Source organism: Hemiscyllium ocellatum, chromosome 9 (assembly GCF_020745735.1).
Source record: "Hemiscyllium ocellatum isolate sHemOce1 chromosome 9, sHemOce1.pat.X.cur, whole genome shotgun sequence".
NCBI lineage: Eukaryota > Metazoa > Chordata > Chondrichthyes > Orectolobiformes > Hemiscylliidae > Hemiscyllium > Hemiscyllium ocellatum.
Genome location: NC_083409.1, coordinates 7,323,807 through 7,395,895, shown reverse-complemented (window position 1 = coordinate 7,395,895; position 72,089 = coordinate 7,323,807). Strand labels below are relative to the sequence as shown.

The 72,089-nt window shown below is 40.9% G+C and overlaps 1 protein-coding gene across 1 annotated transcript; it reads right to left on the bottom strand.

Moving 5' to 3' along the window:
- Nucleotides 1–39,478: 39,478 nt before the first annotated feature.
- On the bottom strand, nt 39,479–40,372 carry LOC132818893 (probable G-protein coupled receptor 139). Its single transcript, XM_060830037.1, has one exon. The coding sequence runs from the start codon at nt 40,370–40,372 to the stop codon at nt 39,479–39,481; it is 894 nt and encodes a 297-aa protein (XP_060686020.1).
- Between the last annotated feature and the right edge of the window lie 31,717 nt (nt 40,373–72,089).

The window sequence follows — 72,089 nt, the reverse complement described above, 5'->3', positions numbered from 1 at the left end:
ATTTATGTTGCACCTGCCTCCACCTAAAGATGCCGCAGTGGCTCTTTCCATCAGACTGTGCTCAGCAAGATGCCAGAGAGCTGGGTGACAATGAGGCGAGGATCAGATTTTTAGTGATGCTAATTAGGGAATCAATATTGACCAGGACACCAGGAGAAACCGTCCTGTTGTCTGTCTAATAAATGGAATGGCATCTCTGATATCTGCTCTGAAAATGTGTTGCTGGTTAAAGCACAGCAGGTTAGGAAGCATCCTAGGAACAGAAAATTCTACGTTTCGGGCCAGAGCCCTTCATCAGGAAATCTCTGCTATCTGAAAGGCTCGCAGTGCATCAAAAGAAAGACTTTTATGTCAGGCTCTCCCTAAGCATTTACAGAGAGTGAGGGACTTGACTGGACACTGGTTACTGCTGTCATGCAGAAAACACAATTTGTACACAACAACATTGCACAATAGTAAATGAGATTATGAAGCATGTTCAGTGATGTTTCAGGTATAAATATTGACCTGAAGTCAACTCAAAGAGAAAGCAAATGGGTTCAGTTGCACAGAATGTGAGAAAATGAAAGGCACAGAAGATGGGATTCAAAGAGCATGATGAGAACTTAGCACAGGACCCCGCCAGCAGTAGTCAGGATATGAGGAAGAAAATAAAACAGGTAATAGAGAAGGCTCTGTTACAATAGTCATGAGGGACTTTAATATGCAGGTAGACTGGAAAATTAAGTTGTTTGGGGATGTCAAGGGAAGGTATTAATGAAATGTCTACGAGATGGTTTTAGGAGCAGCTTGTGGTAGGGATCACTATGGAACAGGCAATTCTGGATTGGATGATGTGTATTGAAGCAGTCCTGATTAGGGAACTTCGGGTGAAGGAATCCCTTGGGAACATTCACCGTAATATGACAGAATTCACCCTACAGTTTGTGACAGAGAATCTGGAGTCAGTTGTACTGGTAATGCAATTAACTTAAGGGAACTATAAAGACATGAAGGAGGAGCTGGCCAGAGTTGATAAGAATGGAAGCTGAGCATAAGAGAGAATGGAGCAGCAATGGCAGGAGCTTCTGGAAGTAATTTGGGAGGCAGAGCAGGAATTCAATCCAAGGAAGAAGAAAGGGACTGAGTGGAGGCCAAGGCAACCATGGCTGATGAGGGAAGTCAGGGTGAGCATAAAAGCAAAAGAAAAAACATGCAATGTGGTGAAGATTATTGTGAAGCCGGAGGATTGGGAAGACTTTAAAAAAAGAGCAGAGAGTAACTAAAATATAGGGGTATTTGAGCTCGTAAAATAAAAGGGTATTGCAAGAGTTTTTCTTTAGATATGTGAAAGGCAAGAGGGAGTCAATAATACAAATTGTACCACTGGAAAAGGCAGAAATAGTAATGGGGGACAAAGAAATGGTGGAAGAAGTGCATCGGTGCTTTAAATCAGCTTTCACAGTGGTGTGACAATGCTGCTCATTTCACAAGTTTAAGTGGTCCTTGGATTTTTTTCAAGAGGGGTTGTAAAGGCCGAGGTTCCAATTTGTCTGGGTTAGGGACTTTGCTCATGGATAACAGATAATGCCGAAGGCAGCAGTCAGGGAAAAGGCTTTTCGGTTTTATAGTAAACATTTGTCCAGTAAAAGGAGAGTGGCCAGTTCTTCCAGTTTGCTGTTTTTGACAAACAGTCGGTTGGATGCTCTTGGATAAAGAAAGGTGCTGGTGAGAAAGGTTCCCCAATTCAACATTTTCCAGCGGACTCACTGTCTGAAATTCCTCCCCTGTAAGAACCTCTGTGTTTATATTTACCTTTTAACCAAGGCTATTGCAGCAAATTGGAACAGCTCTTTGTCAAGTTACATTTTTTCGTCAGTTTGTTTTTCAAGTAATTAAGTTAATTATGCAGATAAATTCAATAGTTGGGATGACAAATGCAATGATTGCATTTGAATATAAAATCAGTGATGTACGTCTGAGGCTCGATGAGGCTCTGGTCAGAAAAAATTTGGAATTTTGTGCGCAGTTTTGATTGCCATATCTCAGGGTCGACGTACTGACCCTGGAGAATGATCACAGTCAGTTCACGGGTATGGCCCCAGGAATAAAATGCTCAACTCATGAGGAGTGTTTATGGACTCTGGAACTATACTCGAAGGAGCTTTCAAAGATGAGTGGGTATCTAACAGAAACTTACAGAATATTGAATGGCCTGGACAGATTGGATATTTGAAAGATGTTTCCATGGTAGGAGAGACGAAGAACCTAAAACAGAACCTTAGCGTAAATGGAGAAGAGATAACGAGGAGAGTCATCAGGCAGTGACTGGTGAATCTATGGAATTCATTTGCATAGAAGACTGTGGTGGCCAGGTGTTTGAGTATTTAAGGCTAAGAGAGATTCACTCTTCATTGCCGAGATGACCAAAGTTTACGAATGGCGTGGAGAAATTTATCAAGTTCAATGAATGGTGGAGCAGCCTCAATGGTCTGAATGGCCTAAATTCTGCTCCTGTGTCTTCTGGTGTTATTATCTTATGGAATTCTTACCCTTGCCTTTGATTCCCTTGAAGACTAATGGTTTCCGGTTATCAATGGGCAAGGAAACCTCCCACTGATTTCCGTGCATAGCCTTCTCTCAGTTGACGTATCAGTGCTCCTCCAATTTGTAAAAGGCTTGGAGGAAGCACTGAGGAAAGCAATTGCGCAATATGTACTGTAAGCGGGAGGTTTCTACGTCTACCACAGAGCGGCTAGGCAGCAGTACTCCTGATTACGTTAGTGGGATCAGAAACGACCGAGCTGCTGGACTGTTTTTGTGGCAGGTGGTGAGGGAATCAAAAAAAAGAGGAAAGAAAACATACTTGACTTCGTACTTAATGATCTGAGAGTTGCAGGCGCATCTGTCTGTGAGAATATCGTTAAGAGTGACCATTTACACAGTGCCTTTGGAGACAAAAAGCCGCCTTCACTTTGAGAGTATACTGCATCGTGTTGTTAGGCGCGATCGTCATTCTAAGTAAGAACATATCAAGAAACACAAGACTGGAACTCCATAAATCAACGTGGAAGATCTGTAATAGAATTGCACTCTGGCGCATCTGTAGCATCGTGTCTCGTTATATCCCACAACTAACTATTACAATTGAACCAGGAAATCAGTTCTGGTTCAATTCGAGTATAGGAGGGCATGCTTGAAGCAGGTCCACGCATACCGAGAAGTGAGGTTTCAATTGCTCAAATTGCCAAACCGGAATGCATGAGGAACAAGAACTAGAGCTAAATGACCCCACAACCAACAGGTCATAAATAAGCTCTGAAGCACTGCAACTCTGCAAAACACAGTCCGTGACTATCGATAATCAATTGAACCACTCACAGGAAGAGGCGACTTCACAAATATCCCAACCCTCACTGACGGAAGTGTCCAAGTTATTCATGCAAAGGCTGAAACTGAAACATTTTCAACAATCCTCAACCGGAATATACAAGTGATGGTGCCTCTCGACGTTTCTACTGTTCACCACTTTTGTACAGGCCAGTTTTCAGCCAATTTGATTCACTACATGCGATATCAAAAAATGGTTGGAGTTACTGTATGCGGTAAATGCTATGGAACATGAGAACATTCTGGAAATATTAATGAAGAACTATGCTCCAGAATTGGTCTCATCAGGCCAATCACTTCCAAGCACGCTGCAGCACTGGCGTCGATTCGACACTGTGAATCATTGATTACGGTATGTCCTGGACACAAGATTTAAAAGAAGCACCTAACAGTCTTCTCTCAGTCATCAGTAAAGTGGTGGAAGGAGCCTACAACAATATTTCAAAGCAGCACCTACTCAGCTGTAACCTTCACAGAGACGCCCAGTTTAATTTCTATTAAGGCCACTCAGCACCTTAAATTATCACAGACTTGACTCAGAATTTGACAAATTACCGAGATTCTAGAAGTAAGCTGAGCATGACTGAATAGACTTGCACCAAGATCGCTTATTTCCACTTCACAGAAATTAACCAACTCTACCCTCTTCTCAATTCATCTGTTGAAGTTCTCATTCATTTCTGTGAAAACTGAAGACTTCAGTATCGAAACATACTCCTGGCTGACCTCCCAGATTAAATGTTCCTGCAATCTCAATGATAACTAAACACTGCTGCCCAGGGGTTCTCTGCATACAAGATTTATTCAACCATGGCTCCTTTGCACCCTGACATACGAAGACTCCTATTTATAGACAGTGATGTAATTTTTTCTTTGCTCTTGGCTTCCCTCCTGTTCGGGACCATCTGCATCCCCTTGCACCGCACGACCTTTGAGAACATCCGTTTTCTAATTTGCACAATGTGCTTATTCACTGCTCCAACATTGGTGGTTCTTTCAATTGTTGCCAACGAAACACGTTTTGGACTTCCTACCAGAAACCTGTCAGGTCTTTTTTCCACCTTTAAGATACTCGGGAAAATCTGATGTGGAAACGCGTTTGACCATCTGTGTTCTCATGTCAACAGTTCATTGTTAATATTATTGTGAAATTAGAAACGTAATAATACTACAATTTATTCGTTATTTCGACGCATAGCGTCGACTCTTCATGAAAACTGCTGACGTAATATTTAACTCCTTACCTGATCACATTGTGGAATCCTTTCATCAACTGAACTGCAGCAGCCCAAGAATATTACACCTCACGTACCCCACGGGCAAACGAGATTAAGCAACAACTCCTGTATATGTGGAGGAAGAATCAGGTTTCATGTTTCTGGATGAGAAAAATGAATTATAGTGAATGAAAATCTTGAGAATTTCATCGTCATAAAAACGAGGGAAATGGACTGAGTGGGTAAAAAAAGAATTCCCAAAAAATAACGTAGAATATTCCAACTGGTAATAGAGCAGCATATTAATCCTGAATGACAACAGCAGAAAACTCATTTACAGAATTGTAAACAAGGCGTTAGATATACTTGCCTTCATTGGTCGTATCATTGAAGACAAGTGTCGGACGTCATGATGCAGCTGGAACACTGCTTACAATTTTGGTTTACCTTCGATAGAAAGAATGATGTTAACCTTAAGAGAGTGAGTGAAAATTTGCAAGAAGATTCCTGGGATTCGAGTGTTTGAGAGAAAGAGAAAGGCTGCATTGTCTTTTTTATTAACCTGGAAAGTTAGATAGTGAGGACAGTTGAACCAAGGCACACACATGAGAACGAAGGCACACACACACACACACACACACACACACAGGTGACTAAAAGCTGGGTCAAAGAGTTAAATTCTACATTGCATCCGGAATGAAGAAATTGTTCTTAAAATTCAGAAGTTTGAGGGAGGAGATTGATAAGCTTATCGCTTTGAGAAGGGAAAGCATCAAAAACGTGAAAGAAATGGACTGATAGAATTAGAAGTCCATAGATGGTTGGAGGTCAGTGAGAGCAAACGTCTCGTAAGGATAACTGGACAAATCTTGGATGCTGGAAATTAGAAGCACAAGCAGACATTGTTGGCGACAAGTGTAAGATTGAGGACGATCAAGGACAGTATTGGGAAGTCAAGGGCGTTGACTAAAGAGATAGCAGAGGTGTAAAATTAATATTCTTCATTAGTATTTACGCAGGAATAGGACTATGATATTGAGGACAATACCAAGATACAGTTTATTTGACTCGACGGGATTGAAGTTCAGAATGAGGAGTTGTTAGCAATTCTGGAAAGTTTCAAAATAGATAACACCCCTGGGCCTAATGGGATTTATCCAATGATTCCCTGGGAAGCTATGGAGAAGATTGCAGAGACTTTGATTTCAATATTTATGTCATAATTGTCTACAGGATTAGTGCTCGAAGACCGAATGATAGGAAATGTTGTCCCCACGTCCAAGTTGTGGATTTGAGACAACCCTGGTAATTATTTCAGTTATGGGTAAGGTGTTGGAAAGGGTTAGAAGAGATAGGATGTATAAACATGAAGAAAGGAATTATTTTGATTGGGAATGGTTAGCACTGTTTAGTGAAGAGCCGGTCGTGCCTCCCAAACCTTATTGAATTCTTCGAGAAGGTGACCAAATAGGTGGATGAGGGTAAAGTGGTTCATGGGGTTTATATGGATATCGATGAAATGTTTGATTAGGTTCCCCACGATAGCCTACTGGAGGAATTACGGAGGCTTATGGTTGAGGGTGATTTAGCGGTTTGGATCAGAAATTAGATTGCTGAAAGAAGACATGGGCTGGTGTCTGATGGGAAATGTTCGTCCTGGAGTTCAGTTACTAGCAGTGTCCCGCAAAAAAATGTTTTGCGGCCACTGCTGCTTGTCATTTTCACAAATAAACTGGATGCTTGCGTAGATGGTTGAGTAAGCAAATTTGTAGTTGTCATTAATGTCTGTGGCGTTGTGGGCAGTGTGAAAGGATATTGCAAGTTACAGAAGCACATAGACAAACTGCAGAGCTGAGCAAATAGAGTTTAATGCGTAAAGTGTGAGGTGATCCACTTTGGAAGGAGTAACTGCAATAGAGAATACAGGGTTCATGGTACGATCTTTGGAAGTGTGGATGAGCAAGGTTACATGGAGGTGGACTGTGGCAGGCTGTCTGGGAGTGTATTGGGGTCATTAAGTGTGGAAGTAAAAGAGACATGGATGAGAGTAACTGACGCAGGTGAACTGAGATGTTTCTGAAGATGAAGTATCAGTGCTATTTGTGAAGGTGGGGTTTATGTAATTGGAAGTTCATCTTGGGCTTAAATATCTCACAACAGCCGTGACCATTCTGCTTCAGGTTCAGATGGATTTCTGGAAGAGGGTGGAGCCAGTGGTGAGGAAGTGGAGTTCATCTCCCAGCCTGGATTGAAAATCAGAATTCCATGATTTTGTGTGGACCATGCCCCTTTTCAGGCAGGAGCAGACTTGTTAGTAGAGCTGAGTTTTAATCAACTTTGTTGAGAACATGCATGGAGAACGTTATCGGTTGTTAAGCAGACTAAAGTGATAAACTCAGGCAACGATTGACTGTGATTTACACTGCTCATACCAATAACTGAACAGTACAACAGTGAGAGAACTTCTTGTATATTTTGCTGCCTCTGTCATCAAGCTCTTTGTCTTTCTTGAGTCTTCATTTCTGTTTCTGGTTGGTCTCTACGGCAAAGACATTTCTAGGATGTTTGATATCTTTGTTCTTCTCTGAGTAACCTTCTTCTGCTTCTAGTCATATCTCATATGAGGAAGATACACCTGACTTAACAAGGTGATATTCTGCATATCCATCATAATTTTCTGTTCCTCTCACGACAGGAATGACATATGTACGAGACTCGCCTCACTATCATTCATCAATGCGCTGACAAATATTTCAAGAGCTAACTTTAGGTTTTAGCTGCAGGAAGCCTTTTCAAATCCGACTTCAATTTTTCATGATCTCTGACTCGGTATATTTCCAATCCAGTTTCTAAATTATGTTCATCTACTGCACTTCAAATGCAAGATTCAAAGGACAATAAATGCGAGTTTCGAATGTTCAAAATAAATGAGAATGCGTACTGGGGGTAATTCACCATTGCAACCTGCAAGTGAGTATCCAGTATTGTCTTGTGGCGAGGTACAGTGTGCACTGCACAACTGCAAATTGCCTACTTTCTATTTCTTTGGTTTCCCTTTTATTATTTTTTTTCAATTTTATGCTAAATAATCTGTGATATTTGTGTGTAAGATCGTGCAGCTAAAATAGTCGACTTGTAAACTTTTCAGTTTACTGGTGTGATTACGTGTCAATACCGTTAATTCAATTCAATTTAATAAATGGCAAAATTCTTTTGTTGTTGAATTCATAATATTGCAGCATCATACTACTGAAAGGGTTACCTTACCCTGGAGATATGAGAACCGACAGAGATTGAAAGTGTTTTAGTCATTACGTTTTGCATATCTATTTAAAATTGAAATGGAACATTTTAGCAAACTAGTCCCGCAATCCCCAGTGCACACAGATGTTCGATCAGTTTGTAGTCCAACAGATTCGAATTGCTGCCCAGGAGCTGAAAAACTACGCTATATTCTTCGTGACCTACAACACATTATCAATGAGGATGAGCACCTCTCCAAGACCGACACCACACTTCCAACGCTTGCCTTTAAACAACCGCCACCCTCAAACAGATCATTGTTGGTAGCAAGCTGCCTGGCTTTCAGGACAACTCCAGACAACACTGTCACTGTCGGCGCTGCAAGGCTTGTCAGAGTGTGGACATAGACACCATTACACGTGGAGACACCTCCAGACCATGAACATGGCTGGTACTCATGTAACTCAGCCATCATTGTACATCGTATACGTTGCAGACAAGGGTTCCTTGAGGCATTGTATATTGAGGAAATCGAGCAAAGGGTACAGCAACGGATGAATTGGCACCACACAGCAATCAACAGACAGGAGTGTTCCCTTCCAGCTGGGGAACACTTGAGCGGTCCAGGACATTCGACCTCGGACCTTCGGATGACCATCCTCCAAGGCGGGCTTCGGGTCAGTTAGCAGAGAAGTGAGCCGAGCAGAGGCTGATAGCTAAGTTCCATACCATCGGGAGGGCTTCAACCGGGACCTCGGATTCATGTCACATTATGGTGAACACTATTGCACTATATACACGCACACACAAACACTACTACGTAAGCACACTCACACAAACACAGACAAGCACAGGCACTCCTATACACACACATACACACAGACACGCACACAGACACTCACATACACTCTTACAGACACACACACTCCCACACTCTCACATGCATCCTCTCACAGATTTAGATCACTCTACACTCACGCACACACACCCACACTCACACATACACTCCCTCACAGACTTAGGAACTTGACACTTCCATACACACACATGCACTGTGTCACACTCACAACCCAGACAGACACACACACAAACGCACACACAAACACACGCACACACACACACAAAGACCCACATGCATACATATGCATATATGTTTGTGGTGTGAATTTCTACTTGCAGAATTACATTGTACTTTGCTCAGAAACTGTATGAATTCATTTAAACCTCTGTTATCTCACATCGTAGATAAGAATCAGTCTACACATCTTGGCAGAGACAGAAAACACAGGGGGCTAGCACCTTCAACATTTTGTCTAGCTAACACCAATTGTTACAGTTAACCTGAGAATGCAACTTTTAAAAGCGGTTTTGTGAGTTACACATGAAAGAAGTGAAAATATCATGGTATTCGAACAGATGAAAGACTCAACAGACAATCAAGGTATTCTTCAATGTATGATTTAAGTTACATCACACTGCAAACTTTTGCTATAAATTCTGTGCCTTACAATTTTAGTAAGCTAGTGTGCTTCTAATTAAACCTGTTGGACTATAACCTGGTTTGTGTGATTTTTATCGTGTAAATAGGTGGTCTTGATGCGTTTCTAGGCTTTCACTCTCATCCCACCTCTAAAATTCAGCGTTTGAATGGCTCTATCGAAATAAAAACTGAGTGTCACTGCGTAGGTTATCTTTGAGCTGGTAAAACAAGTAATCATTCAGAATATTGGAAGCGTTCATTGTTGCACTATCCAGTTGAGTTTCCTTCATCCATTCCTTGATATTATGTCAATAAAATCGAACTGGCTGAAGATAGTCATTTTAGGGATGTTAGTAAACACTAGAGGCGTCTGAATTCAATCAGCCAATTAACACTTCAACTGAAGATTGCTGGGAATGTTATAATCTTATCTTTTGCATATTGGATTCTTCTACAAGTAGGCCTCGTGACAGTTGTGTTTCATTCTCCAGCGAATTGTTTAATTCTCCATTTCCATTGAGGACTAAGTGTGGAAGAACTGCAGATCTTAAATCTGATCCATTTGTTGTGTAATTACTTGGCTCTATCTTTGTTGGTGGCATATAGTTGTCATGCCAGTGGTCCTGTTTGGCAGTTTATCCAGGAATGGTAACACATTATTCGTTATTTCTGGACCCTATCCTGGCATGCCGTGCTTCTGTAGCCATTGAGCCAGGATCGGTCCAGTGGCTTGACTGGAATATTTGATTGGGAGATATATTGCACCATAACATCTCAGATTTGCTGGAGAACACTTTTGCTGCTGCTGATGACCCACAGTGCCTGATGCCTGACCAATAGAGAGTTGGTAAATCTGTTCGAAGTCTGTCCCATTCAAAATAGTGACACTGTTACTCAACACAATACAGCGCAAATTCCAATGTGAGGGTGGTGTTTCGTTCCACCAGTACAGCAGAGTGGTCACTCTTATCGACACTTCCCTGGACAGATGCATCTGCAGCAGATAGATTTTCAAGGATTATGTCAAGTATATCAAGTCCGTTCTCTCACCTACTGATGCAGAACCCGTCCAATACCTATATCCTAAATCGTGTCACAGCTGAGGCATTCTTGATGTTGGACATCGAAATCCCCACCAAGAATATGTTTTGTGCTATTGCCTACTCAGTGATTCCTTCACAAATTTCAACATGAAGGAGGATGAATCCATCAGCCAAACGAGGTGTACAAGATGATTAGAGGTTCAGATAGGGTTGACAGTGAGAACCTTTTTCCGCGAATGGAGTCAGCTGTTACTAGGGGACACAGCTTTAAATTAAGGGGTGGTAGGTATAGGACAGATGTTAGGGGTAGATTCTTTACTCAGCGGGTTGTGAGTACATGGAATGCCCTGCCAGTAGCAGTGGTGGACTCTCCCTCTTTATGGTCATTTAAGCGGGCATTGGATGAGCATGTGAAGGTTATTGGGCTAGTGTAGGTTAGGTAGGCTTTGGTCGGCACAACATCGAGGCCCGCAGGGCCTGTACTACGCTGTATTTTTCTATGTTCTATGTTCTATAATGGTAGGTGATAAGCAGTGGAAGGTTTGCTTACTCTTGTTTAACCTGAAACCATGAGACTTGATGGGGACCCGAATCAAAACTCCCTTCCAATTATATACCACTGTTCTGCCAACTCATTTTGTTCTTTTCTACTGTTGAAACAGGACATAGCTGGGGATTGTAATTGTGGCACCTAGGCCATTGTCTGTCAGGCATGATTCCGTGAACATGAATATGTCAGACTATAATTTGACCACTTTCGACTTTTTGTCACTATCGCCCAGATGTTAGTGTGGAGGCTTTTGTAGGGTCGACTGGGCTACATCTGCTGCAGAATTTTCCAGTGCCTTGTTTGCGATCAGGTAGTGCATCAAATCTCATTCCTTTGTTGAGACTTTGCAGTTTATAATACAACTGGATGCCTTGTTGCGCCAATTCAGAGGGCAGTTGAGAGTCAACCACATTCGTGAGTCTATGGCGTCACATTTAAGCCAGAGCAGCTGAGGATGGAATAAAGGGCATAGTGTATTCTATTCTGAAAAATGGTAATGTTTCCGTGGCAATCAGTAAAGTCTTAATTCCAGTTATTTTTTGTTGAATTCATACTCCGCAATCTACTGAGGTGCGATTCAAATCTAGCCTTCAGTTGTGCATTTTAGTAGTTGGCATAAACTTTTAAAAGTTCAAGTTTTTTCTCTCATTTTTAAGTATAATTGACAAAGGCTTTGTCTCTTTGCAAAATACTGTCCATCTTCTGGTCTCCTTCATCTTTCCTTCTGACAATGTGAGAGGTGCATGCAGTTTATTTGTCAATAAGATTGAGACAAGTCAATCAGCTGTCTTTGCTGCATCCTTCCTTTCCACTACCTTACAAAACCATACATAGCAGACCTAAATTTGCATCTTTCTCCAATATCAAGTCTTATCAAAAGTCATCTTGATACTTTACATTGTTCTCGCTAAACTGCAGACATGCTAACATTCTGTACTGGCTTGAATCATAACAGCCTCAAACAATATTAAAGGAAGCATACATCCTGCAGGAACACGCACTGTGCCTGTGTGATACCGCATTCACCACCTTTAACATTCCGTTATTTCAGCATCCTGATACAGTGGCATCAAGGTGTGAGACGTTAAGTCACTATTGTCCTAATATACAAGTGTTTTGTTCTCTCAAAACAGAGATAGGTCTGATGGTGGTTTAACCTGAACCTTACTGTTCCCAAGGTGAAGGTAAAGCTTGAGAAGAACAGTCCGTCGATCACAAATAGATGTTGTTGATGTGTATCAACAACATCTATTTCACATGAGCAAATCAGGATTAAAATCCTTATCATGCATTTCAATCAAGCCGACTTGATTCATTTTTAGAAACCTCCCCGAATATTTCAGATTACCTGAGAGATGATCGAACAAAGAACAAAATAAAAAAGAAATCTACAGAACAGAAACAAGCCCTTCTGACCTCCAAGCCTGCACTGATCCAGATACTCTATCTAAGCCTGTCAACTATTGACAAAAGGTCAGTAACCCTTTGCTACCTGACATTGATGTAGGTGTCTGGATACATCTTAAATGACACTAATGTGGCCGCCTCTACAACCTCCGCTGGCAACACGGTCGAGGCACCCACCATCCTCCGCGTAAAGAACTTTCCATGTATATCTTCCTTACATCTTTTCTCTCCCACTTTAAAAAAAATTAACCTGTAGTAATCGACTCCCACAATCTGAAAAAAAAATTATTGCTGTCCACGCTGTCTACCCCTCATATGATTTTGCTGACCTAAGTCAGTCCTCCCCTCAACCTCCGTCTTGAATCCCAATGTCATGGAAGCGTGTGATTCATTCAAATTAGTTCAACCGACTTTCCTCTCCACAGTTTAAGCAATTAAATACGGCCAATTCACCTAAACTGCACATCTTTCGATTGTGGGAAGAAACGACAGAACACGGCAGAAACCCAAACAGACACGCAGAAAATGTACAGATTCCATATATCGCCCGAGGTTGGAACTGAACACAGTGCCTGGGGCTTTGAGGTAGCTTTGGTAATCATTGTGATATCATATTGGCCATACCCGCCGCAATGTTAATTGATTATTGTTTTGTACAGATCCAAATGTACCGTTTCCGTTTCCATGATCTCATGCAGCAAAAATTATGTAGAATTTCGCTGTCTCTACGGTTGATACATGCAGAAATCCTGATAACATTCGAGACGTATGTGGATGGACCCTTCAAGTGGCAGAGCAGTTAATCGCTGACAGTGATAGAGGGACTGGTTTATATTAAACCAGGGGAAATTGGTGTGAGTGACTGCATAATTGTTTTAAATCAATCGTGATTATATTGGTGTCAAAGACTGTGGCATTACTTTTTGTCAGGCATCAAAGAATTGGTCTCAGTGACAATGGGGCTGGGATTCATCTTAAAGGAAGAGGTCCGTCAAAGTGATTGTGGCGCTGGTTCATTTCATTCAGGATGAGATTAGCGTCAGTAAGTATGGGTTTGATAAATTTCGAAATATCCTTTATTGGTCTCAGTGATTGTCGGTCTGGCTTATATCAGAAAGGAAGTAATCTGTGTCAGTGATTGTTGGGCTGTCTTAAATCAGGCGTGATGGTATTGGTGGCAGTGACTGAGTTGGTGGTTTCTCTTGGTTTGTACAAGGTTGTCGAAAGTGCTTGTGCGTTCTGTTTATGTTAGAAAGAAAGAGATTGGTATCAGTGTCTGTGGAATGCCTATGTCAGAGAGAAAGATATTGTTGTTAGTAGCAATGTAGCTACTTTATTCAGACAGGAGGTGATTTATATGACGGTGGGGCTACTTTATGTCAGAGAGGAGAGGTTTTCTGTCAATCAATTTGTCTCTGGTTTATATTAGACAGCAGGAGCTTGATGCTCGTGATCGTTAGATTTTTTAATCTGTCTCGAAGAGATTGGTTTTAATGATTGTGAGACATTTCGTACATATCAGGTTGTGATTAGTGTCATTAACTGTTGTGTTGTATTATATCAGAGAGAAGAAGCCTGAAAAAATTACTTCAGGGCTGTTTCTATATTAGACAAAAGGGGAATGAGGACAGATTATACCAAATAGCATGAGTTTGGTGCCACTGACAATGTGACTAGTATTTGTCAGGTGCTAGTAGATTGGCGTCAGTGACTGTGTGGCTGGTTTATATCAGACAGGAGATAATCGATGCCATTGACTGTGTGGCTGATTTGCATCAGAATTGAGGAGTTTCACATCAGTGACTGTAGGACTGGTTCATCACAGCAATATGGAGTTTAGGGTCAGTGACTGTGCTTTTTTTAAAAGGAATAATTCAAAGGGAAATCGGTGTCAGAGAATTTGGGACTATTGTTTATCGGACTGATGTGGATTGGTGTCAAGGATTGCGTTTGTATCAGTTAGGAAGTGACTGGTTGATGATGTAATTCAGCTGAAATTTACTCAGTCGTCTGAACCAAGTCATTAATATAGATTGTAAATCATTGCTGATTCCACAGCAATTTCGTAGCAATTCCACTAGGTATAGCTTTACTAACTGAGAATACATATTTCCCTCTGCTATGTATTTATTTTTCATGTCGAGGCATTGGTGTTAGACTAGGGTAGATAAAGTTAACTTGTGCACTTTTAATATAAGTTTAGTGTCCCATGATTCTGCTTGGCAAGATACCAGCCGAAAGATCTTCGCTCTGAAAGAAGGTATTTCCAAATAAACGCATTAGACTATAAAATTCTACTTCGTGTATTTATTTGTCTAAGAAATGAATCCCTAATCCAGCGCAGCATCCTGGAACGTTTAACCGCCATGTGCTGTGCTGTAAAATGTGCTCAATCGTTTGAACGCCAAATTCTATTCTTGTCTAATTTATTAGAGGTAAAGATCGGTCACCTTCTGTATCATTACACTGAGCCCCGACTGGCTGACTGGGCTCTTACCCAAATTCGAATACCTCGAATTGTTGAAAAATATAATGACACATGCCTTCGTAGCAGCAGTTGATTCCAGTTTTTGTCTCATTCAGCATATTATGACTACTGAAATATTCAGAGAGTCTACGTGTTCTGATTGTGCTTGAACACAATTTCCTGTCTATTCCCAAGAAGCATTGACTCCCGCATTCATGAAAAATCAATTGAGTTGAGGTTGCTCCATAACAGATTTATAACTGCTCGCTGGGGATGCGAATGCCACAGATAGCACAAGACGAAGGAGAAAGGCATACCCTGAACTCAGTCTCAGATAGGAGGGCTTGATTTTATAAATTGAGCTAAACTCACACCATGTCACCACCCTTTATAACCTGAACGTTAGAACACTTAGAAAGATGCTGTGAAACTTGAAAGGGTTACGAAAACTTTACAAGGATGTTGCCAAGGTTGGAGGATTTGAGCTATAGAGAGAGGCTGATCAGGCTGGAGCTGTTTGCCCTGGAGTGTCAGAGGTTGAGGGGTGACCTAATAGAGGTTTACAAAATTATGAGGGGAATGGATAGGATAAATAGACAATGTATTTTCCCTAGGGTCGGGGAGTCCAGGACTAGAGGGCATAGGGTTAAGGTAAGAGGGCAAATATATAAAAGAGATCTACGGGGCAACTTTTTCACGCAGAAGGTGGTAAGTGTATGGAATGAGCTGCCAGAGGAAGTGGTGGAGGCTGGTACAACTGTAACATTTAAGAGGCATGTGGATGGGTATGTGAATAGGAAGGGTTTGGAGGGATATGGGCCGGGTGCTGGCAGGTGGGTCTAGATTGGTTTGGGATATCTGGTCAGCATGGACGGGTTGGACCGAAGTGTCTGTTTCCATGATGTACATCTCTATGTCTCTATTATTCTATATAGTCCATTATCATTCAGCCTAAAAAGAGGAAGCCTCGATCAATCTCAATGCAAATGGTCTTTCAGCCAAATTATTGCAATATTCAGTCCGATAAATCAAATTCTGTGATTATCGTCCTCCTAGTTTTAAAGCTTCACAAGAAACGTTTTTCCATCATGCTCCGCCATTTAAGCTCACACAATATCCTGATCACAGATCATTCCTGGAAGTACTCCTCCATGTTGCATGACTGCCTCCAAATGTCTTCATTTCAGCATTCTTAAACCTGCAAACGCATTCCTCAATGATGATATTCTCTCAGTCTCTCTCTCCGTCTTTTTCCAATCTGCTCCCAATTGTTGCCATTTATACGAATTCCCCTTGCATTTCTGTATGGCAACCATTTTCACTTCAGCAACAATCCTTGACATGGCACAATCAACATATGTATCTGTAAGTGGATGGGAGCTAACATCTTGCACCGCCCAGAATGGAATTCCCATTTTCCCCATATTGGACAGTAATCAACTCAATGTTAATCCGCAATGCACTAATGTGTTCTGCACAGCTCCAAATGCTGGTAGAATGACGGCTCCAAGATAACAGATCAATGCATTATTGTTCACTGCATAGTTTTACGACACGGAGGTTAACTCCTCTGTTAATTAAACCAAACACCCAGAAAGTCTTACTTCATCTTGCAATATGGTAAAATATATGAGAGACAGAGAGCTCCCTAATTCCACTATTTAAAGAAAATAAAATCTAGTTATGTCCTAACTCCAAAAGTGAACATTCAACAACCAATATTGAAAATTCTAAAATCCTCTACCCTCGCCCCCACCCCCCCTACCACCACCACCATACTTTCTCTGAACTATTTATGAACGGCCTACTACCCTATAACAATTTGCTGTGCCAATAAGGCACTTATTAAATTACATCAGCTTAATTTCGAAAACACCCAGCCGCTGTCGTTTTCTGTGACTTCAGTCTTCTGGCTGCTGAATTCCTCGGATCGTATTCTTTATTTTTACTACGAGTTTATTTCATATGTAAATGCACCTTTGATATAGAGGGTTTCCAAATTTCTTGGATCTTTCTCAATGGCAGCTGCTCTCTCCAATTTTCAAAATGCTTACATTTTTAAACTCACAACTTCATCAGATCGTTCGTCAAACAATATGCTCACCACGATTGAGTTTTAGTGTCCTGGGGCATAATTTAAACTGGTTTAATTCGAATTGTTGTCAAACAGCAAACAAAACTTAAGCAACCATTTCACAGACAAATATTACGTATTTCAAACTTTTCAATACGCTCAGTGACTTCCATCTCGTCGTATACACAGGTACTTGGAAGCTCTCTGTTTAGAAAAGAATTCAGTCTCTCTTAAATGCCCAATAAACGCCTTCAACTGTATAACAATAGCTACTAATGCTGAACATTTTCCTCGACCAGGTTTATATATTTTTGCACTGCTCTTATCTATGGAGGTCACCATGGTGGACAAATAGTTCTTCGAGGCAGATAAATCAATACACTGACGTGCTCCGTGCAACTCTCCGTGATTAGCAGATATCTAGTCTGGCTTTGGAGAACATTGCACTGCAGTGCGGAGTGGTAACTGAGTCAGGCTTACGGATCAATATAATGGTGTCATTGCTTAGCAGATTTGTGTTCTGGGTTAATAGAGCTCGGTCAGAAGCCAAGTGATGAAGTGGCAATGCTCCGAAAGATTGAGGTTTCAAATTAGCCTGTTGAATTATCACCTGCTGTGGCCTGATTTCTAACATAGTCTAAACCTGTCCAAAATCAGCATCTCAAACTCTTTAACAGACCATTGCACTGTTTTTGTCTGTTCAGCACCCGATGCTGCTTGGAAAGCTGATTCAGACTTAATTCGCTGACCTCGTGTAATTTGCGAATATTTGCGATAGAGAGCTTGTGCGAATATATAGATTAATCCACTAGTGTACTGAATAGATTAGATTAGATTACTTACAGTGTGGAAACAGGCCCCTCGGCCCAACAAGTCCACACCGATCCGCCGAAGCACAACCCACCAATACCCCCACATATACCCCTCACCTAACACTACGGGCAATTTCGCATGGCCAATTCACCTGAATCGCACATCTTTGGAATGTGGGAGGAAACCGGAGCACCCGCAGGGGACCCACGTGCAAACTCCACACAGTCAGTCGTCTGAGGCGGGAATTGAACCCGGGTCTCTGGTGCTGTGAGGCAGCAGTGCTAACCACTGTGCCACCGTGCCACCCACTGCATAGACATCTCATTAGTGATCATAAATCAATATGTTACTATGGTCTGTACAGCTCTGAAGGCTGTGCAAGTATCTAGTCCTAGTTTATAGAAAGACTTACTAGACTGGTGTGTACCGTTTCCCATTTTGGACAGATATGTTGTCCATAATTATAGGTAAATACATCAGTGCGTCTGCAGGACACCCCAGGTTTTGTGGATTAATAAATCAATGCACAAATACAGTCTGAACGTATTAAAGTGCAGTACATGACTTAGGTTGAGTTAATAGATCAATCAACTGGTGCAGTGTGATCACCTCACAGTGCGACACAGATATATGATCTATGTGTAAGTTCTAATGCACTGATGTGGTCTGAACCACTTCCTGTGCTGGGCGGGATGCTTGTTGAAGCTTGCAGATCAATACACCAGTATTTTCTGTACAACTCCTCATTCGGGACGGACATCCAGCTGCTTTTACATGTTGTTAGTAGACAACGAAATCGATGGTGCAGCCTCGAGAAGACTTCATTCACGATTAAACTCACTGAACACCTTTCATTTCACTGCTGATAATTGCAGACTGTGTGCAGGGAAAGAAATCCCACACTGAAGAGAAAACGAAAGTAATTGATTGTAATTTGCGACACAAAAGGGTGAACTCAAACAGAATTGAAGCATGTCTGAACTCAGCGATACGAGATCCGCATAAACGGTGGCATATTATTTCAGGGAGGAAGAGCAATTATCCAGAGTAAAGGTCGCCTCCAGAAACTGGTTGAACTCCACATGCATCATTCAGAGATTTCAAAAATGAAGATATTTTCTGGACGCCATGTGTGCTGGCGAGGACTGGATGCCGACACTGCCACATTAATGGGCAGAGTGCTGAGTGCCGACTCAGACAAAAGCCACCACAGCAGGTCACCCATATTCGTAGGAACGGACGAAAAATGCTGGACTTGGTTAAACATCTACTAAACCAGTCGCTCCAGCGGATCTATGATTTTAGTCAATGTGGACGAGCATGTGAAATGTTTGTATGTGCATGGAGTTCATTAGTCAAACATCGAGACAACGGTGTTGAAAAGCTGCGAGAATGTTTTGGAATGCGTGGGCTCCCAGAGATTTTGATTATACGGTCTATTATTTGCCAGCACGGGACTCGATTATTTCCTGATAGTGAATGGTATTCAGCATTTAAGCTTAGCACAAGACTATTTCTCGGTAAATGGTGTAGTGCAAAAATTTGACAAAACTTTTAAGGCAAGCTTAAATAAGCAGCTATAATCTCACTCGATACCAAAAGTTATTGATTAATGTTTAACTATAAGCCCACGCTTTATGCAAATAGAGGGACAAATCCCTCAGCATATTAAAGGGAAGAAGAATCTGCACACAGACTAAATCTAATCTGCCCAGACATGCCGGTGGGAAAGAAGGAAATGGCATCAGGCATGTCAATGTTGGAAACAAATATCCTCTATGCAAAAAAGGCAATTTACTTCAAGCGAAGATATCGAACATATAAGAAGGGACCTGCATGCATGAAACTCATGGTCAACATGAGGTCGAATTTTTTTTTTTCAAACTGCATTACTACGTAGAGCTTCTTTACTGCTGATGCGTTGCTCACGTTTATCCAGTTGAAAATATGTTCATTTGTGCTCCAGTTGTAGTGATGCTTCAAATAATCGTTGAGTAACACTGCACGGGGACAGACGTTTTGTTCCTACTCATTCGTGCTGACAGGACATTCCAAAATGAGCAAGTCGCATTTGCTAGCAATTGTCCCATATCCCTCTTAAACATTCCGTTTCAGGTACCAATTTAAGTGCCTTCCAAGTGTTTTAATTGTATTCGCCTCCACCCGTTCCTCTGGCAGCTCGTTGCATACATGCACCATCTTATATGTGAAAAGATTATCCTTTTGGTACTTTTTAAAATCTTTCCACTCTCACCTTGAATTTATTCATTCTGGTTGTGCATACCACTACCAGAGAACAAAAGATCTCCACTTACATTTTATACATTCTCCTCATGATTTTATGCACTTATTTCACGTAACACCTCTGTTTCCAACACTCAAGGGAAATTAAAAACTCAAGCATTTTCCGCCTCTCCCTGTAACTCAAATCCTCCAGTCCTGGCAACATCTTTGCAAATATTTTTCTGAATGCGCTTATCATTTCTTTTCGAAAGGAAAATATTTCTCTGCTTTGGCTGGAAGTGCAATGATATTCAAGAGAAATTCTTGAACTATTCATTTTCATGAATACTCCTCTTATACCCTGTCAAATTTGTTTATTGAAATCATTACTAGAAGTCAAAGACGGAAATCACAACACATGCTTCTTTTCTTGCTGCTTCTGTTGCCCAAAATCAATGAATCCTTCCTCCCAGCAGTCGCATTTCACCCATTTTGTTTCTAGTCCCAGTTTCTCTTCCCTTTCCTTGACTTGTTTCCAGTTCTCCCGCTCTTAATTTTAGACTGAGAATCAAATATAGGAGCCACTAAAACTCTCCTAGTCAAAAACAAGCAAACACAAACTCTGACGTTTGTCACAATACTCTGCCTGTATGCCACTCTGTACTGACGGCCGTTGAAATTCGGCCACAATTCTTAGTGCAACAAGTATTTATTCCACAGTTGCAGTTGACACAATGTGTAAGTGAACCCTTTCTGGTCACACAGTAATTCCATTCCGCCCTTCTCGCCCCACTGTCTCTTCCCAACTGTAAACAAGAACCACGGTTCCTGACATTTCAACACACTGCTAAGCATGCTCATAACTCCATGTTACACTTCCCATGCACAAAGGTCCCCATTTGAGGAAAGGGAAATATTACATTTGTGGCAATGTTGGGTCAAGAGACTGCCGTGTTCAAATGAAATTACGTCATCATTACTTGTTCAGTGTTAGCAAAGCCGCATTTTGGTTTACTTCCCAGGTGTTTACATGTGGATATTTTTCCACCAAACAGGGTGATGTGTTGAAGTGACAAACATCTCTAAGCACAAGATTTCTTTCCTGGGAATATAAAGCAGTTGTTCTGGAAAGTGATCACCCAGTCTCTCGCTCGTTTTCCAAATGTAGAGGAGAAAATACTTTGAGCAGCAAATGCGGTAGTGTCTCCCTCACCACACGACGGCTGGAGGAAGAAAACCTCATATCGCACCTCGGAACACTTCGACCCCAGGGCATCAACAGCTTCCTCATTCCCCCTTCCCCCACCTCACCCCAGTTCCAAACTAGCTGTTCAGCACTGTCCCCATAACTTGTCCTACCTGCCTATCTTCTATTCCACCTATCCACTCCACCCTCCACCCTAACCTATCGCCTTCATAACCCCCACTCACCTATTGTACTCTATGCTACTCCCTCCCCACCCCACCCTCCTTTCATTTATCTCTGCACCCTTCAGGCACTCTGCCTGTATTCCTGATTAAGGGCTTTTGCCCGAAACGTCGATTTTACTACTCCTCAGATGCTCCCTGAACTGCAGTACTCTTCCAGCACCACGAATCCAGAATCTGGTTTCCAGCATCTGCAATCATTGCTTTTACCCAGATTGTATGATGTCCAGGGAAAGTGCTAACTCATCGGTGAGGTGAGTTGGGCCATTCGATACTGTGGTTGCCTGACGTAAACCAACAGTTGATGCCACCTATGACGTTTCAGGGAAACGTTTCGTGAGGCTCTGCTGAGGTGTTTCGTGTGAATGAACACGAGACCAGAGTGTGGATCCGGGATGGATTGACCCTGAGGAAAGCTAAAAAATTGAGGTTATCGTTAATATGTGTCTCGTGGTAACATCTCGATGTAGATGGTGAAAATCGTAGCTAAATATCCTCTTCATGTGTATTCTAGTTGGATGGCAGTTAAGGAGAAGGGGCGACCCTATCTATGCAGTAGGCTGCAAGCGAACGTCGAACGTTGATACTGTATTAATTTACCAACACGAGAGATATGAAGTCGGGATTTAAGTATAAAATGTTCCCATGCATGAAGGAATGAAGAATAAGAAAACGCTGATGTAAAGGAAATCACAAACAAAACAAATGTATTAAGAGGCAAAACGTTTCAGCCAAAGAGTGTGGTGGAGCCATGAACAATGGATATTTTTCGAAAAATAAACTAACAATTATTTGAAAAGTAAGCATGCACAGTGCTACAGGAAAAACGTTAGGAGAATGACATTCAGTGAGATGCTGCAGTGGAATGCTGTTGCACCAGATACCTTCCATTCCAATTCTGTGAACCGTTAATTTTAATACATATTAGGAAAAAAAGGGAGCAAGTAAATAACACCTTGGTGAAGAGTTCATATTGAAGGCATGTCTCAGTGAAGCAAAGTGAGAAGCAGAAGTATAGACGTTTCGGGATGTAATCCCAATCTTATAATTTGAATGTCAAAGCTTTACAACAGTTAAAACTGTAAATGTTAATGTGACTGGAATTAGAACAGCACAGAAATCTCAGTTATGTATGGAGCTGAAGGGGAGGCTGGGAAAGATACCACCAAAACTGCTTATTATTGACAGTCACGAACGACATGAAGTAGCCACAGACTCAGATGACAAGCAACATAAGTTCGACTGGGACAACACTATTATTATAGCAGTGAACAGCCAGGAAATTCCTAGAGGCGTGGCATTCATACACAGATTCAATCAATAAGCACATCGACCTGGACCCAATATATCGGCCACTGCAGCGGACAGCTGGAACTGACAACCGGAAGCGGCAGATAGAAATCACTGCAAATGTTGGAGGAAACATCACAGAAGTGCCTCACAGGAGGCTCCCAAGCACTGAGGATGTCACCTAGACAAGGGACGAAACGCCTGCGACGCAAAATTGCCAGCACGGCGAACAGAACCACAACAACGAGCACTCGAGCTAGAAATCTTCTCCCAAACTTTAGACACATCATCTAAGAGGCAAAACATTTTTGTAGCTACCCAATTGAGCCCTTTTCGGTTTTTTTTACGATTCAAAGTTTGTACGATTTGTTCTTAAAAGCTCTATAGAACACAGCTCCATTCTTCTCAATCTCTCCTCACCTTCCATACTTTGTTATAATGTATTTCACTGGTGTATCTTACAATCTCGTTAACACATTGAAATTATCCAAACAGACTGTGTAAATTTAAAATATCTTCAGTTGTTTGCGCATTTAATTACCAGACGCAGTGTGGAGTTTGAAAAAAAGTCCCAACTTATTGCCTGGTGAATGTCAGAACTCCCACTCTTGAGAAATACCTTTTTTAGGCACAATCTTTCGAAAGATGTTAGAAGTGCATTAAAATTGATTGGTGCCAGAGATGTGATCAAAACATCAGAGTTGTCAGAAAAGCCATTCACAAATTCCCAATTGGTTAAGAATTTTTTAAAAAAGGAGAGAATGTCAGTTTAGTTGGTAACATGCAGAAAGTTGTTAAAAATATTATTAATTTATTTTCACAGGTCTTATGAGAAAATGGCACAATACTGAGTGTTTTGCAGTAGTCAAGCTTGAGTTTTGGAGAACTGAAGGGAAAGCACGAGTTTTGAGTAATGGAATTAACAAGAGTTAGTAGTCAGAAGAACAGAAAGCCAGAAGCTAAGAGGTTTGGAAAGAAGTGAGTCTCAGTCAGACACTCTCCTGCATTGTGTCTTTGTTCACAGAATGTTTGGCAAATTCACTTCCCTCACCGATTCAGCCTCTTATGTACCTTCTTTCCAGCATGCCTACTTCACATCATTTTCTTGGCGACAGCCGAGCACAGGTTGAGATTTAAGCTGCTCATTTGAACCTTTAGACCCTGTGCAGAAGTAATATCTTCCCTCTCTGCTATGCTCCTTTAAAGCGGCAATGACATTGAGAGACAAATTGATGGTAACGTAGACAGCAGGGCAATGAGATTCTGAATGTAAAGAGTGAGGTCTGCAGATGCTGGAGATCAGAGCTGAAAATGTGTTGCTGGTTAAAGCGCAGCAAGTCAGGAAGCATCGAAGGAACAGGAAATTCGACGTTTCGAGCACAAGCCCTTCATCAGGAATGAGATTCTGAAAAACAACTTACAATCAAATCCCAGAAGCTGTTTTCTATTCCTTTTGCAAATTTCTGACAATAATGACAGTGATTAAGGGTTCTCAGATGTCAAAGCCAATCTTGATATCACGTCAGTCTGAGACTTACCCAATTCAGCAATCCTAATCATTTACAGTAAAATGGAAGGGGAAAACAGAATCTCCAAACCGAATGAACCTTTCCTGCGTTCAATGTGTGGTTAAGGATGAACTAAGAGGAGACATGTGCAACCGGATGAGGGCAAAGTTGTGTATATGTGGGGACTGTGAGATGGAACTCAGTTAACATTCCCAGCTGAAAAATCAAAGAAAGATTCAAAATGGGGAGAAACCGTTCACTTGCCCCGCAAGTGAGAAAGGATTGACTCGATTTAAAACCATTATGTGCTCTATGTACGAGAAACTCTTCATTTAAATTTCCCGCCTTTTCAGACACTAGCTCATGCACACTGAGGAGAGGCCATTCAACATTCCGAGTGTTGCAAGAGATTCACTTCATCCTCTGACCTGCTGAAACACCAGCGAGAGCATTCTGAGTGAAGGCCATTCAATTGCTCCAAGTGTGGGATAGTCACTCACATCCAGGAGCTGCTTAGAAACCAGTGAGCTCACATAGGGGAACGTCCAGTCATGTTCTCCAAAAATTCAGCTTGCCTGCTGAGTGACCAGCGGGTTCACTCTGGGGAGAAGCTGTATAGCGTTTTGCATCAAAATGGATTCGCTGAGTCTTCCAAATATCTGAGACGCCAACAAATGCAAACGTGCAAATGATGAATCATCTACTCCGTGTGTGGAAGAGTATGCATGTCACTACAGGACTCTGATTTTGCAATTATTGTGTCTCAGATTCAGGACTGAGACTTGTTTATGATTACATGTTTGAAGTGTTGATCTCGTGTTTTTTTTTCATCACATAAATGAGCCGGGACTTGACTGAATCTAAATCAAATCTTTCTGAACATCCAGATGTCCATGTCCACAATCTAACTCCACGACAACAACATGAGAATGAGCAAGGATAATTTGATTTGATTGAGATTGTTTGAAAGAAAATATTTCAAAGCCAGGTGATCTTGGAATAGGAGCACGTGGTATTCATCAGTGTTCTCAATGCCTTGAGAGACGGGTGGTCATTGTAGGGTGTCTTATTCCTCCCTCCAACTTTATTTTGATTTAGTCCATTCCCACACTTTCAGTTGTCCACAATGATCTTTGCTTATAATGATTCAATTGACTTCACGACCTCTTATTTGACTGGTGATGGTTGTTAGTTAACAGAATGAAACGCAAATGTCAGTGTGATTTTTGTGGCATGCAGCTTGTTAAGCTGGGTTTGAGAAAAATAGAAGAAAACAAAATGGTTTTACAGCTTGGGAAGCCAGAACGTAAAAGTAACCGAATCAAAACTACAGATGAGACATGGTAGCAACATTCCCCTTGCGTTTGAGCATCTGTCAAATAATGGTTTGTGGGAGTACATGTGTTTTTGTTTAATATGTTTTGGAATATTTTAAAGTATATTCAGATAACTTTTTAATACCAGTTTTAATTATGGTGGAATAATCTCCAATTTATTGCGAAACATAAGTCTTTGTGTTTACTTTTCAGTGAAACACCACCTCATTAAACAGAATAAAACATTTCTATCTCAGCATAGTTCTTTCTAGGAATTTATATGCCCAGTGGCTAGTTCACTGGAATCATATATCTCGGCTGAGATGCCTCCAGCTTCAAGTGAAACTGCTTCGGGAGATCAATTGCCTGTAGAATCCCTCACCAATCTGCCTTTCACTAAATTGACCCTCTGCTTATATCGATACACAGAAGCGAAAAGCAGGCATAGGCTATTCCAACCTTTCAACGTGCTCGAACATTTACTGTGATCATGGCTGATCATTCAATTCAGTACCCCATTCACATTTCTTTTCTCCATACCCTTTCGTCACTTTATCTCTAAAAGCATATACCTTTGTCTTCATTATGCCTCACCTGTTTTGGTGCAGGTTATATTGCCGTGTTATCGCATAGGTAAAGGGGATGTGATGGTTCTGTTTCTGGGAGGATGCCATCACCGTTCCTCGACATCCTGCAGTGAAACCAGCTCCTCCTTAAACATGAAAATCCTGAGTTTAAGAAATAGACACAAACGAGAACTGGGTGCCCACTTTGCAAGAAAATAAACAATTGATGGGATCTGGGCTGTGACGAACTAGGGCTTCAATTATTACTAATTCCCTATTGCTTTGGAGAAGATGACAGCGAGTTCCTTTCGCGAACTGCTATAGATCATTTGCTGCATGTGAACCCGCAATGTTTTTTTTTAATTGAGGGAGTTCTAGGATTTTGGTCCACCCGCTTTGAAACAATGGTTTATGCTTCCAAGTGAGAATGGTGTGTGCCTTGGAGCGTAACTTGCAGTTAGGGGAGTCCCATATATCTGGCACCACCAAATATTATGCACACCTCCAGACCTCAGCATAAAGCAGCAGACAAAATCCCTTCAGTCTTCTATACAATATTATGAACATTATCCAACCAGACACAGAAGTCAAGCAGTGAAGATTACCTGTTTCATCCAAAAAAGGAGCGTTATTGTCAGAGAATTGTGACATATTCTAATGGATTCCGACTATGGTAGTGTGACATTACAAACCTGAATAATCTTCTGGAAATCTATTTCGAAAACCGAGTTATAAATTAAATTGACCCCCATACACGCTACCATCAGAATCATGTGATCACCAGGCATAAAACATTCACTCTCTCGGCGGAGAAGGTAACGGCTGTCTGGTGGTGTTTTTTTTTAAGTTGCGGTATAGTCCAGGTTTGTTTTCTTTAAACGGCTAAAATTTAAAGTTTTTTTAAGCGCCTAGCGGACCCGGAAGTTGGTGTCGCGCTAGCTTACCTGGGAAGGTTTTTTTTCTTATAAAAGCACGCAGGCGAGGAACCCGAGGCACTACAGGGGTAGAGCCTCTCACCCGCCCTCCTTCTCTAACCTAATAATAAGACCTGTTGTGGTAAGCAGGGAAGTGCTGCATTTTGCTTGTTTGTTTCTTTAGATCTAGTTTTAAAGTTTATCTTTTAGTGGGATGGCAGCGAAGGCAGTGCAATGTTCCTCTTGCAACATGTATGAGGTCAGGGAAGCCATTAGCGTCCCTGCTGATTACACTTGCAAGAAGTGCACCCATCTCCAGCTCCTCCAAGACCGTGTTAGGGAACTGAAGCTGGAGTTGGATGAACTGCGGATCATTCGGGAGACAGAGGCAGTCATAGATCAGAGGTTTAGGGAAGTAGTTACTCCGAAAGTTATAGAGAGATGGGTGACAGTGAGGGGGAGTGAGAAGAAGCAGCCAGTGCAGGGACCCCCTGCGGTCATTCCACTCAAGAACAAGTATACCGTTTTGGATACTTGCGGGGGGGATGACTTACCAGGAGTAAGCAACGAGGTTCAGGACTCTGGCACGGAGCCTGTCCCCGTTGATCAGAAGGGAAGGGTGGTGAAAGGTAGAGTAAAAGTTATTGGGGACTCAATAGTGAGGGGCACAGATAGGCGGTTTTGCGGGGGCGACAGAGACTCACGATTGGTATGTTGCCTCCCAGGTGCAAGGGTACGTGATGTCTCTGATCGTGTTTTCCGGGTCCTTAAAGGGGAGGCGGAGCAGCCCCAGATCGTGGTCCACGTTGGCACCAAAGACATAGGTAGGAAGAGGGGTGAGGATGTTAGGCAGGCTTTCAGGGAGCTAGGTTGGAAGCTCTGAGCTAGAACGAACAGAGTTGTTGTCTCTGGATTGTTACCCGTGCCACGTGATAGAGAGTCGAGGAATGGGGAGAGAACAGTTAAAAACGTGACTACAGGGATGGTGCAGGAGGGAGGAATTCCGGTTTCGGGATAACTGGGGTTCTTTCTGGGGAAGGTGAGACCTCTATAAACAGGAGGGTCTACACCTGAACCTAAGGGGCACCAGTATCCTTGGGGGGAGGTTTGCTAGTGCTCTTTGGGAGGGTTTAAACTAACTCTGCAGGGGCATGGGAACCTGGACTGTAGCTTTAGAGTACAGGACCTTGAGTGTAGGGAGGTTAGGAACATGGCATCGATCTGGAAGGGGGGTGCCTGTAAACAGGAAGGTGGCTTGAAGTGTGTATACTTCAATGCCAGAAGTATAAGAAATAAGGTAGGTGAACTTGCAGCGTGGGTTGGTACCTGGGACTTCGATGTTGTGGCCATTACAGAGACGTGGGTAGAACAGGGACAGGAATGGCTGCTACAGGTTCCAGGGTTTAAATGTTTTAGCAGGGTCAGAGATGGGGGTAAAAGTGGGGGTGTGTGGCATTGCTTGTCAAGGATAGTATTACAGCGGTGGAAAGGACGATGGAGGAAGACTTGCCATCTGAGGTAGTTTGGGCTGAGGTTAGAAATAGGAAAAGTGAGGTCACCCTGTTAGGAGTTTTCTACAGGCCTCCTAATAGTCAGAGAGAAGTAGAGGAAAGTATTGCGAGGATGATTCAAGAGAAGAATGAAAGTAGCAGGGTGGTTGTTATGGGGGACTTTAACTTCCCAGATATTGACTGGGAAAGCTATAGCTCGAGTTCATTAGATGGGTCGGTGTTTGTCCAATGTGTGCAGGAGGGTTTCCTGACACAATATGTAGACAGGCCAACAAGTAGTGAGGCTATACTGGATTTGGTTCTAGGTAATGAACCAGGCCAGGTGTTAGACTTGGAGGTAGGTATGCACTTCGGGGGCAGTGACCACAACTCGGTGACTTTTACTCTCGTGATGGAGATGGATAAGTGTGCACTGCAGGGCAAGATTTATAGCTGGGGGCAGGGAAATTATGATGCGGTGAGGCATGACTTAGGATGCGTGGATTAGAAAAATAGGCTTCAAGGGAAGTACACAAATGATATGTGGAGATTGTTCAAGGAACAGCTAATGGGTGTCCTTGATAAGTATGTACCAGTCAGGCAGGGAGTAAAGTGTCTTGTGAGGGAGCCGTGGTTTAATAAGGAATTGGGATCCCTTGTGAAAGGGAAGAGGGCGGCCTCTGTGAAGATGAGGCGTGAATGTTCAGTTGGGGAGATTCAGAGTTATAAGGTAGCCAGGAAGGATCTAAAGAAAGAGCTAAGAGCAGCGAGAAGGGAACATGAAAAGTCCTTAGTTGGTAGGATTAGGGAAAACCCAAAGGCTTTCTATACGTATGACAGGAATAAAATGATGCCTAGGGTAGGTATCGGTCCAGTCAAGGATAGTAGTGGGAGGTTGTGCGTGGAGGCGGAGGAGATTGGAGAGACACTAAATCAATACTTTTCGTCAGTATTCACTCAGGAACAGGACACTGTTGCTGATGTGAATATTGAGTACCAAGTGATTAGAATGGATGGCCTTGAGATATGTAGGGAAGAGGTCTGGGGGATACTGGAAAGGATAAAAATAGTTAAGTCCCCTGAGCCTGATGGCATTTATCCTAGGATCCTCTGGGAAGCTAGGGAGGAGATAGTGGAGCCATTGGCCTTGATTTTTATGTAGTCGTTGTCTACAGGAATAGTGCCAGAAGACTGGAGGATAGCGAATGTGGTCCCCTTGTTCAAGAAGGGGAGTAGGGATAGCCCTAGTAACTATAGGCCAGTGAGTCTCACTTCTGTTGTGGGCAAAGTCTTAGAGAGAATCGTAAGGGATAGGATTTATAAACATCTGGATAGGAATAATGTTATCAGGGATAGTCAGCATAGTTTTGTGAAGGGCAGGTCGTGCCTCACAAACCTTATTGAGTTCTTTGAGAAGGTGACCAAGGAAGTGGACGACGGTAAAGCAGTAGATGTTGTGTATGTGGATATTAGCAAGGCTTTCGATAAGGTATCCCATGGCAGGCGAATGCAAAAACTACGGAGGTATGGCATTGAGGGTGCATTAGAGGTTTGGATTAAAAATTGGCTGGCTGGATGGAGACAGAGGGTAGTAGTTGATGGTATAGGTTCGTCTTGGAGTGCAGTTACTAGCGGTGTTCCACAATGATCTCCTTTGGGACCATTGCTGTTTGTCATTTTTATAAATGACCTAGAGGAGTGGCTTGAAGGGTGGGTGAGCAAGTTTGCGGATGACACGAAAGTTGGTTTAGTTGTGGACAGCGAAGAAGGATGTGGCAGGTTACACCGGGATATAGATAAGTTGCAGAGCTGGGCAGAAAGGTGGCAAATGGAGTTCAATGTAGCTAAGTGTGAAGTGATTCACTTTGGTAGTAGTAACAAGAAGATGGATTACTGGGCTAATGGTAGACTACTTGCTAGTGTGGATGAGCAAAGAGATCTTGGTGTCGATGTACACAGACGCCTGAAAGTTGCCAACCAGGTAAATAGTGCTGTGAAGAAGGCATATGGTGTACTGGGCTTTATTGGTAGAGGAATTGAGTTCCGGAGTCCTGAGGTCATGTTGCAGTTGCATAAGACTCTGGTGCTGCCTCATCTGGAGTATTGTGTGCAGTTTTGGTCGCCATACTATAGGAAGGACGTGGAGGCATTGGAACAAGTGCAGAGGAGGTTTACCAGGGTGTTGCCTGGCATGGTAGGAAGATCGTATGAGGAAAGGCTGAGGCACTTGGGGCTGTTCTCATTGGAGAAAAGAAGGTTTAGGGGAGATTTGATAGAGGTGTACAAGATGATTAGGGGTTTAGATAGGGTTAACAGTGAGAACCGTTTTCCGCTAATGTGGTCAGCTGTTACTAGGGGACACAGCTTTTAATTAAGGGGTGGTAGGTATAGGACAGATGTTAGGGGTAGATTCTTTACTCAGCGGGTTGTGAGTTCATGGAATGCCCTGCCAGTATCAGTGGTGGACTCTCCCTCTTTATGTTCATTTAAGCGGGCATTGGATAAGCATATGGAGGTTATTGGGCTAGTGTAGGTTAGGTAGGCTTCGGTCGGTGCAACATCGAGGGCCGAAGGGCCTGTACTGCGCTGTATTTTTCTATGTTCTATGTTCTATATCTTACCGAATCTGGATCAGTCAGGAGGTGACGTGCAATATTTGGCAGCCAGTGAATCCAGATTCCTGTCGAACATTGTAGAGAAGTGAGTTGAAAAGGACAGACTGTGGTCAAGAGGGACGAGAAGCCTGAGAGCAATAGCGTCACCAACGATACAGGATGAGCAACTTAAAAGAAAAATCGAAGCTTCCAATTCCTTTCTCCAATGATTGGACAAATACGTCCGATCATTCTTCATTTTTTGTCAACCAATAGGTATCAATGTCGAGAATCTTTCCTTCATCCTGTGCTGTTACCTGCACTGCCCCGAAGTTCTGCTTATAATATGGTGACCAAAACTATACACAGTGCTCTGACACTTGTCTAAGCAATGCTCGAAACAGGGTCAGCATCACTTCCCTATGTGAATCTTTAATTGTTCTAGTATTTGAGTTTCGAGTTCCCTTTGCTCCTCTGCCTCAGCATGACTCTCAGCTTTGCTTGTCAGTTATAGCAAACTGGTTTAATATTTCCTCTGTTTGTCCTGCCATTTACCAAGTGCATCAATTACGTTAGCTACCTATCTGTCTTTGAACGCTAGACCTTTGTGATTTTCTGAATATCTGCTGCAATAACTCCGATATCTCTTCCCTGGTGCAACTTATTCGGATTAAGTTTGATGGTACTATTTATCAACACCCCGTTGTCCATTTTAGATATACTGACCTCAAACCTCATTTCATCAATGTCATGTCTACCTCTTCGACCTCTCTGGGAAGTAAAACTTCTGAAGACGCACCTGCTGCGAACAGAACCTGCTGACTTGAAGGATAGCAGTTGGTGTGTGTTTTGTTTTCAGTGTTGGTACCTGTTGGCAAGCTGTTGTAGGGTCCTTCTTCCAACGTTGGAGCACGCCCGAATTAAAGCATTCTCCTTAGCTTGATGAGGACCCACATACTCGGGAAATTAATCTTGTTTCTGGAGGTAACGATCAGCGGCATCTTTCAAACAACGAGTTCTGAAATTTAGAACAAAGATGAATTTAGTCAGAAATGGTGCTTTTGAAAAGGGGCGATGCAGATGCAGAAATCAGGATCGTCTCCAGAAAATTAAAATCTCACTAGTTGTAGTGTTTTTAACATCAGGAAAAATGGAGCAAACCGAAATCCTCCGACAAGCAATTCTGCGCCTACTTAACTGCAGCAATAGTAGTAAAAACGACCAACCATTGCAATTATGCATGAATCTGTTGGTAACAAAAAAAATAACTTTTGAAACAGAGACACAATAAAACATTAAGCGTTGTTCAGAATAAGTGCGTGATTTCACAAATGAGGATCGAGATAGCTCAAGTGAACTATGCAGATAGACTGAAGGAAGACAGTCAGCAAGGAATAGTAGATACTGAAGGAAGAATACACGGCTCTCAGCAAAAGTGAAACCCAGTTATTAGAAAATATTTTAATACAGGATAAATCAACTAATGTTCGAAGAAATGTAAGGACAGTATGAAGCTGAAACAAAATTGGAAACAAAAGCAAGTGGAAGCCTTATAAATGAGGATTACCTTAGAATTAAGCAGAGAACCAAACTGATAATAGAGATGGAGGAAATAACTTCCCAGGGCATCAAAGCAAGGCGCAAAAAATAACGACAATAAGACTTTCTTTGCACGTATAAAAAGAATGAGAGAAAAAGAAGTGAACATACAAGAATCCAACTAGCCACAACACCAACACCACCCCCCCCATATCCCCCCATGAATCTGTGAGAGATTTATAAGAATCAAGGAAATGTCATATTATTGGAAAAATTGTTTAGTATCAGACTTTCCTCTGGAAAATAGAGTGAAGATCTGATTGATATAAGTAATTCAGTTGAAGAAGTAAATGCCATCACCATAACTACAGAAATTGTAGCAGATAAAACTGTGGTGTGCAAAGCTGCTAAATCCTCTAGGCATTGATTTTGCATCTTACTTCCTAAAATAGGTTTGCTGGAGTAATAGTGGGTGCACTGATTGAAATTTCCAAAAAATCCTTGGATTCTGGAAAAGTAACCGAGCATTGGAATATTGTCATTGAGACATACTCATTAAAAAGAGAGAAAGGTGAAGAGGTGATCATTATAGTCCGATTAGGCTAACATCTGGTTATGATGAAAAAAATTGCCAGCAATTGTTAATGAGTATGCATAGCATATTTGTAAAATCAAAATCTAATTAAGTAGACTCAACATGATGTCATGAAAGAGAACGCATGTCTGACAAATTTGTAAGTTTTTATTAATAATTCCTGAGCAGAGGCGAGAAGGGATTACAGAAATATGACGCATTTATTTTCTCTGAAGGCATTGATAAGTTACCACGATAATGTTGCCATAAGAATCAAAAGAATTAGAAACTGTACAAAACCCTGAAAAGAGAATTGGCAAATACGCAGGAAAAATCCATTGAGGAGAAGGGGTCAGCGATCGGTGACATGTTAGGTTCCACAAGAGTCTACGCTGGGATCACAACTGTTCAAATATATATTAATAACTTGGAGGATGGGAGTGAATGTATTTTGGTGAAGTTTGCAGCTGACATTCAAATCGGTTCAAATCCAAGTTGCGGAGTGGGTGAAAGCAGAACATATAGATTAATTGATGAATCAAGTTGATAAAAAGTGGCAAATGTCTTAAAAAGAGAAAAAAAGTATGTTCAGTTTGGAAGACAGAACAAAAGAACAGAGTATTATTCTTGCAACAAAAAGATTTGCAATGTACGTACAAGAAACCCAGAAAGCCAGTGTGCTAGTGCAGCACAAAATCAGGAATTCGGTTAGAAAGTTGGCATTTCTTAAAGGGATTTGGAGGAAAAGAGTAGGAAAGTTTTTTCTTCAACTGTACCATGTGCTTTACAAATCATGTCTGGAGTAATGTGAGCAGCTTTGATCAGTTTATTAAAGATAATGCATTACTTAACAGCATTCAGGGCAGGGTCCAAATGTACATTTAATGATGGAATATTCCTTTTTGATTATTCGGGAACATCAAGAATTATGGGGGATGAGCAGAAAAGTGGGCCTGAGGAAATTCAAATGACACATACTCCTTTTAAATGGCAGAAGAGGATTATGTGCCTGAGTGGCTTGTCTGTCATCCTGTTTGTTATCTAGTTGTGATTCTCTGTAAATGGTCTATCAAATCACTCATGTTCACTACAATGAGAGATGGATGACAAATGTCGAATCTCTCAGTTATGCCAACATTATATCAATAAAAGAAAAACAAAAATAGCAATTGCATGAAGATGGCTGGATGTAGCTTATACCAAAAGAAAGTTAAACAAAAATAAACCTCTGTTTATAGGTTCTGCACGATCTTCTCACAGAAACTTAGGTTCTATTTCGAAAGTTAAATCTTTCGTGGTGGCTGGCTAATTTCCGAATCCTCGTTTCGAATGACAAACCCAACATTGTGAGAAAAGGCTGTTCAATACTTCAAGACTGTATTGACCCTGCGAAAAGCATTCCATTCCATTCTGCGAGTACACCAGATAGCCAACAAATCCCTAGACACTGGATGGAATTTTAGTAGGGCTAATTTATCCAACCTGCACGTCATTGGATAATGCTAGGGCACACAGCTGAGATGGCAAAAACATACTCGGGTGTTGGATTCCTGGCATTGTTATCCACTTGTGCTGATAGCTAAGCTACCATGCTGCCACGTCTTGCAAAACCATGTTGTCACATGGCTACTATTTTAATTTCTGCAGTTGGATGTTCTACCTTCAACAGACATGAATTATGACATTAGATATTCACAACAACTGAACATGTGATATTTGTCAAACTAACTTAATTCCTTATAAATTGACAATGTAAACCATATACTAGCGCTCCCAAAATTGGTGAATTGATAACTGACTATCTCATCAGAGCGAAACATGTCAGGTGGGCATCAGGTCATGTACAAAGAGTGAGATGGAGGTCGGGAATGAAGTAAATACCATGCTCAGTGGCAGTTTGCGATCATTGAGAAAACAATTCACAAAAGCAGTGTTAGTGCAGCAATGCAGGGCAGGTTATACTTCTTGTCGTCTACAGAAATGACAGCATCACAGTCGTAGAAATCAAAAGGGCATTTGAAGGTCTTTTAGTCCACCGAGCCTACAACAGTCACAACAGGATAATTAACTATTATAATCCCTAGTTCTTGCACTGTTAAAGGCACATAGCTTATATAGGATCACAGGCAATCATTTAAACTCTTCTTTAATTTTATAAGGCTTTCTGCCTCTACCATCCTTATAGCAAATGATTCCAGATTCCGTTAATTGCCTAGGTAAAAACAACCCTTACAAGTCATGTAAACCTTCTTCTATTGCCTGAAATATATTTTCCCTGCCTATTACATACACATACACTCAATATGCCTCCTTAACCATTGGAGTACACTTTAGCATCAATCACATGTCTTCTTGCAAAGCAGCATGTCTTTGAGAGCCGTTTATTTATTTGTTGCAAATACTTCTGTAAATTTGTCAACTTCTATTTAATATCAAAATTTGTTCAAATTATTACATAAATATTAGAAATAAATATAAATTATTGAATGTTAACTTTGAATAAAATAAATACTGTTGGAAGACTGATACAGCCGTAAAAGTCACAATTTGTGATTTTAATATTTTATTCTGAACGCTATTTATATTAATCAGATAGCTGACCGATGACGTCATAGGTCACTTCCAGGACAATTCGTCGAACTGATCTTTCTGAAGAAACGAAATTCTGGCCTATCAGATCTGAAAATGAGGCAGGATCAGTTAACAATATCAACATAAAAGTCACAGGTAGCTGTGATTATGACATGAGTGAATATCAATTTAAATTTGAGAGAGACATTATTGGCTGTAAAATCACTTTTGATCTTTAAATATCAACAAATAAAAGGGAATAAAAATATCACTCCAATGAAGGGTTCATAGATTCGAAAAGCGAACTCGTTTTTTTCCCTCCACAGATGGGGCCTGACTTGATTTTTTTCCCATCGCAATTTTGATTTTGTCTTACAAAGAACGTGCTGGCTTACGTAAACTAGGTATGCCAGTAGTGATGCAGTTATAACAGAAATTAACAATTGCTGAAAGGAGACTTGAAGTTGCAAGTTTTCATCTTGAACTCATAAGAACTCGGAGACAAGGTGCAGTTTTGAACAAACAGAAACAGTTTTACATTGCATTACAATGTAAATATTGCTGATAATCTGGGTTATTATTGACAGGGATTTTCAGCAAACAATGCGACCTTTTAAGCTTAATTATCTGACCAGGCAGGTAGATTTGGTCTGGTGTTAATAGAACAACAAAACTTTACCTCGTTAAGTACTATCATGGAGTGATAACTTTTGAGTGTTAAGAGTAAACTGGTGTGCAAATAGATAAGCACTGCATTGGATTTATCCTCAGGTTGTCTGAGAAGCCAGGGAGTAGATTTCAGAGGCTTTGGCTTTCATTTTTATGTCGTCATCGGCTACAGGAACAATGCCAGAGGACTAGAGGAAATCAAACCTTGTCCCATTGTTCAAGAAGGATAGCATTGACAACACTGCTAATTGTGTGCCATGAGCCTAACTTCGTTTGTCGGTGCATTCTTGGAAAGGATTACAAGAGATAGGATTTGTAATCATCGAGAAAAGAATAATTTTGTTATTAGTCGACACAGCTTGTGTAGGATCGGTCGTGTCTCACACACCTTATGGAGTTCTTTGAGAAAGTGACCAAACAGGTGGATGAGGTTAAAGCAGTTGGTGTAAAGTATATGGATTTACGTAGGTTATTGGATCAGGATCACCATGGTAGACTATTGCAGAAAACATGGAGGCATGGGTTTGAGGGTGATTTGACGGTTTGGATCAGAAATTGGCTAGCTGAAAGAAGACATAAGCTGATGGCATATTGGGAATGTTCATCCTGGAGTTCAGTTACTTATGGAGTAAAGCACGTTAACTGTTTAGGGAACATTGAGGTTTGTCATTTTTTTTAAGGCGAGGATGAGGGCGGAGAAGGATGGGTTAGTATCTTTGAGGATGCCACTATGGTCGGTGCAGTTGTGGACAGCAACGAACCATTTTGCAGGTTACAGAAGGACATAGATTAGATTAGATTACTTACAGTGTGGAAACAGGTCCTTCGGCCCAACAAGTCCACACCGACCCACCGAAGCGCAACCCACCCATACCCCTACATTTACCCCTTACCTAACACTACGGGCAATTTAGCATGGCCAATTCACCTGACCCGCACATCTTTGGACTGTGGGAGGAAACCGGAGCACCCGGAGGAAACCCACGCAGACACGGGGAGAATGTGCAAACTCCACACAGTCTGTCGCCTGAGTCGGGAATTGAACCCGGGTCTCAGGCGCTGTGAGGCAGCAGTGCTAACCACTGTGCCACCGTGCCGCCCAAAGATAAGCTGCAGAGCTGGGCGGAGAGGTGGCAATGGAGCTTAATGCGGAAACGTACTTTAAATGAGAGGTGACAGGTATTGGAAAGATGTCAGAGGTAGTTTCTTTACTCTGGGTGTATTACAGTGTGGAACGCGCTGCCTGCTATTGTAGAAGACTCTCCAACGATAATGACATTTAAATGGTATTTGGAAAAACATGTTAATGAAAATTGAATAGTGTATGTTTGATGGGCTTCAAATTGGTTTCATATGTTGGCACTGGAATATTTATCAAAACAATGGTTATGAGCAAACCATTGTAGAAAATGGAGAAAAAAAGAAAAAAAAATCCAATAAGTGGAGAAATTGCTGATTGAGAAACAACGCTTACAGATCCTGTATTTGGATTAGTATTGTAAATGAATTGGAAGCAAATGCAATCAAAAGTAAAATATCGAAATGACAGAGACAGTTATAAGTTCAAGTAGCAGAGGATGCATTTAGAATCAAGAAATAAAACCTTATGCCTCTCAGAGACGGCTTTGCAACGTGTGATTCTGAAAGGATCTATTGTATCCGATAACAATGCAACGAAAGAGAGAAAAGGAGAAAGGGAAGAATAAGGAAAGAACTAAAGAGGAAGGAAGGTCAGAAAGAAAGAACGAAAGAGGAAGGAAGGTCAGAAAGAAAGGCAGGAAGAAAGGTAGAAAGCTATGTAGAAAGAAAGGCAAAAAGAAAGAAAGGTAGAAAAAAGGTAGAAAGAAAGGCAGTAAGAAAGGTAGTAAGAAATTTAGTAAGAAAGAAACAAAGAAAGAAACGTAGAAAGAAAGGTAGAAAGAAAGAAAGAAAGAAAGATAGGTAGAAAGAAAGAAGCAATCGTAGAAAGGGAAAAAGAAAGGTGGAAAGAAAGAAAAAAGAAAGAAAGAGAGAAAGAAAGATAGAAAGAAAGAAGGAAATAAAGAAAGAAAGAAAAAAGAAAGAAAGAAAAAAGGTATGTAGAAAGAAAGAAAGAAAGAAAAAAGGTAGGTAGAAAGAAAGAAAGAAAAAAGGTAGGTAGAAAGAGAGATAGGTAGAAAGAAAGAAAGATAGAAAGAAAGGTAGAAAGAAAGAACGAAAAAAGAAATAAAGTTAGGTACAAAGAAAGAAAGGTAGAAAGAAAGAAAGGTAGAAAGAAAAAATGTAGAAAGAAAGAAAGAAAGAAATATAGATAGAAAGAAAGTAGGTAGAAAGAAAGAATGAAAGAAAGAAAGAAGGAAAGAAAGAAAGAAAGAAAGAAAGGTAGGTAGAAATAAAGGTAGAAAGGTAGAAAGAAATAAAGAAAGAAAGAAAGAAAGAAAGAAAGAAAGAGAGAAAGAAAGAAAGGTAGGTAGAAATAAAGGTAGAAAGGTAGAAAGAAATAAAGAAAGAAAGAAAGAAAGAAAGAGAGAAAGAAAGAAAAAAAAGAAAGAAAGAAGGAAAGAAAGAAAGAAAGAAAGAAAGGTAGGTAGAAATAAAGGTAGAAAGGTAGAAAGAAAGAAATAAAGAAAGAAAGAAAGAAAGAAAGAAAGAGAGAAAGAAAGAACAAAGAAAGAAGTAAATAAAGAAAGAATGAAAGAAATACAGAAATAATGAAAGAAATAAAGAATGAATGAATGAATGAAAGAAGTAAAGAAAGGAAGATAGAAACGACAGAAGAAAGATAGATAGGGAGGGAGGAAGGAATGAAATAAGATAGGATGGAAGAAATAAACAATGATAAATTGAATGAAAGGAAGGACAAATCAACGCAGAGAAAGTGTCAACTGAAAGAAAAAAGTTGACCACAGAAAACACATCAAGTTGCAAATAAGATTGAAACTTAGCCCATGATCCCAATAAACATTTCCTTTCGTTTTGTTTTTTGCAAATAGTTGATTTCCAAAACTATTCGATCTAAGATCTTAACAGGCAGTGATTTACCATCCATTGAGTGATGGATCGTCAATCCATAACTTTCCAATTAAAGTTAAAGAAAGAATGTTTTCAAACGTTCTGATCATTGAGATACAAAATGAGATTTGTTTTGTTCTTCTTAGCATCTCAAACAGCCAGTGAGGGTGGTGTAATGACACATCAACAGCGTCTTCAGCTCTCCTTGGAACTTGGTTTGGGATACTGCATAGATGAAGACATTGTTGCAGGAACTGAGCAACTGAAACATGTTCGTCACCTCTTGAAAGATAAAATCTGGATTCTTGAAATCCAGGCCAGTGAAGTAGCCCTTATCAGTAATACGCACATAGAGGAAATGTGCTACATAGGTTACCCAGAGGAAGAGAAAGCTCATTGATATGGTGAATAACAGGACAACGGACCTTCTGCGGTTTGCACTCTCATGATCTGCACAATTGTCAATACCTCGCAGCCTTCTGCGGGCTCTGCTAGCAGTTCGGATGTGTCTTATGGTTAGAGCGTTGAGTAGCAAAATTAGGAAGAATGGTAGAACAGGAGTTAAAATGTGGTCCATCCAGTCATAGGCCTGCCATACAGGCGATGTGTAATAGGCAGACTTGATATCACAGAACCAGGGAGTTCCATCCAAGGTATACAATGGTTTGTAGGCGAAGCAGAAAGCGACATTCTTAATGCAACTCATGACAGTAACGCTTCCGATGACCAGCCACGCAGTTTTCTCAGTGCAGTACCTGCTCTTCAGTCTCTGACAGGAGATGGCAATAAAACGGTCAATGGTGAACGCCACAGTCAGCCAGACTGACCCATCGCGGGTAGCATAGATAAGCATGGTGCTGACCATACAGCCAGGTGTGGTGGAAAGAACACTGTCCCTGAAGTAAATGCCCCCGATCCTATTGAGTATGACAGCGGTGATAATGACAATGAAATCATTCACTACTATCATCAACAAATAATAAGTAATACACCGTGAAAGTCCACATCGTCCTCGGGATAGGTATATGATCGCCATCAAGTTGGCTGTGAAAAGGAAAGATGACAGTTTAAGAGACCACTTGAAAGTCAAAAATTGTGTCTAATTTCCTAGTTGAAGACTCTGATAGGTAAAAAGCCCCAGTCTCCTGTTTGATGTGCACGATTGAATGAAAATTGATTGACTAGAGAGGACTTCTTCTCCGGCACAGGTTCTGTTCTCAGACACTAATTGTGTCTCCAATCTTGGACGTCATTTGAGAATTTAGGTGCTTTAAAACCTTGAAGAACTTTTCACTTTGAGAAAATTTCCTGAGGTCACTCCTACTGATTTTGACTGTCATTACTGATACTGCACATACGCCCTGGTGTTTTGAAATTTGATCCTATGCTCATGTCACTGTTAAGTAAATACTCAATACTAAAGGAATTGTCTCTTGAGTGGCACTTTGGATCCCAGTTGATCAGCCATCACCTGAATCACGACACCCACTTGTCAAACAATACATCACTCACACGCCATCACGTTATTGCTCGCAGGGACTTTCATTCACCATCACCCCTCTGAACAAACATTTAAATTAATTATTTATAGTATTACTTTTCCAATGATAATTTGCATTTAACATTCTTACTATGGTTCTCAAAGTTCTCTAACGGCAACCAGCCTAGCTCAGTTCATATCTAGAATTTCCTCTAAACTACTCACATGTGAACTTACAAGCGTTAAGTAGAACAAGACCATCAGCAACCAAGAGCATGCTCCACAATCTAAGAAGACAGACATGAGGCTGGAAGAACACATGAAGCCAGGCAGCATCAGGAGCTGGAGATGTCGACGTTTCGGGTGTAACCCTTATTCAGGATCGCTGAAACGTAAACGTCGCCACTTCCTGATGCTGCCTGGTTTGCTGTGTTCTTCCGAACTCCTGCCCATCGACTTTGGATTCCAGCATCTGCAGTATTTTTGGCCTGTTTCTTCCACCATCCAAGAAGGACATACCTTTCGATTTTACCACAGATAATTCTGAATTTATTTGCCAGCCAACCTTTATCCACATTTACTTAAAAACGTGAATGTATGCACAAAAGAAACATTCATTCTCCACCACATTGCTAAGCTGATTTATGACATTATGCAATTCGATTAAGTTTTGCATCTATGGCTTCACAGCTTCAGATTCAAGAAATTCAACATTTCCAATCTATTCTCATAGAAAAACTCATGTAAACCTTCTCTGAACTATCTGCATTTACACCATTTCCTAAAGAAGGAAACCAAAACTCGACACTATAATTCAGATTTTGTCTGAATTCGTCTGTATTAATGACTAATAAGATCGCTAGTTTAAGTAGAATCTCTGTCTTGATTAAGGATAACAATCCATTAGGCTTCTTGATTATGGGCTTTACCGAATACCTGAAGTTTTGTCACATGCAATAGAAAGTGTAAATCAGGCTTTGCATAGAATCTCGACAGTTGTTTTCCCTTTAAGTAAAACTCTGCCTTTTGCACTTTTCTTCCAAAACTGAATACCTTCACAAGGTTAGGAATGTATTTAATGCATTTGGAAGTAAGAGTGTATCTTTGTCAAAATAAAGTATAAAACTCTAATGCAACGAGATAGGATAAACAGAGGAAGGGCGTTCTTTACGTCAGTTTAATCCAGAACCACAGGCTTCAATCCCACGAATATGAGTAAAACGTTTTGCTCTGAAATGAGAAGAAATATCATCACACACACAAAGTCGTGAGACTGTTGATTTCTCTCTAACAGAAAGCAGTCACAACCAAGACATTGATTGATTTCAGGAAGGATTTGAAATTAAATATATCAAAGGAAATAATATTAAAACTGGTGAAAACTGAGTTCAATCGTCAAGATGAAAGCAGACCAGTTTGAAAAGGTATAATGGCCGACTTTTACTCCCATTTACTTTGTAACCAGTTATGAAACACCTCTGCAGTAATTCGAATTTGAACTCGGATCTCGTAGCTCAGAGGTAGGCCAAAATTTACAGCACCACAAGGGTCGTCAGATTAAGCATCTCTTCTCTACCTGGAAAAGATAACACACGCAGCTTTGTGTTGAATTCACACAATTCTAACCACAAGACAACAGGGATGTTTAAATCTACCTGCATCCTCAGCAAACCGCTCATACCATCAAGATTACAAACTTTCTTGATAGGTTCGTTCATCTGTAAGTTTCATTACATTACCTTCTCTGCCAGGTCTAATTTACTGATGGAAATCAAACTCTCATGCAGGAATTACTGTTCGAGACAAATACATAATTATATGCAGTATGCGTTTCTGCCTATGAGATAATCATTATCCATTTTGAGATGCGAGCGTGCGCGTCATGGACTTTAACTTTCTGCAATACCCTTTTATGTAGCAACTTTTTAAATCTGGAAATGCGTGTGCATCAGGTCTAGGAGATCCGCCTTAACCACACATGAATTATCTATTCAAAAGGTATAAAGATATTGTTAGAGGTTGGTTAGACAAGTCTCCAACGTCTCCACATTACTGCAATTCTCCTGCCTACTGCATGCTTGAGACAAAAGATAAATCGTTTCTGTGTAACGAAGTATCCACCTTTGTGTTATTCATGGAGGCTTTCTTCTATTTCATTAAACTGTTGATCATCTTCCCAAATATCTCCTCTGTATATTTCTTCTTCATTGGGTCCCCCATGAACCATCGTCATCATGCATAATGCAATGGTTGATAGCAACAATATATTCAACAATTGTAGATACTTAACAATGGTCGATTTTAACAATAGATTCAACGTTTCCAGGTGAAATGTGAAGACACACAAGAAATGTTTAGTTTTACAAAGCCAAGCACATCTCCTTAGCGTTAAAGGAATTCAATTACATAATATAAAAAAATGTACAAATGGAGGTAAAATGTAGCACAAGACGACATAAATAACACATTGAAATCTTGCAAATATATTCACCTGTATCAAACATTTGTATTAGTAATCCTGTGTTCGCATTGGCAATGAGGACTGCACAGTTAAAACTCAAAATGCTGTGGGTAGAGTCGTAACGCTGTAGATCCGTGTAATCACTAAAAGTTTAACGATCTTTGACAGCATGTGAAAGAATTAGTTTACAGCGCTAATTAATTGTCTCTCATTATCAATAAAATTAGGGTTAATTCAACTGGACTACACAGCCAGAGCTGTACGTTTCATTACAACATTACTGTTCCATGAAAAATAATATTGTAAACCTTGCTTTCATGACATTAATTAAATTTTGTGCTCAGAGATATCACTTTTATGTAATATTAAGTATTGTTACTACTATTTCAGCAATGTAAAACTTGGTCACTGCACGTATGTTTCACATACTACATTAAATAATATATTTAATTGTGCACAAACGAAGTAGAACAAATATGCTTGATATCACTGTCATCCAGCATAATTTTCAACTAACCAAGCTCTTTGTATTTAGTCACAGTTCAGAAAGGAATGGCCACATCCCAAAATAAAGGCTGCATTATGATGACTCGCAAAATAAGAAAATTGTAACTGATGTTAACACCTACCCGGCACCCCAATGGCAGCGAGGACACAATAGTAAATTGCATAGAACAGGCCGTTGGCTGGACCATGCATTGTCTTTTAAATGCGATTAAAATTCGACAGACTATTTACCTTACCTTTGAAATAAATAACAAGCGGTCTCCTTTATAGCTGGTGAAAATCTCCAGGTAGTACATTAAATTCCAATATGCACCTTAATTGCATTTCAGTGAACACATTGATTAATTCTAGGTTTTATGAATTCTGTTTGTAATATTGCTTAAATGGATATGTTATACAAATATCGGGATATACTGTTTGGATATTAAATCAAACCCGTACCAAAAAACAAATTTATATCTCGATTAAGCGGAGTTCTTGATGTTCGATAATGTGCTGAGGTTCAGTCTCGAATGTCAAACTGTGTGATCACACCTCTTCCATGATCCCGATTTATTTTTCGATTTTTTTTTAAGATCTTCTATTTGTTTCTGCTTAGTGTTTTAGTTTTCATGGTTTCAGGTTGTAGGAATATTCATCCAAATTACAGATGATGAATTATTTGATACGATGCCTACACATCACTTGCTCTGCGTTACCATGCCATGTAAAAGTCGTGCATTTTGAGAGGCACAGGTCTTTTTACTTCATTGTGTTCCAGAGTCATAGGGATATACTGCACGGGGACAAAACTTTTTCTTCTAACTTTCTCTTGCCGACCTGATATTCAAGATTAATCCATTTTCCAGCATTTCGCCCATGTCTCTCGCAGCTCTTCCTTTTTCGCATAACCATCCAGATGCATTTTAAATATTGCAATCGTACCAGTTTCCAACTCTTTTTTCTGGCAGCTTACTTCGTATGCACACCACGCTTTGGATGAAAAGGTTGCCCCGAGGTTCCAAAAACATCTTTCCCCTCTTACATTAAACCTATTCAATCTCAGTATTGACTCCCAAGCCACGAGATAAAATTTTGTATATTTAAAATTTGAATGCCTCTCATGATTTTATACACTTCTATAAGTTCACCCCTTAGCTTTTGCCAGGAAAATAGCCCTATCCTAATAAACCTCTCCCAATGGCTAAAACCCTCCAACCATGGAAACATTCTTGTCAATCTTTTCTGAACCATTTCTGGTTTCACAATAGGAGGGAGTAGAGAATTGCAAGCTGTATTTCAACATCGGCCGAACCAAAATGCTGTACATCTGCAACATCACCTCCCAACTTCCATATTTAATGAACTTTGTAATAAAGTCAGGCACACCAAATGCCTTTTTCGCTGTCATACTTACCTGTGACTCAATTTTCAAGGAACTATGAACTTGCACTCCAAGCACTCTTTGTTCAGCAACGCCGTCCAGGAGCTTTCCATTCAGCATATAAGTCATGTCTTGATTTGCCTTTCCACAATGCAGCAACTCACATTTATCCAAATAAAACTCCATCTGTCCATCGGCCCATTGTCCCATCCGAACAAGATCCCATCATACTGTGAGGTAAATTTTTGTGCTATCAACGATACCTTCAACTTTGGTGTTATCTGCAAACTGGCAAACTATATTTCCAAGGTTCAAATACAAATAATGTACATAAATGCCAAAAAGCATTGGACCCACCAAGGACCTTTGTGGCATATGCTGATAGCAGGTCTGCAGTCAAACAGGCACCCCTTTGCTGATGTCCTCTGTCTACAACCTTTAAACCAGTTCTGTATCCATATATATTGTTCTCTCTGTTTTCCATGATCTAACCTTGTTAACTAGTCTACAATAAAGAAAATCTTCGAACTTTACTGAAGATCATGTCGGTCACAACAACCGCTCTGTCCTCATCAATTCTTTTTGCTACTTAGTCAGAAAACACAATCAAGTTAGCAAAACACGATATCTCAAGAACAAAGCCATGTTGACTATCTCTAATCAGTTATTTCTTTTCTCAATACATGTCAATCCTATCGCTCAGGATTCCCTCCAAACATTGCCCAGCGCCATTGATCTATGTAATTCATTGGCTTTTCCATACCACGTTTCTTCAGTGGAGGTACCATGTTAGCCAAACTCCAGTATTCCAGCAATTCACTTGTGTTTATGGATGGTACAATTATCACAGTAATGGATCCAGCAATCACGTTCCTCGCTCCCCACACAGCTCTCGGTTACACCTGATTAGGTGCTGGGGATTTATCCACCTTTTTCCGTTTTAAGACGTTCAGCACTAATCATTTGTAATATGGACACTTTCAAGAAGTTTCATGTTCTTTATCTGCCATATCCTTCTCCAAACTAAACCCTGATATAAAACCACGAGTTACGTAACTTGCCAATATCTTGTTGTTTCAATAGGCTTGCTCATTTTTAAGGGCTTTGTCGTCTCTCTCCAGTTATCCTGTCGTCCTTCATGCCTTCATAAAATCCCTTGTGATTCTCCTCAACTCTATCTGCTAAGCTACTTCATGTCTACTTTTTGTCCTCCTGATTTCTGTCTTCAGCATACTTTTCATGCCTTCATACTCTCCTTGGGATTTACTCAATCCCTGCTGTCTGTACTCGACATGTGCTTCTTTTGTATTGACCAACATCTCAAATTCTCCATCATCAAACATTCTGTGCGCCTACCAGACTTGATGCTCACTCTAACAGGGCTATCCTATCTCTGGGCTCTTGTTAACTCCCCTTTGAATGCTTCCCATTTTGCAGTTGTTCCTTTATATGCAACCATCTATCCCAACTCAACTTTTGTTTTTTTTATCTTTGATAAAATCATCAAAAGTGTCCTTCCCCAATGTAGAACATTAAATTTTAGATCCTGTCTATCCTTTTCCATCACTATCTCAAAACCAGTAGAATTATGATCGTGCGATTGAAAACTCAAAAGCAAAGAAAGCCATCAAATTCTCAAGGTACAGAATTTGCAGTGAAGTACTAATTGATAGATGCCATCACTTCGCATAAAAAGGAATATTCCGTAATTAATAAACATGTTTTTTTTCAAATAAGATGATAACAGCAATTTTGGTCTCAACAGGTGGGTTCAATGTAAGCAGTATTTGTATTAGTTTAACAATAATTGAGACAGACAAAAATTTCATGCAGCAATAGCTTTAACTTCGTGCAATGACATCGCAGAAAGTACCAATTATTGTAGTTCGTCAATTGAAAGGAAGGGTTTCTTTTTTGTACTTTCTTTGCTTTTTTTTCCTATCTGCGTGTTGGTCATAGCTTCACATCATTGTTGCACGAGTGAGTAAAGTGCAAGTTCTGAGGTGCCGTCATTGAAAGTAAATGTTTTACGACATCCCACTTCATCTATTTAAAGAAATGTGAATAAGAAAAGCAGATATTACTGCACAAAATCTAGGGAAATGGTTAAATGCCTCAAGTCAATATAAATTCTGTATGGAAAGGCTGAATACAATGTGTTAACAGGGAGTTGGGTGGAGAGAATATTGCGTCGGCTGTGTGGTTTGCTGAATCTAAACATTGGTGAGTAAATGAAAACACTTGAAATACAATCAGCATCACAGGTTGTCGCTTTAATAATTACTTTTAATGAATTCAGCTAGTTGAATGCCCAGACCTCCCTCCCCTAGACATAGGGACGGCTAAAATGCTTTGCATTTCACAGGATCTCGCACTTCAGGCTGTGCAGTGTGAATAAGGAACTGGATGAATAAATCCTAAATAATCATGCCCATTTCAGGTACTTGTAACAACTCTTCCATTAAATCCTTATTCAACTTAGCAAAACTGGAGGAAGATTCAATTGATTTCAATTGTTAAACATCCTGTAGATTCACAATTTTGAGCGGTGACTAAATGCATTTACACAGTCTCTGTCATTTATTTCATTTGGTTTAATGCAAGCTATCACTGTCAGTATTTAACGCTCAGAGATAAATCCCAAAGTTTCGAATTGGTGAACCTTCTCTAAAATATAGTTAAAATGTTGCAGCAACAAATTGTTGTAAGTTATCTATACAATTTGTAAAATGTATTCAAAAGGCGAAGAGCTGAGATCGAGCAAGGATGAATTTAGAATCAGATTGAGCAGAGTGGCAAAGTAAAGGAATGATTGCAAACTACAAAGAACTACGAACTCTGAAAACTTCAAAGATAACGTGTCATGAAGCTGTAGGTGTACAATACCTTCAAGAAAGTACAAGCTATCAGTGACAGCACCAAGTATTCTTAAGACAGAATACAATATGTGCTCGAACTACTAGGGCAGCTGTTTGCTTGGAAACGACAAAACAGATTCGAATTATGCCAAACACTTTAAATTATAATCCACAAAATACCAAATTCCAGTCAAGTTTCAGTTCATTGTATTTACAGTCTTAAAATCCAGTGACACAACCCAATGCTTTGGGATGTACGACCGGGAAAAAAATGAACTGTGGGAAGAGAACTTCCATCAGACTAACTGATGTAGACTGCCAGTAAGAATTCTCTAAGAGATAACTGTCTAGAGAAGGCGTTGGCAAAGAGAAAAAAAAAACCAACAGTGACCTGGAGAGCCAATCTTACAACGAAAATAAAGAGAAGATTCGAAGACTGACTAGTATTCCAAGTAAACTTGACTGTAATTCATAATCGGGAGTTTTGTCGGATTAGTATTATGGAAGGGAAGGTAACAAATAGTTTAGACAAAGGAATTGTTAACAATTGTTCGTTAATAATTCTGTGTTGTAGTTTAAGAAATGAAGTTAATCGTTAATTCACGTCGATCTTGAACAGTCATATTTGTTTACAGATTTATTCACAGGACAAAGCTTTTTTGTGTGTGTGTTGTTAGTTTTGACTTAAGCAGGACGGTTTGCCAGTGTCGTTATATTAGAGATTTTCTATTTGTAATCTGTACTCTGCTGAAATTGGATTTAATCTACCACTAGTCTATGCTCTTCTCTGAGTTTTCTGGGAGAATAATTCGATAGGAATCTTTCGATCTGATTTCTCTCCACAGATTCAGGCAGACCTGCAGAGCTTTACCGTCAATTTCTATTTCTGTCTCTGATTTACAGCAAATACAGTTCTTTCTGTTTTTGTGTCCTTTCTTGCATTGTTTACTCTCTTTTTCCTTACTATTCACAACATTTCGAAATTTTGTGGCAGTCCATCTACTTCGTTTCTCTGCATCATAAATATAAACAGAGCCATCATTGACACTTAAGGTTCAGCTTAGCATTACTATCTGACGTCTGGTGTTCAGCGAATTTCGGATCCAGACTGCTACTCTTCATATTATGCAAATGTCTCAAGAGTTACATGAAAGCCTGAGGTAAACCATCATATAAAATGCCCTTTGTCAGTCCAGTTATAGCCCATGAACGAAATTAATCAATTTATGCTCTGTGTTACTTCATCAATGACTCAGAAAAGTGAGTTGCTTAACATTTGAGAAATTATCTTCTTTCCTTAATTCACATTGGGCTCAATGACTAAATGTTATGTTACTAATTTATCCGATTTTCCTATCAGTGTACACGCAATATGCAACGTGTAACTTATTCTGTGATTGGAATAGATCTGCTGCAAACTTTTTAACGAAGGAAAAATTAATTTTAACACTTTGGCTTATTAGGCATGAGCAATAAACACGTACTTAGCCAGCAACGCATTCAGCTCATGTTTTCCTTTCTTTTAAAATGACATTCGTGGACAGTCACTGATATGAAAAAATATGCCTTCGTCCATTGCACGGAAAATATCCCAATCACCTTTGTGAAGCTGAAGATTTGGCGTGTTGTTTCGACATAAAATGCAACACAATAGTACTTAATTGTCAGGCGAAATATCATGGAAATATATATGTGTTATCCTTTCGTCTACTTTAACAATCGGAGGGAAGTGGCCAGTTCTCACAAATTAGCATTTTTATTTTGTTTGGTTTAGCAAACTGAAGCGGCTGGGAGAAGAGAAGCTGCTACAGCGAAACATATGCCGTCAACTTCAACAGATGTTTATAGAACAATTCAGCACAGAACAGGCCCTTCGGCCCACGATGTTGTGACGAACATTTGTCCTAGCTTAAGCACCTATCCATGTACATATCCAATTGCCGCTTAAATGTCACCAATGATTCTGACTCTGCCATTCCCACAGGCAGCGCATTCCACGCCCCCACCACTCTCTGGGTAAAGAACCTAACTCTGACATCCCCCCATACCTTCCACCCTTCACCTTAAATGTATGTGCCCTTGTAACATTCTGTTGTACCCGGCGAAAAAGTATCTGACTGTTCTATTCCGCTGATCATCTTATAAACCTCTCTCAAGTCACCCGTCATCCTTCGCAGTACCAATGAGAAAAGGCCTAGCACTCTCAACCTATCCTCGTAAGACCTATTCTCCATTCCAGGCAACATCCTGGTAATTCTCCTCTGCACCCGCTCCAAAACTGCCACATCTTTCCTAAAGTGAGGCGACCGGAACTGCACACAGTACTCCAAATGTGGCCTTACCAAGGTCCTGTACAGCTGCAACATCACCTCACGACTCTTGAATTCAATCCCTCTGCTAATGAACGCTAATACACCATAGGCCTTCTGACAAGACCTATCCACCTGAATGGCAACTTTCAAAGAACTATGAACATACACTCCAAGATCTCTCTGTTCCTCCACCTTACTAAGAACCCTATCTTTAACCCTGTATTTCGCATTCTTATTTGTCCTTCCAAAATGGACAACCTCACACTGGAAAGGGTTGCACTCCGTCTGCCTCTCCTCAGCCCAGCTCTGCATCATATCTCAGTCCCTTTGCAGCCGAAAAAAGCCCTCTGCACTATCCTCACCTCCACCAATCTTCGAATCATCTGCAAATTTACTGACCCACCCTTCGACTCCCTCTTCCAAGTCATTAATAAAAATTACAAACAGCAGAGGACCCAGAACTGATTCTTGCGGAACTCCACTTGAAACGGGCTCTAGACTGAATATTTACAATCTACCACGACTCTCTGACTTCGACCGATTTGCCAGTTCTCTGTCCAACTGGCCAAATTTCCTCCTATCCCATACTTTCTGAATTTCTGCATAAGCCTACCATGGAGAACATTATCAAATGCCTTACTAAAATCCACGTACACTACATCCACTGCTCTACCCTCATCCGCATGCTTGGTCACCTCCTCAAAGAATTCAATAAGGTTTGCAAGGCAAGACCTACCTCTCAAAAATCCGTGCTTGCTGTCCCTAATCAAGCAGTGTCTTTCCAGATACTCATAAATCCTATCCCTCAGTACCCTTTCCATTACTTTGCCTACCACCGAAGTAAGACTAACTGGCCTGTAATTCCCGGGGTTATCCATATTCCCTTTTTTGAACGGGTCACAACATTCGCCACTATCCAGTCCCCAGGTACCACCCACGTTGAGATTGAAGACAAAAAAATCATTGCCCACGGCTCTGCAATTTCATCTCTTGCTTCCCATATACTCCTAGGATATATCCCGTCATGCCCTGAGGGCTTGTCTATCCTCAAGTTTTTCAAAATGCACAACACACCTTCCTTCCTAACAAGTATCTTCTCTACCTTGCCAGTCCATTTCATACTCTCATTTCTAAACAATACGGTCCCTCCCATTTGTAAATACTGAAGAAAAGTACTCATTCAAGACCTATCCTATCTCTTCCGACTCAATATACAGTCTCCCTTGATCGGACCTACCCTTGTTCTCGTCATTCTCATGTTTCTCAGATATGCATAAAAGGACTTGGGGTTATCCTTGATCCTACCCGCCAAAGATTTTTCTTGCCATCTCTTAGCTCCCCTAATCCCTTTCTTCAGCTCCCTCCTGGCTATCCTGTATCCCTCCAACGCTCTGTCTGAACCTTGTTTCCTCAACCTTATGTAAGTCTCCTTCTTCCACTTTACAAGACATTCAACCTCCCTCGTCAACCAAGGCTCCCTCACACGACCATCTCTTTCCTGCCTGACAGGTACATACACATCAGGGACACGTCATATCTGTTCCTTGAAAAAGTTCCACATTTCAACAACATCCTTCCCTGGCAGCGTATGCTCCCAACTTATGCTCCACAGATCCTATCTTGAAGCATCGTGTTTACCCTTCCCCCAATTGTAAAACCTAGTCTGTTGCACGCACCTATCTCTCTCCATAACCAAGGTGAAAGTTACAGAATTGTGCTCACCCACTAACAAAACCATCACTTGTCCCGGTTCTTTACCAAATTCCACATCCAATATGGCCTCTCCTCTGTTCGGACAATCTACATACTGAGTTCGAAAAGCTACCTGGACACATTGCACAAACACCGCCCCGTCCAATCTACTTGATCTAAAGAGCTTCCAATCAATATTTGAGAAGTTGAAATCGCCCAATAAGGTGACTGCTACTTTCCTATTTCTGACTTCAGCCCATACTACCTCCAAAGGCAGATCCCCCTCGAACTGCCTTTCTGCAACCATTATACCATTTATAATTAGCAACGCCACATCCCCTCCTTTTTTACTACCCTCCCTAATCTTACTCAAACATCTGTAACCAGGAACCTCCAACAACCATTTCTGTCCCTCTTCTATCCACGTTTCCGCAATGGCCACAACATCATAGTCCCAAGTACCGATCCATGACTTAAGTTCACCCACCTTATTTATGTTACTCCTTGCATTGAAGTATAAACACTTGAACCCATCTCTGTGTCTGCAAGTATTCCCTGTCAGTGCTACCTTCTCCACAGCCTCTCTACATTCTTTGACGTTCTGAAAAAACAGCTAACCTACTTGCTGGACTACATGTCCGGATCCTACCCCCCTGCCAAATTAGTTTGACCCCCCCTCCCCACCGAAGAGTGCTAGCAAGCCTACCTTCCAGGATATTGGTGCCCTTCTGGTTCACGTGCAATCTGTCCTGCTTGTACGGGTCCCACCTTCCCCAGAATACAGTCCAATTGTCTAAATACCTGAATCCCTCCCTACGATACCATCCTTGCAGCCACGTGTTCAACTGTACACTCTCCCTATCCCTTGCCTCACTGTCACGTGGCACCGGCAACAACCCAGACTTGACGACTCTGTATCTCCTAGCTGTTAGCTTCCAGCCTAACGCCCTGAGCTGCTGAATGACCTCCCCACACCTCTTCTTACCTATGACGTTGGTGCCAATGTGCACCACGACTTATGGCTGCACACCCTTCCTCTTAATGATTCTGAAGGCACAGTCTGAGACGTCTCGGACCCTGGCCCCCGGGAGGCAACAAACCAACCGAAAATCTCGCCCATGTCGACAGAACCGCCTGTCTGTCCCTCTAATTATAGAGTGTCCTGTAAGTAGCACTCTCCTCCTCTCCCCCTTTCCCTTCTGAGCATCAAAGCAGGACCTCATGCCTCAGCCGCGGTCACTGCAGCTTACCCCTGCTAGGCCATCCTCTGCAACATTATCCAAAGCGGTATACTTATTGTTGAGGGTAACGACACAGGGGATCCCTGCACTGCCTGCCCCACCCCTTCCCACCACTAACTGTTACCCAGCTAGCTCTATTCTCTGGCGTAACGATGTCCCTGTAGCTTCTATCTATCACCATCTCAGCCTCTCGAATAATTCTCAGTTCATCCAACTCCAGCTGCAGTTCCCTAACGCGGTCGTTCTCCACTCAAACAACAATCACTTACCTTCCCGACCAGCTCTGCGCTCCGACTTCACTTCCGCCCAGCTCCCGCCGCTCGCTGCTACAAAAAGACGGTTGGCGATGAGATAAGTTCTTAAATAACAATCACTTACCTTCCCGACCAGCTCTGCGCTCCAACTTCACTTCCATCCAGCTCCCGCTGCTCTCTGTTTCTTGCCTGAGTTTTCTCTCTGACCTTGCTGCTGCCTGCAGAACCTGTGTTTCTATTTTGCTTTTTAACCAAAAGGTGTTCTTGTGGGATGCTGCGGGAATTGGAACAGCTTCTCCGTTAAGTTGTGCTTTTAAGTCGGTTTGGTTTTCAAATAGTTAAGCTATTCTAAACTATGTTTTCCTTTGTTCATGTTTCCACTTTAGCGTTCAAATAAATGTTGTTGGTTTTCAATCCGAATGGTTTGACAGGCTGCATCACGCCTAGAATATCCACTGTGCATCTGCTTTTAAAAGAAGAAAAAAAAGGTTTGGCTCTGTACTGCCTTCTTAAAATAATTTGAGTGTGTTTAGCCCGGTCCTTAACAGATTGGTGACTCTTTGCGGGATTTGTTCTGTTGTTCCAAATTTAGATTGCTGTGTTTGAATTCAAAAGGTGCGAGTGGTAGACGTTAGTGACTTTTTTTTTCCAGTGTTGAGTTCGGTTCGTTTCAGAAAGTGCTTGTTGCAGCAAAAACTCCACTAGTCTATCAAGGTTTTCTGGTAGAAGTGACTTTAGGGGTTTTCAAGCAGTGAGCAAGGCCAACCTGTTTGAAAAGCAGACAAGTTGGAAATGACATTCGAATCTTCGGAAATAGCTAAAATTCAATCGAACATAAAGGAGCTTCATTTTGAGGCAAAAGAAAACAAGGAAGAGAAAAATAAATTAAACAGTTTCAATTACAGTTAAAAGTCGATTCAATAGAAAAATGAATGGAGGGTCCGAGCAGAAAGTATTGACAAAGAGAGATAGTTTGAACTTCATAAATTGGCACATGGAGATGAAAGTTGACCTAAAAGGATGGACGTGAAGGCAGAGGATAGGCTTAGTGAATAAGAAAGTGAGGATGAGCAAACCAATCGGAGACAAACGCCTGGTAGGAAACTCGTTAAATAGATATAAACATTGCTTGAACCTAATGAGAAGAATGGTTAAGACTTTATATTTCATTTTGGAAGGTGGCTAAGCAAATGAAGACGCCCGTAAATACCTGGGTTTTGTGAATCCAAACAAAGCTGTTCGGCACAGGTATTGATTTATTTGCGAGATGATTGATTTGGGGAATATTGGGAGGTGAAGGCAGCAATGTTAAGTGTAGAAAAGCATGTGACAGAAATCAACAGACAACTTTTCAGGGATCTAAGGAGGGATCCTGGTCAACCATTGCGTTTGGAACGATCAAGCAGTGTAACTTTGATTGGTGCATAACGACGTTAAAATAGATCAAACATATTACCCTCTTACAGGGGCGTTTATTTTGGAAGAGTTCAAAAATTCACTTCCTGAAGTAATAAGAACTCGTATGGGAGATCAGAGATTTAAAGTAGCATGATTAGCAGCTGACATGTCTGAGGATTATGAGTTCACTTATAAAGCATAGTTTAGTGCCCAACATCAAATTTAATGCATGACGGATAGAACATGGAGAAAAGTGAAATCTTCACGTGAGAAGGAAAAGCGGATTTCGTCGAAGATCATAAAGATAGCAAACAACAAGGTCGAATAAAGAAACCCATGAAGAGGGAAGAGAAATTAAAAGGCTCCGGTGTCTTCACTGGAAGAAGGCAACATGAATAGATCGTTGGTGGGTTAGGAAAAGCACTGGGAAGACCGATGTAGGTAAACAGGACCAGCGTGAGAATTTTGTTGGAGTGGAAAAGGAAAGCACAGTAAGGCTAAACAGCTGCGACCGAATGCATAACTTGGCTGGAGGTTGATTGAAGAGGCAGTGACAGATCATCTCTGAAACATTTACTTGCGCAGGTTAAGTGTATTCACAAAGGCCAGGCGCAACACGGAAAGCAGTTATGGTATTAAGAGGAATGGGATCATGTGAATCTGTTTTTGTTGTTGAGAGATGAAGAGATATGTAACTCAGAAGGACTATTGCTAGAAAAGGTGCGAGGGCATGATGAGACAAGAAGTGCTCATTTATATCGGAGGAGGTTTGAGTGTCAAGGAAAAAGTAGAGAAGTGGTGGTAGGATATACTGGAGAAACTCTTGACACCAAGATAAAAACTTAATCTTGCTAACAATAGAATTCATTCACAGGTAGAACTGCTGCCTTGTGTCTGAAAAAAAAAGCAAGAACATCAGGGAACTGGGTTATTACAGAAAGCATCGCTTGTGATTATTCTTGACTTTCAGCTAACAAGGTCATAAATTCACAAGTTGAAACAATAGGACAGAACAAAGAATACGGATAAGAAAGTTAAAGAAGAATTTTCAAATGCCATGTTTCTTCAAATTGTTGAGGGAAAGCAAGAGCAGATGGCGGACAAAGTAGACTTTTTTAACGTCAGAGAATTAATTGAATTACAATAGAACAATGAAATTCCGAATCAATTCTATCTAAAAGCATTCTCAACAGACGATTCAGAGAGCATGTCTGAATTTCAATATCCCAAAAACAAGGTGAATTAATAATGAAATGGAGGCCATAAAACAATCAGGCAGATATGAATAGGGCAAAAGTTCATCAAGTCATTTGACCAGTGGGTTATTGAAAGGAGGTAGCTCACAAAATTACAGTAGGAGGTCACTTAGTTGTGATTAAAAACTCAAGATAAAATGCAAAGATGATTGTAGAAGGGTTGTGCATGTTTTTCACGAGATACGGACGACTCACAGAGATTGAGGCATAAAGTTTAGAGTCCTACAGAACAGAGACAGGACCGTTATTCCAAACTGGTCTTTGCCGAGCAAAATGGCCCTCCACACTAATCCCATTTCCTGACACTTGGCTCACATTCATCAATACGTTTACTATCCATATTTTGGTCCAAATGCCTTTTGGATGTTGTTAAAGTAGCCACCTCAATCACTTCCACTGGCTGCTCATTCTGTAAACGTACCAGCCTCTGTGAAAGAGGGGTTGCCCCTCAGTATCCCTTATATTATTTGCCCTCTAGCCTTAAATTGTCACCTTCTCGTCCTCGATTCCCCAACTGTGGGGAAAAAAAAGACTTATGCCAATCACAATATGCATCCCATGATCCTATCAGGTCCCTCTTCAATTTCCTACACTCTAATGAAAAAAAAGTCTTTGCTTGTCCCACCTCTCCCTATAATTTGGACCATTGATTCCAGGCGACGTTCTTGGAAATTTATTCTGTACTATTTCCGGTTAAGTTACATCCTTCCTAAAACAACATGAACGCAACTGAATACAATACTGCAAGTGTGGCCTCACCAACCTCCTGTCGAACTGCAGCGTAACATCCTACGTTCTACACTCAATGCCCTGACTGATGAAAGCCAGTGTGTCAAATGTCTTCTTCACTGCCGACCTGTGACTCCACTTCAAGAGAAACGGGAACGGGAGGTCTAAGATCCCACTGTTCCACTAGACTTCTTAAGGGAGCACCATTCACCATGAAATTGTTGCCTTGATTTGACTTTCCAAATTATAATGCTTCACCCTTATCTTTATTAAAATCCATTCACCATTTATCGGACAACTTCCCCAGTTGATCAAGGTCGCGATGCAATTTCTGATAACATTCATCACTGTCCACGATCCTTCCTATTTACTTTCATCAGCAAACTTACTAACCATGCCGTGTACATTCTCATCGAAATCATTGAGATAAGTAACAAACATAATGGCCCAGCAACGACCCCAAAGCCACTCCACTAGTTTCAGGCCTCCAACCTGACAACATCCTTCCAATATTACGTTCTGCATCCTACCAGCAAGCTAATTTTGTATCCAATTTGACAGCTCACTCTGGACTGCACACGATCTAACTTTGCACATCACCAATGATGTGGAACCTTATCAAATACTTTATTAAAATACATATTGTTTACATCTATCGCCTTGCTATCGTCAACCTTCCTGGTTATGTCAGCAATGAACTCTAACAAATGTGTGAGCCAGTCACAAAGCTACACTAAATTAGGACACTTATACATCATGCATCAATTTTTTTCATCAAAGTTCTTCAAGGAAATTATAAACAGATTCCGAATAAAATAATCCAAATGTATCCATAACCGCAAGGATCACGAGCAATATGGCATCAGATGTTCAAGACACCGTGGAAGGCCTCCAGCAAAGACTGTACAGAAGGTTTGCAGAAAGGAATTGCGTTTGTAATTTTTGCCATTAGACGTGCATCGAATGAATTGAACAAATTCAGTCTACTTACATTTGTTTTGGGGATGACGTGAGGTGACCACGGAAATTCATTGAGGATAAATTAAAAGAACACAATTTAGACTACACATATATGGAAGATGTGTCAAATTTCAGAGAATGGTAAAAATAGAGCTGGGGACTTAGATACACTGCATTAAATTTTTCACAGGATACAATGAAACAGGAAGCGAACAATGAAGCAAAATCTCGCCATTTTGCTGTAGGAGATAAAGTGTTAGTTTTCCTTCCAGTGACACGTGAACATTTAATATCAAGGTTTAGTGGATCCAATCAAGTCCAATGGTGATTGAATGTTTTGAACTATTTGATAAGGACTTCAGACAGAAATACGTCACACCTTCTGTGTTTTTTGAAGATGCTGAAAAGATACTTTGAAAGCGAAGGAAAGAAAATGAGAATGATTAATATTTGCAATACAGAGTGAAGATTCGAGTTCTGAAGATCCTGAACTTGATATTCTTCAACCTAAATTTGAAAATGAGGAAGTTGTCATTAAAAGGAATAAATTATTGAGTTGCCATCAGAAGAAAGAAGTTCTGGCCTGGAGGAGTCCTTGCTATCGCATGTGGAGATACGTGGAAATAATCTGGCCAGTAGTTATCAAATTATACTTGATAGAGTTATAGAAAATGATGTTGCAAATAAGCAACATCCTTGTAGACGTAACCCTCTAAAGTTGGCACAAGTTCAAAAATACATTAAAAGCGTGCTCCAAGACAACGTAATCAAAGTACTTTGCAGTCACTGGAGTTCAACCACCGTAATTGTGCCAAAACCAAATGGTACCCAATGGTTAGCTGTGAACTATCGCGAACTGATTGCAGTTACAAAGTCTAACTCATAAACGACTTTGCGTATAGAGGAATGCGTTGAGAGTTTGGGACAAGCAAAGAGTATTTATAATTTGGACTTACTCCGAGGTTGCTGGCAGGTACCTTTATCCACAAGAGCTAAGACAATTTTCGCATTGGCAACACTGAATGAAATGTATCAATTTCAAGTCATGCCATTTGATATGAAAAATGTACCAACCACATTTCAAAGACTAACCAAGAAATTTATTTCTGAAGTACCCAATTGGTTGATATATGTCTACATCCTGATGATGCTTATTCATGCGTGGAAGGAACATTTGCTTCATCTATCAGAATTAATTGATCTACATTTACAGGCAGACTTTTTTTTGCCAAACCTGGTAAAAATTGAATTTGCGAAAGCACGAATCAACTTCCTGGGCCATGTTATCGGATATGGAGAAGATCTTCCGGAATATGAAAGAAAGTTAATTGAAGAGATTACCATTGCATCGCTGAAGAGAAAATTACTGCGATTCCTGAGAATGAATATTTTTCATCGGAAATTAGTACCAAAAGTTAGCAATGTGTCTCTTCCCATCTCTGATCTACTAAAGAAATGTAAGAATATTCAGTAGACGGCAGATTTTCCAAAGACATATGACAATCTGGAAGCTGTGTTAAGCACTGGCCAGTATTAGTCACACATAATTATTCAAGATGACTATCTACGTGAGTGATGTATGTGTCGGTACTCTACTGTTACAAGAAGTTGACGAGAAAAAAATTAAAAAGGCCAATCAGATTTTTCTCCATGTAATTGAACATCAATCAGCAGAAATACATGACAATTGAGAAGGAGTTCTCGAGCTTCGTGTTGCGAGTAACATGTTTGAGACAATCATGAACACTGATCATTAAGATTTTGGAGAAATGTAAGTAGAGAAGTTCCAGACTGTGTACAGAGAGCTTAATATTGCTGACATTCAAGTTGAACATTGTACAAGTTACAGGGCGAGAAAGCATAATTACGGACGAATTGTCAAGACTTCAAAGAATACCGAACGTTATCAGTGGCAGGAGTAAACAGGCTTAAGTAGAACGTAGTGGTGCATACTTGCATGGTTATAACCAGTGTCATGTTTATGTATTGTAGTATACTAACAGAGTAAGACTGCGGAGTTTTCAAATTGAGCCAATTGATGGGGGAGGTGTGACGGTGTTCTCAGTTCGATGATTCATAATATGCTGACTTTTCATTCCAATTAAGAATTTTAATTTTTCAATTCTCTGACAATGAATTGTTTATCGCTTCAATGTTGCAGAGTCAGGAATTATTTCATCTGAATTATTGGTGCGGCTCAATGGCTCAGTATTGTGTCACAGCGCCAAAGATCCACGTTCGATTGTAACCTTGGAAGACTGTGTGGAGTTTGCATAATCTCCCTGTACCTGCGTGGATTTCCTCCGTGTACTCCAGATTCGTCCCACTGTCAGAAAAAAGCAGGTTAGGTGAATTAGCTGTGCTAAATTGACTATAGTGTTCTCCAACATGTAATTTACGTCAGGATAATAAAGTGAGGAACTGAGTCTGGAATGGGTTACTCTTCGGACGATCTGTGTAGACATGTTGGGTCAAGTGTCGTGTTTACACAGTGGAGGGAGTCTATGATTCAAAGTGAAATTTGTTATAATTAACTATTGTTCAGTCGTCTTGTTTCTTGACTCAGGCAGAGACAGAATCTGACGTACTGGAGAAACCTTGCGATTTATCTGTGAAACCAACAGCCTCAATCATTGTAAGTACAGACGAAAGTGCAAAAGGGCTGGACTCTTTGGTTTCCTATGGTAACACATTCAAGACCATCCATGGTTATAGGTTCAGAAACAATTTCCTGTCTAAACACAGTTTAAGTTGAAGGTTCTAGCTTGGGATATGACGAACATAACATCTGAATCCACAGCAGTCTATTACGATGCAAAACACCACGAAGGGATGAATTGGGTTGGCTCTATGAAAATGAATACAAAACTTCAAGCAAAATCATGGAAACGTTATCATCAAGTCATACTGAGGAGGTGTTTTCATTTAACCATTTCCTATAATATTGAAAGAAAAATCTGCTTCCTACTAAAGTAACAAAAAGTTATTTCCAGTAAGTTGAATTGAATTGAATTTATTGTAACGTGTACCTAGGTGCAGTGAAAAGCGTTGTTTTGTGGGATATGCAGGCAGATCACATAGTCAAGTAGCATTGATACATAAATAATACGTAAACAGCCGCAAAAAGAAAAACACAGATACAGACGAAAGTTAATAGTTTTTAAGCCACTCAGAATTCTAAAAACAGGAGAATTGAAACTGCTTCAAAAGCGGCTGGTGCGTGTGTTTAGGCTTTTGTACTTTTGCCCCGATGATATAGTTTGTCGACAAACATGCCAGCGTGGGATGGACCTTTGAGAATGCAGGTGGCTTTTCCTTGACAGCAGACCTGGTGGATGGATGGATTCTATGTATAGGACGTTGGCCTTCGTGAATTTATGCGACAGTGCACCACCCTCTGCAACATTCTCCGATCTTGAATGGTACTCCAGCCATACCAGGCAGTGATACATCCCGACAGAATGCTCTCGATGGTGTACCTAATAAAGTTGGCAAGGGAATTTGCTGTCAAACTAAATTTCCTCAGCTGCCTGAGGAAGAACAGATGTTGTTGGGCCTTTGTAATGGTTGTGTCCACATGAATGGTCCAAGAAAGCTTGATGTGGATGACCACTCCCAAGAGCTGGTCACTCTCCACTTGTTCCACCTCTGTCTTCTTAACATGTAAGGGTGGCATGAGTAACATCCCACCGAAAGTCAATACTGACTTCCTTGCTTTTGCTGGCATTCAGAGCTAGGTTGTTCTCAGTGCACCATTTTTCCAGATCTTCCTCTTCCGTCTGTTGTCTGTTTCATCGCCATGTGAAATTCGATCGACTATGGTGATGTCATTTGCGAACTTCTAAATGGCATTAATCTGTATTTGACGACGCAGTGGTTATGCAATCAGTACATGAGTATGCACCAATGAGGACTCCAGTGTTGCATGTTAGTGAGGATGAAATATTGTCGCCAATCTGAATTGATTGTGGCCTGTAGGTCAGGAAACTGAGGGTCCAGTTGTAAAGAGTGGGGCTTTATCCCAGATCACTAAGGATAGTTATCAGTCTCAAGGGGATAATAGTGGTGAAGGCTGAACTGTAGTCAATGAGTAGGATTCTTACGTACCTGTTCTTGTTGTCAAGACGTTCTACCGAGGAATGAGTGGCAAGTGATATGGCATCTGATGTGGATCTGTTGGTCCAATATGCAAATTGGAGTGTGTCAAGAGTTGCGGGGAGGCTGGAGTGATTAAAGACATGACCAACCTTTCAAATCACTTCATGACCACTGAGGTTAGGGCAACAGGACGGGAGTCATTGAGACATGCTGCGTGAGCCCTCTTAGGCACAAGCATGATGTAGGGTTCTTGAAACAGGAAGGGACTGTAGTCTGCTGTAGGGAGAGATTGAAGATCTCAGAGAAGACCTCTGCCAGTTATTTGCACATGCTCTGAGTGCACGGTGTGGTACTGAGTCTAGTCCCATCGCTTTCCTTCGATTCACATGAGGGAAAACTGATCTGGCCTCTAATGCAGTGGGTATCGGGATAGGTTAATCAGGACTTGTCGGAATAGATCTTACCTCTCTTTGATCCTCTGCTCAAAGCGAGGACAGAAGGCGTTGAGACGATCGGGGAGGGATGTGTCACTGTCTGCTATCTTGCATTGATTATTTCTAGAACCTGTGGTGTCATTCAGTCCTTTCCATAGTCGCCAGGCGTCTGTCTGGGTCTCTGGTTTGGATGAATATTGGTCCTTGGATGTGTCTTAAAGACTCTGAGAACGTCATATTTTATATTTGAGTGGGTTTCATGATCTGATGGCCTCATACTTGGTTTATTAACAGGTTCTGTGTGTTCTAATTCATCCAGGATTTCTTGTTAGGGAACACCTGGATTGACTTTCTCGACATGCAGTCCTCCAGACACTTGCTGATAACGTCTGACAGTGGTGGTGTACTCGTCCAAGGTACCTGAACATTGTTTGAACATGGCCCAATCAGCCGATTCGAGACAGCACCAGACCAGTTTCTGTGAGGGGTGATGGGGTCTCTGGCTTGAGGTTTTGCTTGTAAGCTGGGAGAAGAAATGCGGCATTGTGATTGGAGTTCCCTAAATGAGGGAGGGTGATGTAGCAGTAGGCATCTTTCACTATGCTATAGCAGTGGTGGAATATTTTCGGGCCCGTGGTACAGCAGGTAATGTTCTGGTGGTAATTGGGCAGCACCTTCTTTGGATTGACTTGATTGAAGTCGCCATTTAAAATAAACAGGGACTCGGGGTGTTCCACCTGCAGTGTGTCAGTGGGGGAGAGCAGCACATCCAGAGCTTCCTCACCCTTTGCTTGTGGGAGCATATATGCAGCAGCTCGTGTAGAAGTGGGAAAGTGCCGTGGCAGTATAAAAAGGGGCGGTATTTGATTGCGTGGAATTCAAGGTTTGGGAAGTAATGGCTGCCCAGGTTTGCAATGTCCGTGGACCGCAAGTTTTTGATTAAAAAGCAAACCACCCCACGCTTTTTATCACCCAAAGACACTGTACCATCCATACGATTGATAGAAAAACCATCAGCCTGTAGTGGGCCTTCGGGAATGGATGGGTTTCGGTAAAGCAGAGTGCGGCAAACTCCGGCAGTTCACTCTGGAAGCTGAGCAGTGATCTGAGGTCGCTCATGTCGTTCTCCAGAGACAGTACATTTGCTAGAAGTAAGCCAGAAAGGGGCGTCTTGAAACTGCATGCTCTCAGTCTTACTAGCAGGCTGGCACACTTATTCTGCTTCCTCGCAGGTTTCCTATATCTGAGTGATCCAGTGATCTGCCAGAGTGGATTGTGACTGCTTCTCTGTTAAGTGATCCTTCCTAGGACCCTGTGGATCAAGTACATTGCGGTTTAGTAAAATTTTTGCAGAGTGTCTGCTTCGGACCCAGTGCAGCAGGTAATTTACTGTGAGTGACTGTTTTTTTTATCGGAAGGCATTTCCTTAGGACCCAATGGAGAAGTTCTTGGTTTTAGTTACTGCCGATTTTCTGCTCCAAGTCGAGCCACTTTTTTTCACAAGTGTTTGGTCTGCTCTCCAGGTAAGATACCATCAGATACCATAAGACATAGGAGTGGAAGTAAGACCATTCGGCCCATCAAGTCCACTCCGCCACTCAATCAAGGCTGATGGGCACTTCACCTCCACTTACCCGCACTCTCCCTGACAGCCCTTAATTCCTTATGATCGATATCATGTCAGGCAGGTACCTTATGTGTTCGAGAGCATTTTGTGTCGGTTCTCCTTCCTGGAGCACGTCTCTCGAGTCCCTCGATTTTTCAGCGGGCCCAAACCTGAGACTCATGTCGGCTGACTCCGGCTGACTTGGTCTTCTTTTGGTGTCTTAACAATGTAACAAACCATTCGATGTACTAGCTTTTACAATTCTACATGCTTCGATCTAAGTGTAAAGCATTCAGAGAATACAGGTCTCTATTAATGCTCATTGAATGTTCATGATAGTTAACAGAAGGCTATTCGTTGTACTTTGTTGCTTGAATTATGAATCAAATCAAAGTTAAATAACTATTTGAACAATTGAGTGGGTGTGTTTTTTCTCTCTCTCTTTTTGAGCGTGAGTAATTTATTATGATATGACAGTGGGCCATAATGTCATGAATTGCAACATTTTCATAGAAAAATAATGAGAAATGGTTTCTTTAAATTAGTGACCATTAGCACAAGAGTAGATCTAAATGGAATAAAGTTTGAACAATTCCAACAGAAATACGAGGAGTGGACTTACTTTTTATAAGCGTAGAACCAACTTCTACATTATTAATGCTAATTGGCACATTACATATGGACTGAATTTTTGTAAGAAGTGTTTCAATCTGTTCCATTAATTAAAAAAAATAAACAATCGATTAATATACGGAAAACAAGATTAATTCACAGAGAAAAAACACAAAGAGAAAAAGACCTGGGAAAAAAAATCGGGAAGAGAAAGCACAGGTAATGCTTATAGTACAGTGAGCTTTCCTCAGAGCTCACTGTAGCTCAGGAAAGTCTAGGGTATATGCTAAAGTTGGGGCTTCGGGTGGCGTTGATGAGAAAATGTTTGTGAAGGTAAATTAAAGAGAGAGAAAACAATTAGTTAGACTGACAATGTGTTGAGAAATATCACTTGAGGGAACAATAGCTGCTAATTGGCACCATTAGTAACTTAACATTGGACAGATAAAGCAGCAAAACATGCAATGACAAGCACTATGCTTGAGGATTGGAGTAAGACATGGCAGAATGCCTCACCACCATCGAATTAGTGAATTCGACACTGAATTTGAAAGTCTGCAGGATTCTCATGTGAAAAAAAGGAGACACGTCTCATCTTGGTAAAAATTGAGAGCAGAGTGAAATTTGAAAGCGAAAGAGATAAACATGTTCAGTTCCGGACGAGGGAGAAAAGCAACACTGAAGCTGTCTTGTTCTGGGTGAGGGCCACTCAAGGATTGAACAATATATGTTCGAAGTACACAAGAAAGAGTTACACATGACTGAGGCAATGCAGTCACCATTTGAACTGAAAACAAAGGTGATAGCGTCTAAAGGTGTTATTACTTAACATGAGGATAATCTCGGCCAGACAAGGAAGCTGATGGTGGATTACAGATGGTTCCAGCTGGTTGTTGTAAGAAGTGGAGAGTCCTGAGAGCATTCTGATGGACAATTGCACATCCATGGAAAACAGGAGCCAGTTGGAGCCCGAATTCTGGAAATTTAGAATCTCATGTTAAGCATCAAACAAATCGTGGATCTAAGTGGATACACACTAGATGGTGAGAAAAAAAATCATGTCGTTAGGAAGCGAAGAGACCTCTGGGGGAGCAGCAAGCATAAGCAATGGATATATCTGGCTTACGGTGTTTGCAGATTTAGTGAAGTAAGCTGAAACATCACACTATTTTACTCTTCGGCAATGAGTAGTCATGTTTCATTGAAATCAAACATTTATATTGAGCAGTGAACAGTCCGCTTCACTGTCTTATGTAATGTATCTCAATATGCTAGCCATGCGCTTTAAGGGATTAGGGAATATGGTAACTTGAATGCAATTCAGGTACATGTGTTTTGTTGCCACTGTTTTATCTGTATTTTCGTTAGGTTTCTGTTCATAATTCTTTAGTTCAATTAAATGTAACTTCACTGGATACTATGTGACTTTATTTGCAATGTAACAAGTGAATTAGTTAAAATAATGATATATATTTATCATTTCTCTTCAAAATAAGAGTGTTGCTGCAATATTAAGTCGTTGTCTGTTTTCTGCTTATCGTCATTCGCTGGAAATACAATATGATCAGATTGCTTGAAATGTGGGGTCTAGATCACAGTGGTGCTGGAAAAGCACAGCAAGCCAGGCAGCATCCGAGGTGCAGGAGAGTCGACGTTTCAGGCAAAAGCCCTTCATAAGCCTGTCATGTTGTGCTTTTCCAGCACCACTCTAATCTAGACTCTGGTTTCCACATCTGCAGTCCTCACTTTTGCCTGCTTGAAATATGTAACGTTTGTGAAATAGTCTATCATATCTGCATTTCGAAGAAGAATCGTATCTAAAGGTTGGGGGTAAGAAAACATTGAATATTTAAACATGCTGACATTTGACTGAATACTCATTAATATGATGAAATATATTGTTGACCATTCTGCTCCCAATCTGCTCATCCATGTCTCTGTTCTGATGGGTGGTCTGTCGGACACTTCGATAAGCTGACTCCTCCTTTCGTATTTCTGACCTCCACCCATTCTGTCGACAAACCGTCCTCGATGACATTCCATTCTGCAACAGTGATACTGTCCCTGATTTGCAATGCAACTCCCTCGCCTCTTATATTTCCACACCTCTCAGTTTTGAAACTTCTAAACCCTGGAATATCCAGCAACTATTCCTGCCCTTTGAACATCCAAGTTTCCATAATAGCCACAATATCAGAATTCCTAGTATTGATTCTTATTCTAAATTCGCCACTGTTATTCCTTATTCTGGTTGAATTTACATAGACGCACTTTGACACATCACACTGATTGCATCTTTGCCATATCAACTGCCTATCGATCCTCACAGACTGCAACACTGTAGCTGGCTGTTTACGATGTGTTCCATCATCTGATGCTTAGCTCCAATTCCAATCGCAATTCCAAACTGTCAATCCAGTTTGAACACTGGCGAAGAATTCGAGCAAACCTCCCGCCCAGGGCCACTCCAGTTCACGCATAGCCCGTCATTCTTGTACAGGTCCCAATCTCCACGGAAAATATCCTAATAATCCAAGTATCTGAAGCCCTCCTTCGGACATTCGTCCTGCAGCAACGCATTAATCTACACTCGCTCTCAGTAGCAACAGGCGCAGTCGTGAGATAGATACTCTGCTCGTCCTGCCTTTTGACTTCAAATCTAACTTACTACATTCTCATTTCAGGTCGTCCACGCTATCCCTACTGAAGTCAATGGTACCAATGTCTACCAAGCTGTCTGGCTGCTCTTGCTCCCTCTTATGAATCCTACAGACTCCATCCGAGACATCCCTGACCCTGACACCCTAGAGGAAGAATGCCATTCAGGACTCTCGCGTGTGACCACAGAATCCCCTATCTGATCCTCTCATGATTGAATATCCTATCACTATCTCTCTCCTATTCTTCTCCATTTCATTACGATCCACACAGCTAGCTCACTTGCAGAAAGGTGATTGTTGTAGCTTCCCCAGCCAACTGTATCCAAAACTTATTATTCAGGGGAATGGCCAAGAGGATCCTTGTGGAGTCTGCCTCTTCATTTTCTCTCTCCTGGCAGTCACCCAGCTACCTTTATCCTGCAGCTTAGAAGTGACTACCTCCTTATGACGTCTCTCTATCACCCACTCAGCCTCCCAAATGAACCAAAGCCCATCCAGCTCCAACTCCGGTTCTCTAACTCACTCTGTGATGAGCTGGAGTTGAGTGCAAAGGAACAGCAGCGACCCTTAAGACTTACATTCTGCAAGAGGTGGATGCAACCGTCCTAGCCTCCATCTCCTCTGCTTCAAGTTACCAACAAAGATTAAATTATTGAATAAAAGCCTAACGTTACCAATCCTCCACATAAGATCTTTTGTTTTTACAAAAATAAAATGGAAGGATGGGCGACAGTACGCGTGTAGTGTGTTAGATTTAGACACAGCCCGAATATGTCAATTGTAGAGCCCATAATTCTCCGTGCACCCGTCCTCTCCTGATGAGGCTTCAGTCCAAGTAATCACCAGGTAAGTATTTCAAAGGAAAACGTAGCTTTCAGGCAGCTCCATGATCCTCGCTCTCACCTGCTCCCTCTACTGCAAATGAAGGCCACTGATAAAGGAAGTAGGTAGTTAAGAGAGAAAGCCGCCTTCCTGGCAAGCACTTGCTCTGCGATCTCATCACTCCCGTTGCTGCAATGGAGGCCATCGACTAAACAGCTAAGAATTTAACAGTAAAGCTCGAATTTCGGCCGCCCCCTGGTCCATGTTCTGACAAAGCCCGCTGCCAAAGATCATTGCTACAGCTGCTGAAAATTGTCAATCCTGCAATACTTCCACATGTCGCAAATGTTCGCTTGATGTGCAAGTAACAAAAACAGGCCGCTGATGTAAACGACACAATTTGAAAACCGAAAATGACCTTGTTGGTTAATCTCTGAAATTTGGCTGGTAATTTTTAAAAAGTCATGACTTTAAAATGATACAGTCCATTCAGCGTTACGAAGGCCGAAATTATCTTCCCAATTTCGGACAAAGGAACCTGTCAGTATCCTCTGAGCAAATCCAACTTGGAAATATAAGTCGCCTGTCCCACTTTTTCAAAACAATCTTACAAACATAAAACCTGATATGCAGCAGTCTTTCCAACTGCATTAACTTAGGTAAAATCCACGAATAACCGTTGTGTTCCATTTAGTTTTGGCACCATTAATGTGGGTGAATTTCAGTCACTGTAACCCACTTTGATTTTGTCAACTTGGAGCATGTATTCGATCTGCTTTTGAATCTGAACCAAATTTAGAGTTTCATGCCTATCAAAACACTGCTTTTTTGGAACACCAACTCTCACTAGTATCGCTACATACAGATGAAAACGGACACCACTTCGACTAGGGCAACACATCCAACCACGGATTAGCCAAACAGAGACATGCATGAGTACTCCTGGAGCATTCCATTCCAACCTGAACTCTATCGACAAATGCAATGACTTAGAGCCCATTTACAACCCTCCGAGGAAAATGTCAGGAAATTACATCATCACAGGAGATGACATCACCATCCGAAAGTGGGTAAACACCAGTATCTCACCAGAGGCTTATTGATGGTGTTACTGCTTATGGTGACAAAATGTCTGAAAATTAACCTTCCAGCTCAGCCATCATCCTTACATCCAGTGCATCTGCAACATTTACATAATGACTAGTTAGTATCCTAAATCCCATCTTATTTCCACTTATCTCCGCGTGTGACAGAAATAACTCTTTCAGATCATTACGATTTTCCTCTGGAAGGTAAGGCAATATTATGTGCCAAGCTTTGAAAGCTTCCTCATTGCCCAATTTATTTTACGAAATGTCCAGTTCAGAGTCCTCTGAACTTGGTTCTTCCGTCTTTCTTGTAGCTAGTAACACAGTCCACTTTAGGTTTTCATTCTTGTCGAAACAACTTTTAAGCATATTAGCATGGCACGCTCTATGAAATTTATTTCTCTCTGGAGACTTGGTAAAGTATTCACCTCACGTGGTTTCCTTTCGGCTTGATAAGTTCCAATAAACATTGCTTATAAGCGTTCACCTATGCCCCACAACTAATGCAAATAGACGGAATTTAGTCGATTTATTTGGTGCATCACTGATCGTAAAAAGTACAAACGGAAATTCCTTAACCAACTCAACTGAATAATATTGCCTGAAAGCCCTCAATATGGTCTTTAATATCTAATGCCACGTTTTTATCGCTCTCTGCCACCGTTGATGATATGAATTTGAATTTGAATTGATTCGTTCCAAGGCGATCTGTAACTTATTTGAATTATTTCATTCTGAGGTTTGATCCTTGATCTGAATGTATCTCTGTTGGAAGATTGTAACTTGTGAAAAGTTTGTGTAATTCCTCTAAAATCCTGTTATCTGTGATAATTTGACATGGAACAACCTCTCGAAATCTAGTGGACAGATCCATTATTCTTAACAATAATGATTCTCATTTTTTTCGTTTCAATTAAGGGTTCTGTTAAACATGTCTTAAATGCATGATTAGTTATTAAAGATGCAGTTTTATTGCACCCTGATATTTTAACATGTATTTTTCTCATTCCGAAATGACACCGTGGTGTTATCTCAACTCGCAGAATCTCCTTTCTTTACCGCTATACGTGCCCCTCACTCCCACCTCCCGGTGATACAAGTTGATGAACGTCTGCTCATTTCCCATCTGCCTGAATATACGATGGTCTCCGTTTCCTCTTCCAGACATCACTTGAAAGATTTTAGCATTCAGGGATCCATGCTACTTCTTTTTCTGTGCATGCCTTTTGATACAGTTGCTTTAAACCTTCAAGTTTTCTGCTGTAACTCAGTTGAAATAGCTGAGCTAATGATGTCTGATGTGAAATCTACATGCTCCTGGTTTATGTCAGGCATCTGATAAATCATGGTCTCTGCAAATTCCACTTTCCCCTTCTTTTCTAAACTCATTGATCTCCCCTGTTTCAACTGGTGACCTTGTGAATGCGTTTTCACACAGTCTGGAAGAATTGCAGGACGTGTTTTCTGCAATAGTTCTGTTGCCTTACTTTCCAGTAGCTTTTCCACCACAGTGGGTAGCATTCCTACCTGTGAAACAGTTATATCATTAGCAAGAACAAAGAGTATTCCCAGAGCTGACAGTTTGTGCAGTACTCCCACCACGACATTTCCATTCTTCACTGGACACTATAACCTCAACCGACAGAAATGAGCGCTTCTTAATTCACTGTTAATTCCTGTTATCTTCACTATTTATGATAATAGACCTTCAGAGTCATTTATCGCCTCATCTTTCAACATCACTGTTTGAGCGAATCTCTTAATATCGCAACTTCTTCATCTGCTACTTTTGGCACATTTACAGGTATACATTTTTAAGAAGGATCAGCCCTTTCTCCTTAACCACCCTCCTTTTTATTCTTTGGTAAGTTATGCTGATGATCTTCACTGAGGTCTACATTTTCCTTTCTCTGTGAGGATGTCTTTTCAACCCAATTTCAATCCATCACGTATCGAACTTAATTTCGGAAACCAAAATTATTTTATGGACCAACTCATAATCTTCAGCTATTTCTGCTATTCTTGTCCTTTTAACTTCCAGGTCTTCCACATGATATGACATTACTTTAGAAAGTGGGTTTGGAACTGTCTGGAATGATTGTCTCTCTAAGAGATTCATACGTTTGCTCTATGTTTAATGTAATTCTGCACCGATCAAAATTACTTTGATCCGTTCAAACTCATATAGGTTTCACCAGGGACCGTTCTGAGGTTCCGGAAACGTTTTCTGTGGGCATCTGCCACAGCTTATCGGCACTTCAAATGGTTTTCTTCACCTTCTAATCTGACCCAGATTTCTCGTTTGATCGTGATGCGAATACATCACTAGCTCTACATACAACTTTTATTTTGTGTCAACAAAACCCGCATGATCACTGGTCACTGCATGTTTGACCACCTTTTCAAATGAAATTAAATAAAGAAGGCTTCTACATATTTCTCATATAATTTAGCGAATGCTTTCATACATTTAAAGAGTTTCTCACTACGCCCTTAGCTCCAATGAATTTGCTCATATTTACTCTCTTCCTCAGTAAGCTTACCTTCAGCCTTCATTACCTTCCCGTTAACCTGTTTGTACTGTCTAAGTTCACTTTCTGAATTTCAAACTGCCTGTCTTTCTTCATTTCTAATCTGATCTGTTCTCTCTCTTACTTCTCTCATTATTCCACTTATCTCTCCCTCCTTTTAAGTGTAATTCAAACCATTTCATTTATTTGCCCGTTCCTTGTATTTTGCATCTAACCACAGCTGTTTCATTTTTGATTGAACTGTAACCGTTTCTAAAGATATTGTTGGCGTTTCCTAAAAGAATAAATACTGAGTTGTTGCTGTAATTTTCTTTCCTTTTCTCACGGGAAAGAGGCAGCTCCAACTCTAGCGTGATTGTTAATTCTAGCAGGTTGGCTTTAATTACCTTTT

Bases quoted from the DNA above. Each gene is read 5' to 3' on its own strand.
- LOC132818893 (XM_060830037.1), bottom strand. From the start codon at position 40,372: ATGGCGATCATATACCTATCCCGAGGACGATGTGGACTTTCACGGTGT.